At 49.7% G+C, this 70,936-nt stretch overlaps 1 protein-coding gene, 1 long non-coding RNA gene and 1 other non-coding gene across 3 annotated transcripts in view; 1 reads left to right on the top strand and 2 right to left on the bottom strand.

Moving 5' to 3' along the window:
• The first annotated feature begins 14,641 nt into the window (after positions 1-14,641).
• Positions 14,642-56,267, top strand: LRFN2 (leucine rich repeat and fibronectin type III domain containing 2). Its single transcript, XM_055574686.1, has 2 exons — positions 14,642-16,041; positions 55,304-56,267. Exons 1-2 carry the CDS (start codon positions 14,642-14,644, stop codon positions 56,265-56,267), a joined length of 2,364 nt encoding a protein of 787 aa, XP_055430661.1.
• On the bottom strand, positions 40,017-40,119 carry LOC129648061 (U6 spliceosomal RNA). Its single transcript, XR_008712661.1, has one exon. It is a non-coding gene; the product is annotated as a U6 spliceosomal RNA (small nuclear RNA).
• A 13,971-nt stretch (positions 56,268-70,238) lies between the features above and the next one.
• The window catches only part of LOC129647625 (uncharacterized), a 1,557-nt gene continuing 859 nt past the window's right edge, over positions 70,239-70,936 (bottom strand). The window contains exon 3 of the long non-coding RNA XR_008712393.1: positions 70,239-70,853. This is a non-coding gene — a long non-coding RNA (uncharacterized LOC129647625). The remainder of the gene's footprint in view (positions 70,854-70,936) is intronic.

Raw genomic sequence — 70,936 nt, forward strand, 5'->3', positions numbered from 1 at the left:
GCACTTTTACCTTTGAAGACTCTTTCCTTCACTTAAAAAAAAAAAAAATTACTCTCTCTTCATTTCTGGCTACATTTTCCCTGGGCTGGAGGCATCCTACATCCAAAGCAACCCTCAAGCCTAATCCTAGAATCCGAGCAGCTGGGTTGGAGGAAGATTCAGTTATTGTCCTAGACCCCAGCTTTCCTGGCCTTAACTCCTCCCATGGAGCCTACAATGACAAGATTTCTTAAACTAGTGGCTGAGGTCCCCTGTGGGTGCTGAGTTCTATGAATATGTTTTACCTTTTAGCTTTTGATTTTAGTAGCAAATCTAAGAAAACATCCAGTTGCAACTTAAAGACCATCCCCAGAAGAAGAATTATAGTGGGTGACACAGGTTTGAGATTTCACTCTGTGTGGCCCTGCTGAGGTGTTTGACATGGAGGGACCCAGTCAGCGTCCACAACCCTGTGAGATCATCCAGTGTTACAGATGAGCACACCGAGGTAGTGGGAAGGGAAGCAACTTGCCCAAGGTCACAAGGCTTGTGAGTGGTAACCCTTTGCCCATGAAGGGGGCTGGACTCTGGAATCCACGTGCCTCCAAGTCAAGCTTCTAACCACAGTGCTTCTCAAACTGGGGCCTTCAGAAGCACTTTCCTTTAAAATGTTTCTGTAATTACCCAGCTTCGTTAGATCTTCCTCAGTCTACCAAGTACTGTGAATCTTTGTTCTTCTAGAATAATTTCCATAAGAGAATCAACCTTCGTTGTTGATAGCCTATCACCCATCCTTCAAGACCACAGTTCACATCCCTTCCTCCAAGGGGGATTCCATCACTCTAGTTAGGAGGGATGTCTTCTGAAGAATTCTGTGAGGACAGTGCCATTTGTGGTAGGGTTGGGCATATCTGGACTGCCTTTTGGAGTTACAGCTCTGCCTTTTTTCTTCAGTCATTGTGCAAGTTATAGAAGCTTCCCAAGCCTCAGTTTCTCCACCTGTAAAATGGGTAAATAGTATTGTGGCAGCAAATGGTTTAACTGAGATGCCATGTGTAAAGGGCCAGATGCGCTCGATACACTCCCCTCCTCTGGTGGCTCCCGGTTAATTATGTATGTGTGTAAGCTCCTCTTGAGGAGAGGGGAGATGTCCCATCTGACTCTGTCCACCTTCATGCCCACGCCCTGCTTGCCACATAGAGCAGCTGCTCCACGGAAGCCTGATGGAATGACTGAGCCCTTGCTGTGGGATCAGGCTCATCCCCAAGTCTGTAGAGGTGGGTGGAAGGTCATATTGGGGAGGGATTGACTGTACCATTCCAGATCTCGATTCTGATATCTCCAGAGAGGAAGCCGAGGGAGAAAGGAAGGAGAGGATGAAGCATATAGGCAGAGGGAACTTGGGAAAGATGGACGATTATGAGAGAAAGAGGGGCAGGAAGAAAAGGAAGGAGGTAAAGGGGAGGGAGAGATGAGTCTGCAAACAGAAAAAATAAAGGAAAAAGAGAAGCTCTTTGAGATTTTCAGACATTAGGATGGAGAGAGAGGCAGCCAAGGTCTCTCATTTCCCACACGTGAGGAAGGGACCAGGTTAGGAGTGTGCTAGGATGCTGGGGGAGCCTGGTGGGCTGCCGTCTATGGGGTCGCACAGAGTCGAGCACGACTGCAGTGACTTAGCAGCAGGGTGCTCAGCTGGTTTGAGTCTCCTTTGCTCCCCATCCAGATCTCACCAGGCCGGGGCTGGAAATGGATTTGAATAGAGGACCCCTCACACCCCCTGCCCCCCCACACCATCCAGCCAAATTCCCCAGATAAGGAAACCGAGGCCTGCAGAGGAGAGGCGGCTTGCTGAAGTCCTGGGCAGGGCCAGGATGGGACCCAGGTCTCAGAACTCCAGCACTAAACTCTTCCTGTCGAATTAGTCTGCCCCTGGGAGCCAGAGTGCTTCTATTCCTACATGAAGAAAGACAATATTAGGAATGCAGAGAGCAAATCCCAGGGTAATGGAGCCTGGTGTTTGCAATAAAAATTTAAATGTGCCGTCCTGGTGGCAATAGCGACTTTTATCTGATCAGCCTGTCAGCGCTTAAGAAGGCTGGGCTGTGTAAATGGCAAAAGCAAATTGAATTCATATTTACTGCCCTTGAGTCTGTGGGGTTTATTGTTTCCAATGGATTCATGTCTCTCTCCTCTCTCCCCTTCTTCCTTTTCCTCCCTGTTCTCCTTACACTTACAAGTACTTTTATTATCCGACAACTCACTGGGAAAGTTGACAAGAGAGAAGGCTGTTCTGTGTGTGCAGTTTTTTTTTCCATCTGTTGCTCCAAGTGAACTTTCCTCCTTTATCTGCCCTGCCCTGTGCCCTGGGAAGCTGGCCTATATGAACTGCCTCCTACAGTATCCTTTGTCCTCTGGCTTCCTCCATTTGGTTGTTGGGAGGCGCAGCAGGAGGTGAGAAAGAGGATGAGAGGGGGGCCTGTTTCCTTGGCTGGCTCCCTCCCAGGCCCTAGTAGGTCAGTGGGTTGTATCCATCCCTATCTCTCTCCTGTGGCTGTAACTCTGCATGGGTTCTGGGAACTGCCCTCTGCCTTCACCCCTTCGGGCCTGGAGTGAAAGGATTTGAAAAGCCCCCCTCTGTTGCCAGCCCCTGGGGGCCTTGTCACCCATCTTGGGTTTCCTTAACCTTGCCCATACGTGCATGTTTCAGTTGTGTCCAACTCTTTGCAACCTCATGGACTATAGCCTGCCAGGCTCCTCTGTCCACGGGATTTTCCAGGCAAGAGTGCTGGAGAGGGTTGCCATTCTCTTCTCCAGGGGATCTTCCCAACCCAGGGATCCAACCCGCATCTAACCCTGCCCACACCTCTGTAAACAGTGCCTTCATTAAACCTCCCTCAGGTACACCTGCGAGTCTGTCATCTGTTCCTCCCTGACTGATGTCTCTCTGTCCCTTCTGTTCAGAAAGGGGCGGGCACAGAGGACACTTTTCACAAAGTGGGAGGAGCCTCAGGGGCTGGAGCCAGACCTGGACTGTGAGGAGCAGTTTGCGCAGAGGTGGAGAGGGCACACAGGCCTGGCACCCCAGACCACCACCCCCCAGAAGGGCTGGACAGCCCCACCTCACCACCCCTCCTACCCCTTTAGTGCTGCTCGCCTGGAGCATGTGACACAGGACAGTCTCGCAGGCCTTTTCTCTAGTGAGACTTTTTCTCAAGACTTATGTCTGCCAAGGGAATTTGTGGGGTTAGGGTTAGCAAAGGCAGCGCTGACTGGAAAGTCCTGAAAAGTCTTCTTGCTTTCGTGTGTCACCTTGTGAGTCTAGGTTGGCCAACAGGTGATGAGGATTCTGTCCCAAGGCCAGTTAAAGACCTGACATTGGAGGTGGCAATGTGGGAATCCTCGTCTGTAACTGTGTCCTCCATTGCAGCAGCCCCCTCCCTACTACCCACAAATAACCAAATAAACTCCCATCAAGCCAATTTGATTGCCTAAATTCTTTTTATTTGAATAATCAGAGGTGTTATTAGGAGTCCAAGATTAAACACGCTATGCTAAATGTTGTACCAAAGGCACATAACAAGGGAGGGTAAATAACCGCAGGCCTGGGGCGTGAGACAGCGTCCTTCTCAGAGCAGCCTGGGAGCTTTCGTGATATAATGCCGGCGAGCAGCCCCTGATGAGGCCCAGCTGTGGACTTGTGGGGAAGGGCTGCTTCAGGGAGGCCGGGCCCTCGCCTCAGCTTCCCAGGGTGGGGCGAGGAGAGGGGGCTGTGAGGAGCAGGACACTGCTAATAATCCTCATCCCGAAGGAAGAACTGTGGGCAGATGCTAGACACAGCCCTACCTCAGGGAGCCCCAGTGTGAGGGGAGACACAGCCCCACCTCAGGGAGCCCCAGTGTGAGGGGAGACACAGCCCTGCCTCAGGGAGCCCCAGTCTGAGGGGAGACACAGCCCCGCCTCAGGGAGCCCCAGTCTGAGGGGAGACACAGCCCAATCCTCAGGGAGCCCCAGTCTGAGGGGAGACACAGCCCTGCCCTCAGGGAGCCCCAGTCTGAGGGGACACAGCCCTGCCTCAGGGAGCCCAGTCTGCTGGGTGAAATCCAACCCCTACTTCTATTGACCTTCAAGGCTGATATCCTCGTCAGATGTTAGCCTATAATTAAGTTCCCTAGCTGGACTAAACTTCAGTGCTATTCCACCATTGCCTACAGTGTAGCCTGGGTGGCTTGAAGAAGAAAAGCCAATTTTAATTTTAGCCAGAGCCAAACATAATGAGGAGAGTAAATCATAGAGTGAACATTCCCCAGCCAAATGGAAATGAGTTTTGGATTATCTGCCGCTTTGAATTATCCACCCCACTGCTCCCTTCATCACCAAGGTCCTAGAGGGGGCCACACACTCAGTTTGCTCCCCTGAGTGTGGGGACTAGGGAGAGGCTAGGGGTACTTGAGGGCGGCGCTGGTGAGTCAGTGAACCTGGGTATGCTCTGTAATTTAGAGCAGAGAAGAATGAAAGGGCTAAAGTGACAGACTGGGTCATTGGATGTGAATCTGCTGGAGAAGTCCTTGGGAGAGAGAGCTAAGACTGAAAGCCTGGATTGACTAGAAGTGCAACCCTGTGTATCCACATTCTCCACACTCCACCTGTGAGGTAAGAAGGAAGCAGGCCACCCAGGTTCCGAGAGCTGAAGCCTTGCTTGAGGCTTCAGTTGACAGAATCGAAAAGATGCTTGAAATGGGGCCAGGGGAATTGCAGAGACAGAAAGAGAGTCTTGAAAGTCATGACTGAATAAAAGCACAAAATCTCTGTGTGAAACCAGAGCCCCCACACACTCACACCTGAGGGCCTGAGTGGACGCTGACAGGAGGACATGGAGAGGAAGGCCGAGGCCTAAACTGCTGCTGCGAGCTGCCAGCCCTGTGGGCTGTCTGTGTCCCCTAAGCAGGGCCAGATCACAGGCAACCATGGAGATTAATGCATTCGTAGTTGACAACACGCCCACAAAACAGTATTTGTCCCTATCAAAGCCGAACGAATAAGCTCGCCTCCTGTCCCTCACACACCCTCATTCACATCCAGGCCCTCATTCGTAAAAGCAGGCCCTCCTTCACCCACACAGCCCTCCATTCACCAAGCACACAAGTTCTCTCAGTCATCACTTCCATTCATGCAACGCCCCCTCTCTCATACACAAAGGCACATTCAGTCAGACACGCCCGCTTCTTCACACACACACACACACACACACACTCCTCTCCACTCACACTCCACACCCCTCCGATCACAGGTCTTCTTCATTCACACTAAACACTCACCACGCACAAACACTCATCCGCATATTGGCTCACACAGGTCTCAAGACAAAAGAGGACTCGTGTTCTACAACCCCAGTGTGACTACATTGGGTAGAGACATTTTCCCATTCAACTCTCAATACCAACCATTTGCATGGCAACTAAAAGTCCCTTTCCTTCAGTGAGTGGCCTGTTTGTGTTAGTCTTTGACAAGAATGTACATGGCTTTTTGATCCTTCTTTTTTTTTTTTTAATTCCCAATGGTCCAGGCTCAGTGGGTACCTTAAATCCTGAGAGTTATAATTAAGAAGTGTCCCCTGGGCTGGATTCCCCAGAAATGGACTTGAAACAAGGATTTGAGCGTAAGTGGCGTATTCAGCCCGTGATGGCAGGGCACTTGGAAAAAAGGAAGATGGGTAGGAGGTGAGATGAGGAGCCGGGACAGGTTGTATAAGAAGCAGGTTACTGCGAAGGGCCGCCAGGGCTCATTCTCACTGGGGACCTGAAGGAGACTGCGCAGAATGTGCTTCGGAGTCATCCCACCCAACCAGTGAGGAAGTTGAGGGGTTTATCCTTCATCCCCGCTGCTGGCCTTGGTTGGGGGGCTGCTCTCCAGGGCATGAATTTGCCCTAGCCTGCCTGGCCTGCCCCAGATGGGAGTGAGCACACTTCTGCAGTAAGAGGGCATGAACAGAGTGTCAAAGGTGCCAAGGTGTATGTTGGAGCACTCATCCATCCATTCATTTGGTCATTCATTCATTCCTTGTCCCTTCAAACGTCCCCAGTGCCTGCTCAGTGCTAGGTACTGGCCTTGCTACTGGGGATTCAGAACTAAACAAAATACAGTCCCTGCCAAGAAGAGGTTCCCAGGTGAATGGGGTAGAAGACAGGGAAACACATAATTACACTGCAATACAATGAAAGCTACCGGGGATGCTTTAACACGGAGGCAGAGTGCTAAACAGAGAGCCAGAACAGAGAGGAAGCAGTTCTGAGCTTAATAACTTACTTACCGTAACAACTGCTTACCTTGCACAATAGAAGTTTACACAGACTCTAAATGGGCTCAATCTGCCCTCGGATGTTTTAGATTCCATTTCCCCTTTTCTTTCCTTTTACCTCTGCTATCTAAGACCACTCTTTCCAGTTTATGAAGCAGTCCCGGGATTCAGGATGTGGTTTCTGTCTCTGTGGCTTTGCCCGGGGACAGCACAGGGAATGTTTTTGCCCATTCTGTGTGGGTGTCTTTCTGCAGCCATGGAACTTGGACCTTCCAAGGGCAGAGGGATCCCTTGGGAATTTGGCTTTTTCTGCCTCTCTCGTTCTCTCTCTCTCTCCTTCTCTCTCTTCAAACTAGAAGCTGTAATCAAAATTGAAGCTGCCTGATGTCAAAGACTAGGCTTCCCAGGTAGCGCCAGTGGTAAAGAACCTGCCTGCCATTGCAAAAGACATGAGAGACGCAGGTTCAATCCCTGGGTCGGGAAGATCCTCTGGAGGAGGGCATGGCAACCCACTTCAGTATTCTTGCCTGGAGAATCCCAAGGACAGAGGAGCCTGGTAGGCTATAGTCCATGGGGTCGCACAGTCAGACATGACTGAAGCAACTTAGCATGAGGTCAAAGACTATGCCTCCCCCATCAGACTGAGATCATTGAAGTCAGGAGCTATCTCCTCTCCAACACATTCATTGAACTTGCACCCTCCCTTCTTTCTCAAGGTTCTAGAAGGATTCCTATACAAGTCAGCATCAGAGAGGGGAATGGGGAATACCGTTCTCTAATACTAACTCATTTTTCTTACCCTTAGAAGAAGCCCCAAACTGTTACTTCTGGAGGGCCTGGAAGGTGGTGGGCCTGGAGCAAGGGCAGGGCTGGAAGTGTCCAACTGGAACCACACCCCAGGCTGGGGGCAGGGTCCCACCTGGCAACTCCTAGACCAGAGAAGCAGCGTCTTCTGGAAGCCCATGTCTGGGAATCAAGTTTCCTTTTCTAGTCCCCTGGCTCCAGAGTTGGTCCCTTCAGAGCTCGTCTTGAGTGGTGTGATTTATGGGGAGCAGCCAGCTCTCTTCGAGGGCAAAACGCAGGCGGCTGCCTCTCCTAGCGGATTCAAACCCCTCCCACTCTTATTAATTCACACTTTCCCATCAGCCTGGAGCACCCTGGAGGGGCCATTTCTTTTCACCTGAAGCAGAGACAGGCATCTTACTTGATTTACAAGCTCCAGGGGCGGGTGGCTCCTCGGCTGGTTGCTAAGGTATCTTTTAAATGGAAATCAGGGTGGAGAGATATCACATATATCGTTCCAGCCATCTGCTAAATGTTGCCTCTTCTGTCTGGAACAGCTTGAAGTGGTTCTGACGGGGAAGCAAGGCCCAGGGGCTGGGGGAAGTGGGGGAGGGAAGTCTGTGGTCTCCACATCAAGTGAAGGAAGGGGAACTTTCATTTTATGCCACCTTGTCTGCCATGTCCCTTAGCTTTTCCCTTTCTGTCCTCATCTTTCTTTTTTCCCTTTTGTTTTAAATGTAAAATCCCATCTGGAGATTCTGTACAAACCACCAGCCTTGTTCCACAACTCTAAATTCATTGCCAGTATATTTAATTGTGTGCATGCATTGTGTGTGTGTGTGTATGAGTGACTTACTACCGTTGGGCCTGACAGGTGGGTCTTCCTGAGCCAGTGAAGCCTCAGCTTCTGAGAACACCAGCATTCCTTCTAGGCTCCTCCCCAAGCAGGAAACACAAGTGCCCAAATTTAGCTGAACAGCTGGGCCGTCCCAGGTTACTAAGCAATCTCGTAGTAGAGGCAGCCAGTTTCTATGTACACCAGGCACGTGGAAGCCTCTGGAGTGTCTCTTCTCTATCAGGTTCTTCTCTCTCCTCTTCTACTATTAGGACGGCCCGAAGCTAGACTCTCCTGAGTTCAAATTCTGATTCTTCTCGGGGGAGCTGGGAGAGTTTGGGCAGGTCCAAATCTCTTTGAACCTTCCTGGTGGTTAAAATAGGGGTAGCAATACTCAGGTCGTCAGGTATGGTAGGGCAGGTTACTCACTGAACAAATCTGTTCAGCTAAGGAGCTCTCCAAATGCCCAGTGGGGACTGCTGCTGCTGCTGCTAAGTCGCTTCAGTCGTGTCCAACTCTGTGCGACCCCATAGATGGCAGCCCACCAGGCTCCCCCATCCCTGGGATTCTCCAAGCAAGAACACTGGAGTGGGTTGCCATTTCCTTCTCCAATGCATGAAAGTGAAAAGTGAAAGTGAAGCCGCTCAGTTGTGTCCGACTCTTAGTGACCCCATGGACTGCAGCCCACCAGGCTCCTCCGCCCATGGAATTTTCCAGGCAAGAGTACTGGAGTGGGGTGCCATTGCCTTCTCCGCCAGTGGGGACACCTCTTTCTAATTACACAACAGCACCGTTGGACCAGCCTTAGTACTCACCTTGCAGAGTTGTGAAAAACAAGTGCAGAACCTAGGGAAGGAGACAGGAGACACCGTTCCTACCCTGGGTAAACTCCTCGAGATGTGCTGATTTTCTCAGGCACTGTAGGTCCAGAGGAGACTGTTTCTCTTCCTCTTCAGTTCATCGCCTCTGTTTCTCTGGCAACTTTCCCGACTCGCCCCTCCCTTCCCCCAGTCCTGGCTCATAGACATTCTGAGCAGACAAGGTCTGGCTCCCTTGCAGATGGATTCTTCCCATGAAGGCTGATTCTGACATTTGATACCAGCATCCATTTCACAGCCTCCTTCAGATCCCCATGCACCTCTCTCAGTTTTGCCCGCAAATAATCCTATGGCCCCTCCTGCCTGCTTTCATTGGCTTCTTTGTTCCTGATCCCAGCCTTCTACTCCTAATCTCCACCCCTCCGTGGTCCCCTCCACCACCTACACCATTCCGAGATGCTAAGAGGGACCTGGGTTGCTCCTTCTAGCATTTGCTAAAATCCCTTCTCAAAAGAGAGAGCCCTCTGCCCCCTAGGGTGTGCACTAATTGCCTGTTATTCACCCTGTTCCTCTCACCTCCCTCCCAACTTGGGGTTTAAGCTGCTTTTTGTTGGCTATGAGAGTAATATATTAAGTGACAGTTCTCAGAATACAATTTTAATTAAGATTCAATAGTCACTTCTCTGTCAGTAATCTTCCATGCTGATTACTTAAAATATATTTACCCAGCTCTATTATGTCATTGATTTGAATTCATTAGACGTTTGTTAATCCTCAACAAACTTTTTTTTAAAACAACTGTGTTTTGTTTAGCATAATTTACAAGGACGAAACTGTTTGAAACCATGGGCTCTGTGCATCCCAAAGTGTCCAGATCTTTCCTGCTTGCTGATGCCTTGTCACTCTCTCCCAGAGGGCAGCCAATGGAGGCAGGACTGAAAGGCACAAGGACGCCGTGGGACAGGGCGGTCAGTCCATGTGACTCTGATGTTGCCATACTGGTCAGCCTTCCAGGACACAGGGCAGGGTTGGAGAGGGTGGAGAGAGGATCTGGAGGGGCAGTGGAAGATACCCCCACAGGCCACCAACAGCCTCGGCCCTGAACTCACATGTACCTGACAATGATTATTACTGTTTGCTATGTGTGCTATGACGGGGAGATGTTGGGAAGTGCTGCTGAGCCTCCAAAAATGCAGAGTTGATGGTTGCCAGAGGGGAAGGATGGGAGGAAGGGATAGTTAGGGAGTTTGGGATGGACATGTACACACTGCTATATTGCAAATGGATAACCAACAGGGTCCCACTGTATAGCACAGGGAATTCTGCTCAATGTTATGTGGTAGCCTGGAGGGGAGGGGAGTTTGGGGGAGAACGGATACATGTATATGTATGACTGAGTCCCTTTGCCATCCACCTGAAACTATCACAACACTGTTAATCAGCTACACTCCCAATACAAAATAAAAAATTTTAAAGAAAAAGAAAATGCAGTGTGACAAGAGCTCATAAGGAGGATGCCTTTCTCAAACCCTGTCCCCTTCCTCCATAAACATACACATGCACATACATACATGCATGCAGGCATGCAGCCACCTCCAGTTTAACTATCGAGGGACCTCCTTGGTGTGACTGTGGCTGTCCCTGTGTCCCCTGTGAGTATAGGGGATACCTCTCACCTCTCCTTGAGCAGATGCAGTGGCCAGAGGCATATTCTATGACCGCAGTGAGCCAACCTGGAGAGCATAGCAGATGACCGGCAGAAGATGCTTCTGAAGCTTCTGTGTGACCAGGCCACCCCACAAAGATGGTTTTCTCAGCTGATTAGCCAAGTGAGTGTTGGCTCTGGCCAGTGTTGATACAGAACTCAGAACTCAGTGACAATGCCAGAAATTCACTAGGCTCAGCACCATAGTTCATTCACTCACTCATTCATTCCATACTGATTGGGCAACTTACTATTGGGTGGGTGTGGTATTGGTGCTAAGATACAGTGACAGGTGGACATGATAGATACGTTCCCTGCCTCATGGAGTTTCCGGTCTAGGAAGGCAGACATGTAAGTGATTAAGGAACTATGTAAGTGTGGTGAGTGATACATAGGACATGTATAGGGTTGTTGTTGTCGTTCAGTCACTCAGTCGTGTCTCTTTGTGACCCTTTGTGACCCCTTGGACTGCAGCATGCCAGGCTTCCCTGTCCTTCACCATCTCCCAGAGCTTGCTCAAACTCAAGTCCATCGAGTTGGTGATGCCATCCAACCATCTCATCCTCTGTTGTCCCCTTCTCCTTCTGCCTTCAATCTTTCCCAGCATCAGGGTCTGTTCTAATGAGTCGGCTCTTCGCATCAGGTGGCCAAAGTGTTGGTGCTTCAGCTTCAGCATCAGTCCTTCCAGTGAATACTCAGGATTGATCTCCTTTAGGATGGACTGGTGGCTCTCTTTGCAGTCCAAGGGACTCTCAAGGGTCTTCTCCAACACCACAGTTCAAAAGCATCAATTTTTGGCACTCAGCCTTCCTTATGGTCCAACTCTCACATCCATACATGAGTAGTGGAAAAACCATAGCTTTGACTAGATGAAACTTTGTTGGCAAAGTAATGTCTCTGCTTTTTAATATGCTGTCTAGGTTTTTTGACTATAGGGTACTAAGGGGCAAATAGCAGAAGGGTCCGTTTTGGTCTAGATTTTGGAGAGGCTTCCTGGAGCAGGTGATGTTTAAGCTGAGCCTAAAGGTGGACTAGGAGTTTGGTTAGCCAGGAGTGGAGGTGGGAGAGAAGCCAGGAAGAGACCAGAGCAAGGAGTAAGTCCCAGAGGAAGAGCAGCTTGGCATTTATAAGTGAAAGAGGCTGAATGTAGTTGGAGCAAGAAGAACAAAGGGAGAGAGAGTTGGGAGAAATAAAGTGAAAAAATGGGCAGAACCAGCTCTTGCAAAGACTTGTTCTTACGCCAAAAAGATAAGAAGGCCAATGTAGATGGAGAAGATTCCTGTTTGTGTTATTAGGACTAAGTTAAGTGTGAACCTAGAAGGTCAGACATATTTGCATGTTGAGGAAGTGGCAGGCAGACACCTCTAGCGTGGATGTGGCTGGGTGGTACCAGGGTCAGGGCAGGCTGGTACCCTTCATGGAAGAGGTCAACGAGAGCAGGGACTGGAAAGGTGGGCAGTTGCTCACGGGACTTCAGAGCAGAGTTGCATGGAATTAGGCATGTTGACAAAGACTTTTAATGAGGGTGACCATAATGAAGACGAAAAGGAGAGATATCCTGTGGAACAGAGGTAAGCAAACTTTTTCTATAAATGGCAAGACAATAAATATTTTAGGCTTTGCTGGCCCCATTCTATCTGTTGCAACTACTTACTCCCACCATTGTAGCATGAAAAAAAAAGCCATAGACAATATGCAGATGTGTGCAAGGCTGTGTTCTAATAAAACTTTATTGACAACAACAGGTGGCAGGCTATATTTGGCCCTTGGAATACACTTAGCTAACCCCTGCTCTAATGGTCCTGTCCAGTGTGGAAGCCCATAGCCACATAAGGCTATTGAGCGCTTGAAATGTTCTCTAAGTGTTAAATACTCTTAGATTTTGAAGACTTAGTACAAATGAAAAAGATTGCTACACACCTCATTCATAATTGTTTGTATTGATTACACATTGAAATAATATTTTAGATACAGTAGGCTAAATTAAATACCTGATCAAAATTGATTTCACTTGTTTCTTTTCACATTTTTAATATGGGTGTATAATTTAAATGTAATTTAATATGTATGTAATTTAAAATTACATTTATGGCTCACAGTACATTTCTATTAGACAGTATTATTCAGGAATAATCCTACAAATGAAATGTAGAGTAAGTTTCTAGCCCTAAAGGATCTCAGGTGGGAGATTTACCTTTAAGGAGATACAATGATGGAATTCAAATCTTCACAGTAAAGTAATATTCAATTTGAATAGGTTTTTTTATTTACAAAGCATTTTTTAAAGAAAACCATAAATATTTGCTGAGATGTAAAAAAAAAGTCTTGCTATATAAAGAGATGTCTCATATTTCATAGAAGATAGACTGACAAATATGTTAATTATTCTAAATTAATTTAGAATGGGTTTTTAAATTTACTATATATCTTGGTTTTTTTGTATCAGCTAGTTGTCTGCATCTGTGCTCCTCAAACAGAGCAATGGAGCTCTGTTTTCTCAAGATATTAATAGTTGTTATGCAAAAAAGGAGTATATTTAACTAAAAAAAGAAGCCACACAGCATTAAACATTAATCCAAATTTCTTTACTGCCACAGAATTTCTCAACCCTTCTGAACTTGCTAGTGTGTAGAGAGCTTTCGCAAGAGAGGGTGTACTTCCCAATTCACTGGCCTTAGGCGTCTTCCTTGTAGAACCCAATTCACACTCCTAGAAGGCAAATTGAGACGTGCTGGTCTGTGTGATGCAACAAAACCAGTGTGCACGATTTTCCAAAAGTCCAGCTCAGTGGATGTTTTTAGCACCACGTAAATACAGCCACACTGCGTGCAACATGGAATAGTGAGAAACCTATACTATTCGAAGGTTCAAAGACCTGAACCAAAGCCCCATCCCTTCCTTCCCTGGTTAGCCATTCTTGCAAAAGCACATTCTATGTGCCAGGCGGCGCTTTAGGCCTTTTATTCAGTGGTGAATTAAAAACAAGTCCCAACTGTTTGGAGCTTTGTTGTCATTTAAGAAGACAAACGGTAACAAGACACATAGACTAAATATACAGTAAGGTAGATAGTGATTGATTCCAAGGAGAAAGCAGAGCAAGGAAGAGGGATGTGCACAGAGGGTAAGGCCTCAGTGAGAAAGTGACTTTTTCATAAGGACCTGAAGGAGGTTCTTAGGCTCCTTAGACAGACAAGTCCTCATCTATATACACTGATAAGTCCTTCCCTGTGAAGGGTGCTCCCAAAGCCCAGATGAGGTGATCTATACGAAGATCTGGGCAGGGGACCAGTACATACTGAGTGCTCAGAAGAAGTTTATGCCTTGGTTTCCCATCCCACCCTCTTCTTCACTCCCCTAAGCTCCCAGAGACTTACCCACTCTGTGGATTCTCCATGATAAAGAATTTATCCAAAGCCAGTTCCCCATTTACCCTGGCGACTCCCAGGGATAGCTCTCTCCTTGTTCACCTTCTTGTTCTTAGGGAATGCTGGTCCAATCTGATTTCACAGTGAGTCTAATCCAGTTAAGAAGGCAAAACCACTTCAAAAGGCTGCTATAATGTACGTTTCAAATCCAAAGATTACTAAACAAACCACTGGTATGGAATTATCCATCCATCCATGCATCCAACAAGTATTGAGCACCTACTGTGTTCCAAGCACTGTGCTAGATGAACTGTTGTGGTTTAGTCACCAAGTCATGCCCGACTCTTTGTGACTCCCAAGGACTGTAGCCCGCCAGGCTCCCCTGTCCATGGGATTTCCCTGGGCAAGAATACTGGAGTGGGCTGTCATTTCCTTCTCAAGGGGATCTTCCCAACCCAGGAATTGAACCTGTGTCTCCTGCATTGGCAGGCAAATTCCTTACCACTGAGCCACCTGGGAAGCGATTAGAGCGATGAACAGAACAGACAAAAGGGCCTGCCCTCCTGGGACTGACATTCTAGTTGGGGAGATAGAAAATATTCCATAAACATAATTAATAAGAAAATCAAGTAGGCTGTTCCAAGGCGATAAGAGCTAAAGAGAAAGGAAACATTAGAACTCTTATCAGCAAGATTGCTAGAAGAGATCACTCCTGCATGAGCTGATGCCATTCTCCACTGCTCCCTAGGGCAGCCGGTAGGTATGAGAGTGGGCGCTGTGGGTGAGGGTGTTAAGAAGTCGCTTCCCAACCCTGACCTTGAGTCCCTCCCTTCCAGGCACCACGGCCTGAGTGACCAGACCATGGAGATCCTGCTTGGTGGCCTGCTGGCGTTTGGCATGGCGTTTGCTGTGGTCGACGCCTGTCCCAAGTACTGCGTCTGTCAGAACCTGTCTGAGTCACTGGGGACCCTGTGCCCCTCCAAGGGGCTGCTCTTCGTGCCGCCAGACATTGATCGGCGGACAGTGGAGCTGCGTCTGGGTGGCAATTTCATCATCCACATTGGCCGCCAGGACTTCGCCAACATGACGGGGCTGGTGGACCTGACCCTGTCCAGGAACACTATCAGTCACATCCAGCCCTTCTCCTTCCTGGACCTGGAGAGCCTGCGCTCCCTGCACCTCGACAGCAACCGGCTGCCCAGCCTCGGGGAGGACACGCTGCGGGGCCTGGTCAACCTGCAGCATCTCATCGTGAACAACAACCAGCTGGGCGGCATCGCGGAGGAGGCCTTTGAGGACTTCCTGTTGACCCTGGAGGACTTGGACCTCTCTTACAACAACCTCCACGGGCTGCCCTGGGGCTCTGTGCGGCGCATGATCAACCTGCATCAGCTGAGCCTCGACCACAACCTGCTGGACCACATCGCCGAGGGCACCTTCACCGACCTGCAGAAACTGGCCCGCCTGGACCTCACCTCCAACCGGCTGCAAAAGCTGCCTCCGGACCCCATCTTCGCCCGCTCCCAGGCCTCAGCTCTGACCGCCACGCCCTTCGCCCCACCCCTGTCCTTTAGTTTCGGGGGCAACCCCCTGCACTGTAACTGTGAGCTTCTCTGGCTCCGCAGGCTGGAGCGGGACGACGACCTGGAGACGTGCGGCTCCCCGGGGGGCCTTAAGGGCCGCTACTTCTGGCACGTGCGCGAGGAGGAGTTTGTGTGCGAACCGCCACTCATCACCCAGCACACGCACAAGCTGCTTGTCCTGGAGGGCCAGGCGGCCACGCTCAAGTGCAAGGCCATCGGGGACCCCAGCCCCCTCATCCACTGGGTGGCCCCCGATGACCGCCTGGTGGGAAATTCCTCCAGGACCGCCGTGTATGACAATGGCACCCTGGACATTCTCATCACCACGTCTCAGGACAGCGGCGCCTTCACCTGCATCGCCGCCAATGCCGCCGGGGAGGCCACGGCCACGGTGGAGGTCTCCATCGTCCAGCTGCCGCACCTCAGCAACAGCACCAGCCGGGCGGCGCCCCCCAAGTCCCGCCTCTCGGACATCACCGGCTCCAGCAAGACCAGCCGCGGAGGTGGAGGAAGTGGGGGCGGGGAGCCTCCCAAAAGCCCCCCGGAACGGGCTGTGCTGGTGTCCGACGTGACCACCACCTCGGCCCTGGTCAAGTGGTCGGTCAGCAAGTCTGCCCCGCGCGTGAAAATGTACCAGCTGCAGTACAACTGCTCCGACGATGAGGTACTGATTTACAGGTGAGCCGGGGCTGCCGCAATGCAGGGAGGTGTCCAGATGGGCCTGGAGGAAGTAATGGGGAGGGTTTAGAGCTGTTCCTACCGATGCCGCCCCCCCATCCCCCCCACCCCCCCAGCGGTGTTTGTGCGATTCCAGGGACAAACTGTGCCATTTGTGCAGGTGAGGGGAAATAGAATGAACGTTATGCACAAGTTTAAGGAGAGGGTGCCCTACATGTGCAGCCTGAAGAGATGTGTATGTGGGAGGACAGTGCCTCCCAGAGGTCTGGCGGTGATAGGTGGTCTCAACGACTATGAGCTCCGAGTTTTCTTCTTCTTTTTTTTTAATTAATTAATTTTAATTGGAGGATAATTATTTTACAATATTGTGATGGTTTTTGTCATACATCAACCAACATGAATCAGCCACATTTGAGCCTTAGATGGAGGACACACAATAATAATAAGCAGATCTCTTGGCCAGAAGATCTGACTCCTCCAACAAAGGATGAATCTGGCCTTCACCTAGATTCATAGGCAGTCATGGCTAAGGTCAGGAAGTGTAGAATTCAGATCATCACTCTGCCATTTGCTAATCATTTAATTGTCTTGTCCTGCCTCAGTTTTCCTCATCTGTAAAATGGGGATAATCCACACCTGACTTAGTCTGCAGGTGAAAGTGAAACTGTTAGTTGCTCAGTTGTGTCCAAGTCTTCACAACCCCATGAACTGTAGCCACCAGACTCCTCTCTCCTTGGAATTCTCCAAGAATACTGGAGTGGATAGCCATTCCCTTCTCCAGGGGATCTTTCCAACCAAGGGATCAAACCTGAGTCTTCTGCACTGCAGGCAGATTGTTTACAGTGTGACCCACCAGGGAAGCCCACACTGGCTGAAAGAAGAAACAGGCAGAGGTAACTGAAACTCAGCATCCTGCCTCAGACCCAGCTAGATCAAAGGGCCCACAAGCATTTTGCACTCAGTTTCTTTGCTTCCCTAAGTTTTCTTTTCTTCTGTGTTTGGCTTCACCGTCACACACCTCTTTCCTCTGGGCAGCCCTAGAAGAAAAGCCTCCCTGTCCCAGTTGTTCCGTCAAAGTCCTGGATGAGCTCTGATTAACCAGAGCAGATCATGTGAGCCAGTGGATATTAGGTCATCCTGCCCAGCTGTCCTGACCTCTCCGGGTGTCAGTCTTTTCATCTGTAAAATGGAGACAATAGTGTTGACTTTGTCGATCTGCTATGAGGATCAAAGGGTCATTTCTTAGGCTGGTAGAAGGGAGGTGAAGACTCAAAAGCTGCAACAGAACTGCTTAAGTTGTTCAGAAGGAAGGCTCCATCAGATAATGGATCCAAGCTAAAGGGTCAGGGTCTGACCACAGGTGTGTTTCCTTTGCAGCCAGATTCCTGCTTGTGTTAAACATGACAGATGTGGCTTAGAGTCTTACAGCTCAAGGAATGTATGGTTTCCTTTGAAATCCTGTGTGTTTTATCTTATGCATTCAAAATGATTATTCTGAGAAGGGATCCCATAGACTTTACCAGACAGCTGAAGGGTCCATGGTGCAAGAGAGCTCAAGAACCTTGATCCATTGATGAGGTTTCTTCCAGCTCTGATTTTCTCACTTGATGAATAGGTCTCTGGATGGGAAGGTATGGGCAAAGAAAGGCATTTATTCACCAAATGAGATGGAGGGTAGGAGCCCCGTGGACTTTGGTGGAGCCAAGGAACTTCCCTTACCTTGCGTCACATATGTGGCTTGTCTGGGGGGCAGTTTCCTTCTCAGCATGTAAAGAAAATAGCAGTAGAACTTAACTGAAGTATATGCATTCATATTATATATATATGAAATTAAATAATACATATTGTTATATATGTGACATACATGTAAAATTAAACAATATGCATATGTATTTTTCTGCTTACAAAAGTAACAGTCTTTGTAGAAAATTTGGAACATTGACAAAATGATAAAGAGATAGAGAAAAATTGCCTGTAATCCCACCACTCATAGTTAACCAGAGCATTTGGTCTCTAAGTTTTATTTCAGTTTAAAACAATACTCATGATCAATCTAATGTGTCCTTTTGTTTCTTAATTCTTTCCACTCAGCATTGTACCTTGCTTATATCTCACGATATTAAAATATTTTTCATTTGGCTATAACATAATTTATTTAATCAATCTTTTATTTTTCAACATTTAGGCTGTTTCCATTTTTCAGTATTAAAAGCAAAAAAGCAGTAAAGCAGCAATGGATATATCTTTTTACATAAATATAGTTATGCAAAACTTCAGTGATTTCCTTAGCCTATTTTCCTAGGGGTTGAGTCACTGGTTTCATAGGTAAATAATGATCTTTATACATTGCATATAAACACTTAGTTATCCTCTCACCAGTGAGAGGTACCCATTTTGACCATACCCTTGCCAATTATAGATATATAATTACTTTCATTTTTGTCAATCTCATAGGTGAAAAATGGAACTTGTTTTACTTTGCATTTCTTTGATAGTGTGTAAGGTTGACCTTTTGAAAATAAGTATATTTCTTCACTTGTGAATTTATTATATGGTTTTGACTTTGATATAAACTTTAGTAAAGGCGAAAAGCTACCAGCTCTGAGGCCTACACAAGCATAGGATGAAAGGAAATGCAGTTTGCAAGGGAAGAGATGCTGGCATCAAGGTGGCAAAAAGCCAAGACAGCCAAGATAGAGCCCCTCCCTGGGGCATCTCAGAAATCCTGGGAGGACCCCCAAGAGGGGTCGGAGTTATGCTTCTGAAGCCACTCAAAGCTGAATTCAAACCACTTTTATTTGGTGATTGAGATCTTGGAGACACTAGGTTTATAAACAGAAATACAGGCAGACTTTGGAGATATTTTGGATTGGGTTCCAGACCATGGCAATAAAGCGAATATTGCAATAAAGCAAGCCACATCAATTTTTTGCTTTCCCAGTGCATATAAAAGTTATGCTGATACTATACTGTAGTCTGTTAAATGTGCAATAACATTATGTCTAAAAAAACAATGTACATATTTTAATTAAAAAATACCTTAATGCTAAAAAATACCAGCCATCATCTGAGCCTTCAGAGAATCATAGTAGTAACACCAAAGATCACTGGTCACGGACACCATAACAAATATAATAATGATGAAAAAAATTTGAAATTGTGAGAGAATTACCAAAGTGTGGCACAGAGACATGAAGTGAGAAAATGCTGTTAGAAAAACATCACCTATAGACTTCTTCAATGCAGCATTGCCTCAAATCTTCAATTTGTAAAAAATACAGCATTTGCCAAGTGTAATAAGCAAAGTGCAATAAAGAAAAGTAAATGGAAGCATCAGGAAGCTTAGGGAAAAAATGCAGATAACAGTGCTGACTTCCCCTTATTGAGGTCTTGAAGATTAGAAGAGAAACATCATGGAAAGCTTTCTGAATCGTGCAGGCACGTAGTAAGTGTTCAGGCAATATAAGTGATTATTGTTGTTGTTATTAGCAATTGGGGTAGGAGTAACAGTAATGGTGAGAGTGAGACCATTATCTTGTCTGCCATCTTGGGGGGCAAAGGGAAGAGGAAGGTTAGATACGCAGCTCAATCTTTAAGAAGCCAGATTTCCAAAATTTAAAGGAAAAGGACAGTGTGAGTCTGTAGCTAGTTAATAGTAACGGCAATCTACTAGACAACATTTTTGCCAGCTTACTGTGGGTTTTACACGTAGCTTTCCAAGAAGTAAGCATCTCATTTCATTCTCCTGGACATACCAGGAAGTATAAAAGACCAAGAGAATTAAACTCTCCCAAGGTCGCGCCCCTGGCTTCAGTTCCAAAATTCAGCCACCGTGGCCATTCTACCTTCGTCCTTACAGTGCAACTGGCTGTTAAGACAAATAAGAGACTCCAAGGAAGAGCAGTAGGTTTTTAGAAAGCGAACTGTCCCCACGGGAAAGAAGAGACACCAACCGGGCTGCACAGTGGCTCTGTGATATGCTCAGCCTTCAACAGCGACATGCTCACACGAGGGGCAGAAAGGTTTCTACCCGAAGATGAATATGACAGCCCTCAGAAAACTATGATCACGGCGTCCAGGCCATCACTTCACGGCAAATAGATGGGAAGAAGTGGAAGCAGTGACAGATTTTATTTTCTTAGACTCCAGAATCACTGTGGATGGTGACTGCAGCCATGAATTTAAAAGACACTTGCTCCTTGGAAGAAAAGCTATGACAAACCTAGACAGCATGTTAAAAAGCAGAGACATCACTTCGCTGACAAAGGTCCGTGTAGTCAAAGCTATGGTTTTTCCAGTAATCATGTATGGATGTGAGAACTGGACCATAAAGAAGGCTGAGCACCAAAGAATTGAAGCTTTCAAACTGTGGTGCTAAAGAAGACTCCTCAGAGTCCCTTGGACCACAAGGAGATCAAACTAGTAATTCTAAAGGAAATCAACCCTGAATGTTCATTGGAAGGACTGATGCTGAAGCTGAAATTCCAATACTTTGGCCACCTAATGGGAAGAGCTGACTCATTGAAAAAGACCCTGATGCTGGGTAAGGTTGAAAGCAGGAGGAGAAGGGGACGACAGAGGATGAGATGGTTCGATGGAATCACTGACTCAATGGACATGAGTTTGAGCAAACTTTGGGAGATGGTGAAGGACAGGAAAGCCTGGCGTTCTGCAGTCCATGGGGTTGCAAAGAGTTGGACAGGACTGAGCGACTAAACAACAACAATATACGATACAGAGATGCTCACGGCAGGGCTTTTAATCCATGTTTGTCACAGGAAGGACAAACCTCCTGGCTGAGAAGGAGGCTGCGGGAAGACTAGACAAGAGCAGCAGGCAAAGCCACAGTTTCCAAATTGCCTCCCTTTCCCTGGCAAGAACAGCCACAGCAATAATGTTACAAATTTGCATTGAGAGCTTGTTTGAACCAGGCACTATTCTGAGGACTTGATACATATGAACTCAACAGTTTTCCCAAAACCCTGGGGTTTGAGAACTACCATTATTCCACTTCCCATATAAGAAACTGGCTCAAGGTTTCAGAGACAGAACTTGAATCCAGGCCATGTGGAAAGGGCAAGACCAATACTCAGGGAGGGACCCGAGGACAACAGAGACACATCATACTGCCCTGCGTTTGTTCTGGTCCCCAAGCCCCAAGGGTCACGTCCCAGGACTAGAGGATACAAGCCAAGGTTCCAAGCCCATGGGAGTGAGCTTGAGACAGCACGGACAGAAAGAGGAGTGCCCAAGATGGGAAAAGTGCAGATACTCTGCTTTTGAAGACTAAACTCTATAAAGCATAGGATGCTAGGCTGGGCGTGGACAGTCCAAATTCCAGAAAGGATTGCTCAACAGATGTCTGTAAGCCCTTGGCAAAGAATGCCGATTGCCAGAACCCCATAAGGACTCCCAAGGGGCCAAATCATGCCCAGGTATTGAGTTGTCTTCAGGGGACACTGTGACCCAGTTCTTTTCTTTTTCATGTTTTAATTGAAGTATAGTTGATGTACATAATTTACAGATGTACAACATAGTGATTCACAGTTTTTAAAGGTTATATTCCATTTATAGCTCCTGCAAAATACTGGCTATATTCCCTGTGTTGTACAATGCATTGTTGTCGCTTATTTATTTTAAACGTTAATAGTTTAAATTATTCTTAATCTTTAAATCTTTAGTCTTCTTAATCCCCTATCCCAATCTTGCCCCTCCGCCGGACTGGTATAACCACTAGTTTGTTCTCTATATCCGTGAGTCTTTCTTTTGTTATATTCACTATTTTGTGACCCACTAGTTCTTTTCATCTACCTCCCTCATCATTCACAAGGACAGCCCTTCGCAGTGACATCCCTCCTGACACGAGATTCTCTCCATGAGACGCGTTCATCCCCATGCGTCTCCATGGGGGAGGTGGACCAGAACCTCTGGGGTGGTAGATGCTGTCGGAAAGCATCCTAGCGGGTTTCCCGTGGCTGTGACTCAGCACCATAAACAGAGTGCATCACAAGTGTCGCGGACAGCGGACAAAAACCCCACCCTGAGTTTGGGCCAAAACGGAGATGCGTAAACTGTGAAATGAACTTGTAACTGGTCAATCAGATTATTTTTTAGTTCCTTTTTTTCCAAAAATTTAGTTTTAATTGGAGAATAATCGCTGTACAATGTTGTGTCAGTTTCTGCCACGCGACAGTGTGAGTCGCCTGTAAGTATACATATGTTCCCTCCCTCGTGAGCCTCCCTTCCACCCCACCCCTATTGACACAATACACACTACCATGTGTAAATAGACAGCTAGTGGGAAGCTCCAGAGAGCTCAGGCTGGTGCCCTGGGGCCAGATTGCTTAACTAATTGCTGTGCACATGGGAGAAAGCCTCTGGCTTGTACCTCCGCACCTGCCCCATTCTGCACTGCTCAGTATATTTTCTTATTGACATGGATAATGACACAGAAAACATGTATTCTCTTTGGTTCAAAAACTCAGCTGCCATAGTTCAAGATGAAGAAAATCTGGCTTGATGGGAGTTTTGTGTGGCATCAGCTCAGAGTTTTAGCTGATCTCAAGGATGTTGTGGCTGAAAAGTGATGGAGCTGCCAAAAGACTCCTGTAATTGGGGGCTGTGTTAACAGAAGTCAAGTGCTGAGATCATGGGAGGTTGCGGTTTTAACCACTGAGTCATTTTGAGCTGGTCAGAGCAGAGCTGTAACACATTTACTATAGGAAGACACAGTCTTCAGAGATTATCTTCGCCAGTGGCAATATATCCAGAGATCCACTGATGAGAATGGGATTCTAGAATCTTGTGAGATGGACAGAGGTTGGTGATGACAGGATTTGGGAAAGAAGTCATATATCCTTTAATTTATTCACAGAACGTACGAGTAGAAGAGAACACACACACACACTCTAAAGCAGGCATCGGCCCATTACAACAAAAAAATTCCAATAGCAGCACCTGTACATACCTCTCTTGTTGCTCTCCATCTGGCTGCAGAAGGACTTGGCTTGTATCTTTCTTCCTGTCTAACATGTGCCACTCATGCATACTCATCTCCGTATCCCCCGCTCCTAGCGAGACCTGGCCCATGACGGCTAGTGGGTCAATATCTGGTGAACTGAACAGAATGGAAGTGAACGTCAGGGCTGCCCGACAGCAGACAAAACAAGGGCTGCCACAAGGTAGTGAGCTGCCTGTACCAGGATGATTCAAGCTGATTCCACACCAGGGATGCCCAGTGGGAAGCCCTACTGTAACATTTGACTTAAACGATCCCACCCTGATGGTCTGTGACTCTGTTTAAGGCTTATTATCCATGATCAAGACAATATGCTGACCAGTTGCCAGTTGGGGCCACATGGCGTCTTGCCTCCCAGGGTTAGGGTGCCCTGTCTCATAGGGGTTTGAGCCCAGGGCCTGAGGTCACAGACAGGGACCTTGGCAGAGGCTTAATTGTCCAACCAGATTGGACATGTTATTGACAGGTCACCACTGACTGACACCATGGTCCTGCAGAAACCCTGGGAGCTGTGAGCTGTGTGTGAACCATCAGGTTCCAGTCTATATATGTAGGCTTCCCTGGTAGCTCAGCAGTAAAGAATCTGCTTGCAATTCAGGAGAGGTGGGTTTGATCCCTGGGTCAGGAAGATCCCCTGGAAAAGGAAATGGCAACCTACTCCAGTTGATTTGCCTGGGAAATCCAATGGACAGAGAATCCTGGTGGGCTATCGTCCATGGGGTTGAAAAAGAGTCAGATACGATTAGTGACTGAACAACGACAAACAACAATCTACATACTAGGTAGGGGAAGCAGAGGCCTGGTTAATCCCAAACCATGGATAACTCAGGATTTGAATTTGGCTATGAAATAGTGTCTTGCTTTTTTTTTATTATCAGATGATTAGCTCTCTAATTATCTAAGGGTTTTTGCTGACCTCCCAAGGCATTCACCTTCCCTGAGTACCCATGACTGAGCCCTGCAGGCAGCTCTGGGTCATACTGGACACAGACAGTCCACAAGTGGGACCATGTGACTGGGGAAGACTGACTCCTGTATCTGTCAGCCCCAGGGCCTGCCCTTTCAGGAAGTGACTAGCATTCATGGGAGCAGTGTCAGAAGCAGGGGAGTCAATGAGGGGAAGAAAGGTGGGAGAGGTGAGTCAGAAAGAAGGGGCCTCCCCTCCCCAAGGAGAGAGCAACAGGGCATCCCAGCTGTGCCTCATCCCTGGTATGACATGGTAAGTTAAGTGTCCCGCATGTCATTATCAGCCCAAGTGACACTCACAAACACTTGTCTCTAAGAGTCATCAAGAACATCTGTCACCAGGCGTGATGTTGGAACAGTCCCCGGGAGGGCCAGGGGAACAGCCAGCTTACTTCTAAAGCACAGCATGGAATTACCCAGGATGCAGCCTTGTCTTCGTGAAGCTTATTCTGCTGTCATCATCTCCACGTAGCAAAAGTGAGGGCTTATGAGGCAAGAGACCCTGAGGTGGTGGAAGATAGTAGCCATTCTATGACCCGCTGCAACTTTATCTTGAACCCCCTTCCCGTACCATATTCCTCTATGACATAATCCCCACCTTGAAGGAGGCTGGACCACCTTATTGAGTTTTGCAAGGCTAGAGTGGGGTATTTTTTAATTATTATTATTCCTGTTGGTCTGTCTCTCATCTAGGGAAAAAATAAGGAGGCAGATTCAATCTGCCTATTCCATCATTTTGAATCAATACCCCAGTGGATATTGCCCCTGCCCCCTGCCCTATGAAAATGCAGCTAATTGGAACTCCACAATAGGGTAGAGGGAAATTTACTAATGAACCTATGATCCTGTGGATATGGGGAGAAACTTCTGGGGAGGATGCTCCCTAAAGTGTTAGTCACTCAGTTGTGTCCAACTTTTTGTGACCCCATGGTCTATAGCCCACCAGGTGTCTCTGTCCGTGGAATTCTCTAGGTAAGGATACTGGAGTGGATAGTCATTCCCTTCTCTAGGGAATCTTCCCAACCCAGGGACTGAACCCGGTCTCCTGCATTGCAGGCAGATTCTTTACCATCTGAGCCACCAAGGAAGCCAGGGAGGGCTATACCAGATATAAGAGCTCCCATCTACGCAGGGGGAGGGTTCTTTGATTCAGCTGCTTCCACTGACATCTCAGCTTCTACTGAAAGGTTGAATTGGACCCGACTGTCAGGGAAAAAATGTGTAAAGGAGAAAGTTGGGGTGACTGGGGTAGAAAGATTCCCGGGAACTCCCTGGTTAGAGCCAAAATCAGCCTGCCTTGGATTTTATATTTTTTTTACACTGTCTGACTATTGAAATCTGACATCAACAAGCAGGGATGGCCAAAACAAATATTATACCCATTTTAAAGCTCATGAAACTGAGTCTTTAATGAATTGAGGAGATTTCCCAAGGTTCCACAAAGCAAAGACTAGAAATATCGTACCCACATCCAATGCCAAGTACATGCTGTGTGAAACTTCTCACTAATATCCCAAGGAGTTTTCCTTAAGGCTGGAGACTTGGGCTGAGGGACACCAACTGTGACTTCTTTTTCTCGGAAGGATGGGGTAATTCACTCGGAGGCTGCTGAGATTTTCTCTTCCAGTTTTAGTGGCTTTCCTCACATTTCTAAGGCCTAGCCATAGCAATTAGGATGAACAGAAAACTCAACCAAAGGAGATTTAAATTCATATGGGTTTATGTCTCTTGTGTGAAAGAAGTCAGTGGAAGGGAGTTTAGTCTGGGTTTCTGGGCAGCCTGGCCACCAAGGACCCAGCTCCTACCTTTCTGCTCAGCTATCCTCAGCACACAGATTCTGTCCTTGAGGTTTCCTCATGGTGAGAAATGGCTGCTGGCATGCTAGCTATCACATCTCCTTTCTATACAGTGGGAAAGATGAAAAGCAGAAGGATAAGAGGGCAAAGGAGAGGGGGTTCTCCCTCCAGTAACTTCTGCTTCTATCTCTTTTGGCCATATCTGTCTGCAAGGGAGGCTGAGAAATGTAGTTTTTTAAAGCTAGGCCAAATGCACTGCCAGTAATATAGCACTTCCAGGACCTGAGTTTGCACCCCAGCTCTACCATTTACTAGTCCTGGGACCATGGGCAAATCACTAAGCCACTCTCATTTTTATACCAATAGTGGCATGAACTGAATGAGATCACATATGTGGAAGCACATTTACATGGTCAACTATGAAGTATCAGAAACATGTCAGTACTTACTGTTATTAGGAGCCTGACAACTTTCCCTGCTTGGCCCCCTCTTCTTGTCCTTGTTCTCCAGGCTTCTTCTTGTGGCTCCATTCTTCAAAACTTACTCCAAGAGAGCTGTAAACTGGGAAAACAATCTGATAACGTTTTAAGAGATCAAGGTGTAAGACATAATCCCTTTCAGAAATCTTTGTAGTTCAATCGGAAACTCTGAAAGACCCAAAAGAGTGAATCTCTAAGGGTGTAATTTCAAAGCCCAGAGCAGCTTTCAGCATAGGAGAGACATTTTTCAGGGGTGCCTTCCAGGAGCATCTCAAATCACATCACTACTTTCTCATCCTGCCCCTCTTGCTCCACACAAGATGAACACCACTCAGACGCAAAACCTTCAGGGCATCAGTTCAGAGGTGACTAAATTCTCTACATGTCATTCCCTCTATTCTCCAAAAGTTCTGTCTGAAGACATCTCTGAAGAGAGAAAAATTAGCAAGAGTAAAATTATTACAGTGTGTATCCAGCCTGCTTTTCTTTTGGAATGTGGCTTTTCCCCCTTGTAGTGAAGGGAGAACCAGAGAGCCAACTCCGTTCAGCCTGATAACAGCTCCAGGAGAGCCGGAAGTCAGGCAGGTGGGAAACCCAGGCATTCTGACGCCAAACCTGGGGTTTCCCACCATCCTAGTGTTCCCCAAGCCTGGCTGTGCATTGGAATCTATGGGGAGCTGCATCCTGTCTCCAGGAGATCCCAAGCCAGCTTCAGGTGGGGCCCAAGCATCCGTGTTTTTAAAACTCCCCCAGTGACTCTGATGTGTGTTCCGCATCAGGCCCTTGTGCCTGGGGAATGGGCATTGCTGGGAGGCAAGCTGCTATAAGTCCCACAGGTGGGGCTTTGGTATCTGAACTTCTGGTGAGAGAAGTCAGCAGACCGGGGTTCCCACCCCGGCTCTCCCATGCCCTTGTCATCTCACCTCTCTTAGACTTTGTTTCATCTATAACACTGAAATACAAACTCTTTCAAACGGGATCATCTCCAAGGAGATAAAGTATGTGAAACATTCAGGAAACAACAGCACCTTGTGCATTTTAGTTGCTGGAGTCATTTTTCTTGCCCTTCGGCTGAGGCTGAGTGATGAATACCAGGAGGCTAGAATCAGGGACTCCAGACGTGGGCTCTCATCTCCCCTCCCTGTCCTTCTCTGAGCCTCAGGCTTCTCATCTGTAAAATGGGGATGCTAGTGACTCCCAAAGGTGTTGTGAAATGGGAAGAGATGTAAGGCGTGAAAAAGAGCAGCTTCAGATAGTGCGAAGTGCTTCTTATCGCCAAGATCTGACTATAGCGGTTTGACCAAACTGGGGATTTGTTTCTGTCATGTAATGGAATTCCAGAGGGCTGGTGCTCAGGACTGGCATGGGAGTTCCATGGACCTCAGGGACTGAGGCTCCTTCTCAAGTTGCACAACCTTTCACATGTGGCTCTCTGCCTCTGGGCTTGCTGACCCTTCCCCCCAGGACTTCCTCCTGCGTGCCCAGCCCACAGAGAGGGCAGCTGAAGTGGAGGAGAGCTGATGTCCCCAGAAGCAGCCCTGGTCTATGCTGGGGAGGATTAACACCCCAGCTTCCTCCCCTAGTGGGAGAAGAAGGACAGCTGAGGCGTATTCTATGCAGTCCCCAGAGGGTCCCGATATGACTGAACCCAGATTGCTCACGATGGTAACTTGCTTAGCAACACACCCTGTATGGACCTTCTTCCCCAAAAGAAGAGAGTCCTGGGCCCAAATAAACTATTGGCACTCAAATCTTTGTCTTAGAGTCTGCTCCCGGGAAAGCCAGATGAAGGAAGACAGGCACCAACCATTCAGATGAGTCAGCCCCTTTATTTACTTAGTTTTTGAAAGTCTTTATTGAATTTGTTACAATACTGCTTCTGTTTTATGTTAGTTTTTTGGGGGGTTGGGGTGGGGCTGGGAGGTATGTAGGATCTTAGCTCTGCAACCAGGGATTGAACCCACAAGCCCTGCATTAGAAGGTGAAGTCTTAACCATCTAACTGCCAGAGAAGTCCCTGAGTCAGCCCACTGAAAGAATCCCCCAGGAATCCCACCCCATGACTCCCACTTCTATCCGTTGTATTTCCTCAGTCTGTATCAGAGGCTGAGAAAGTTGGCTGTTTGTTCAGGCATGTTGCTTTCCCAAATAAAGTCAGGGATCTGCTGAGGAGTCAGGGGAGGAGGATGGATGTCCGGCCGGTGTGCAGCCCCAGAGAGCTCTATGGGTGAAAGCATCAGTGTCGTTCACATTTCTTGGCACCCACCTGCCCACATCATCCCAGGAGCCAGCAGCCTGCACGTGTAGCTGAATCCAGCCTGCGGAAGGGAGATGATTTGGGCTGCTTTTCTGCTCTGTATGAGCACTCTTTTCTCATCTCTAGAGACACTGAGACAGAGAAAGAAGCCGAGGGGGATGTCTGAGTCTTTGCCAATTAGACCTATGGTCTGGCAAGTGCGTGTGTGATGAGAGTGGGCACCCTGTGGGTGACAGAAGGGCTCCAGACGTGAAGTCAAATTAACGCCCATCATCTTCAGAGCCTCAGAGGTGGTGGGGGTGGTGAGCGAGCAGGATCACACAGAACCACAGACTGTGATGTGCCAGCCCAGGGTGAGAGCGGGGCCATGGAGACGTGCAACGCGGATGAATAAGCTCATTAACTATTTACAAAGGAGAGCTGTTTCTAGCGGGGGTGGGCTCCAGAGATGGCCTCCCACTTGTGCTGCGGCTGCAGTGCTGATGCTGTGGGGGGAGGAGTAAGGGTCCAGATGTGGGAGCTCAACTTCCACTGCCTTGTCAAGAAGGTACCTGTTCAGAGATTAAACGTCACACAGAACTATTAAACACTTAACTTTCTAACCAGGTAATTCATTAGTGATGATACTAAGTTAGGGGGCTGTGCAATTTAGTAATTGACCACCTAAAAGGTGAAAATGTAAATGAATTGCTTGGTGAAGTTGATCTACTCGAGCTTTTTCATGAGCTAATGGAAGTGCATCCACAAGCCTGGGTGGGGAGGGGTGTATTCTGTGGCTGGGTGGGCAGAGCTTCTGGAAGTAGGTGGAGTGGGCTATAAGCTGTGTCCTGGGGAGTAGGTGGGATTTGGAAGGAAGAGCGGAGGAGTTAGCTGTTTTAGGTGGAAGCAATAAGAAAGAGGCCAAAGCAGGAATGATCAGGCCCGGTCAAGGAGCCCTGAAAACCCTGGTGTATTAGTCAGTGCTGCCGTAGTGGTAATGCTGCGTGACAAACAAGCCCAACATCTCAGTAGCTTACAGCTTCTTGAATCTTCTTCCTTGTGGGTGTGCAAGTTGGTTGGAATTCACTGGGTCTCAGCTGGGCTGGGCTCCAGGCTCCAAGTCTGGTTTAAATCTTCTCCATGTATTTTATTCTGGAGCCCAGGTACAGGGGCAGTGGTCATCCAGAGTATGTTTTTCTCATGGTGATAGCAGAAATGAAGAGGGCAGGTGAAGAAGCAAACATCAAGCCTCCGCTGGCATTACATCGGCTAAATCCCATGGGGCAAAGCAAGTTACAAGGCCAAGCCCAGTCAAGGGGCAGGGCATGCACATCACCCACCGTCAGGCCATGGCAAGACTGTGGAGATTTCATTTTATTGGTATTTAGTTGTTCATTCATATCTGACTGTTTTGCGACCCCATGGACTATAACCCACCAGGCTCCTCTGTCCATGGGATTCTCCAGGCAAGAATACTGGAGTGGGTTGCCATTTCCTTTATCCAGGGGATCTTCCTGACCCAGGGATCAGACCTGCATCTCCTGCATTGCAGGAGGATTCTTTACCACTGAACAACCGAGAAAGCCCAATTAAAGAGAAGTGAAGGAATAGGTCCAACAGCTCAGTCTACCACACCTGGCTTATTTGGTGGAAACGCTGTCTCTAGTGCAGTGGGTCTCAAACTTGAGCACACGTCAGAAGCACCTAACAAACAGCACTGTTAGCACAGCGCTGCAGGGCCCTACCCTCCTGGGTTTCTGACCCATTCGATCTGGAGTGGGGTCTGAGAATCTACAATTCTAACATATTCTCCCAGTGATGCTGATGCTGTTCATCCGGGGCCACTTTTGGATACCCTCTGGTCTATGGAAACAATAGGAGGTTTGTTCGGAGAGAATGGAAGAGAGTAGACTGTGGGTGGCCTGGAGTGTCACACACAGTAGCTGTATTTACTGAGCCTTAACTACATTCCGTGCTGTGATTCATGGGGTTGCAAAGAGTCAGACACGACTGAGCGACTGAACTGAACTACGTTCCAGGTACCATTCTAAAGATGTGCCGTGTACTTCATTCTCTTACGTGGTACTTTAAGCCATTTGACAGATGAAGACTCTGAAGGATAGGAAGGCATCGTGACTTACAAGATCTCCCAGCTTGGAGGTGGTAGAGCTAGACTTTGTAGCTGTCCTGACTTCAGGCTTTCTCCTTTTGGCCGTGGGGAGCCAGGGTCAAGCTCTGAGGGGAGAAACGACCTGTGACGGAAGAACTCCGGATTTGGAACTGGATGGTCTAGGCACAAACTGCACTTTGACTCTTGGTATCTAGGTTTTTTATTTATTCAACCAGTAAATACTTGTTGAGTGCTGGCTTTGGGGTAGAATCTACTCAAGACCATAGGGTTAGAACAAAAAACGCAAAGCCTTGGTCTACAAGGAGCTTACGTTCTTATGGAGGAGAGGGATGAAAAATGTTAAATGTGTGCTAGGAAAAGAAATAAGTAGTGTAAGGATGCACTGGGGAGCGCTGTTTTATATGGGTGGCCAGAGATGGCCTTCCTAAAGAGTGATATTGGAGCAGAGACCGGAATGGAGTGAGAGAAAGAGCAGGCAGTGAGGAAACAGCAACAACAAAGGCCCTGGGGTAGGATGTCCTTGTCCTGCTGGGAGACGCAGCCAGACTCCACTGCATCTGGAGGGAGAGTGACAGTGAGTGAGGTCATAGAATTGGATGTGGCTGGATCAGGTAGGGCCTCGCAGGCCATGGTGAGGCCTTGGACTTTATGTGGGATGAGATGGGAGTCATGGCGGGGATGAGCACAGGCGAGTGGCATGATGTGATTAAGAAAGACAATTCTGGCTGACTACAGAATCTGGAGACCACAGGGGGCAGGGGCGGAAGCAGGGAGACCAGGTACACCCTGGTTGTTGGAGTCTTAGCTATGTCCTGAGACCCTCCTGCTCCAGAATGCCCATATCCATAAAATGGGAGGAGGATCCCTTCCACTGAAGTTTCCCCTCCTGGGCTTGTTATAATAGTGGGAGGGAGGTCAGGGTGTGGGCATATGAATGAGCAGGAAATACTCAGGAAGGGAACAAAATGGCATCTTGTGATGATTTTTCTGGCAGAATCCTTGGAGCTGCGTCTGCCTGGCCCGGGAACCTCCCCGAGGCCCAGCCCACAGCCACTGCGGAGAGAGGAGTTTCCCATCTCCCCCTCCAGAGCATCACAGCTCACCCATCACTCTCCCAGCTCCTCCAGTCAGCACCCCGCCCTCTCCCCCCAAGTCCTCTCACTCTGATAGGGGAGTAATTATTTATGTTCCTGTTTAATTAGCTCATTAGGCATGTGCTGCAGTATTTCTGAGACTAAATCTCCCTCTCTAGTGGCTCTTAAAAGCATTTTTGCTGGTGCCTGGCTGCAATGATTGGGGCGGCCCTTGTGGGTTTGAGGGTGGCCGGTGGTCAGGGGCTGGATGACCTGTGTTCGGGTTCTGGGGTGTGTGTGTGTGTGTGTGTATGTGTGTGTGTGTGGACAGGTGGGGAGGCTGCTGAGGCCCTGGGCATGGAGACAGGATCTTGGAAACTGCGATGGTGGTAACAGCCGGCACTGAACACCAGAGAGATATTTTTACCACCCGTCAGAATGCCACTGCGTGTGAGCCATTGCCAAGGGCTGCTTCCAAAGGCTGCTTTCCCCTCAAGCTTTGATTGTCGATCAAAGAAAAGTCTGTGTGGAACAGGGAGGCTTTGAAAATTCCCAGGTCGGCTAGGCTGGTGCTCCGCAGTCCTTTCCTTCTGGCAGGGATGCTGGAAAGAAGCTTCAGTCCTGCAGCAAAAGTGAGTGGGTGGAGCCTGCCCTCCTGAGGTCAGGAAAGGAGTCCCCCCATTGTCCCTCATCTTTCCTAGAGGGGGCCTAGGAATAGAATCCCACCCAGAAATACTGCCTTCATGTAAGATCAGGAGGTTGACATTCCACCATTAGAGATGTGTTTCTTTCCATCTGTCATGGGAGATACTCACTCAGGCGGTTTCCTCTGGGCCTGACAGACAGTGGATACAGACATGACAGAGGCCGCAGTGGAGGCTCTAGCAGGAGGTGGCAGGGAGAGTCAGGAAGGCATCGTTAGGAAACCTCAAAGCCCAGTTGCCTTGTGTGGACTTATTGCTAAGGGCTTGAGAGCATTCAGGGAGGGGGGGGAAGTCAAGGTCTTGGGACTAATTCGGTTGTTCATTCTTTAAAACTCTTTTGTGACTCTTTAAAATGGGCATAGTTCTTGCTACTCCCATAGACTGAGAAAAGTCCAGAGTGAAAAGGGGACAGTTCAAGGTCATCCAGGCCCACCTTCTCATTTCTTCACCAGTCCTTACAATGCCCACCACCCTTCCTACCCATCATCCCCACCCCTACCACCTTCTTGGAATGCTGATTGGCCCCACATGAGGGATAACTTCCAGACACAAGAACCTGCCCTCCTTTTTATTGAAGAGCCCAGACCACCGCTGGGTGCCTTTAAGTTGAGAGGTTTTTTTTTTTTTTTTTCCCTTACAGGCCCCAAACTTTACCTCTCTCTACCACCTAGCCTTAGATTCTGTCTTCATCCTCATCAGGCATAAAACTCATTCTTCTTCCACAATATTTAATTTTTGCAGATAATTCTCCTGGCTCACCTAGTACTATTTGTTTTTTCAAATTCAAGATCCTCCCTCCCTGCTGCCTTCCACTTCTGCCTTTCACTTTTAGTCATCCTAGAGGTTTTCATCTGCTGCTTATGATGCCAGGTCTGGGCCACTCGTGGGGAAGACAACTGGGAACAGGACACCCTCACCCTTCTGCAGCTCATATTTCCCAGGGAGGGAGGCATTAAAGGACTGTGTACTTGTATAGTCTGATTCAGATACCATAGCTATGATAAGCTGTGTGAGGCTTGACAAGAGCAGATGCTGGGGAGGTCAGAGAAGGCTTCCTGGACGAGGTGACCCAGAAGGTCAAGTAGGAGCTCAATCAGGGAAGAAATGTGGGCGGCACTGCCGGTAAAGGACTGCCGTGTTTGTCCCTGGAGCAAGGAGGGACCTGGGCTGTGTCCCTTGCTTCAGATGCGTGTCAGGTCATGCCCTCCTGCATGTGTGGGATCCAGCAACTGGATGCAGCCTGACCAGAACAGAGTGGACTGCATCTGAAGTCCCCCACATCTGAAGGCAGCCTCAGGCCCCCTGGTCTCCTCTGATCCAACTCCCACACAGACAAGGTAGCCCTACAAAGCCACTCCCCTCACATGTTCTGAAGCCCCCACACCCCCTCCTCCCTGGGTTCTTCCCAGTCTGAAGTGGCCCCAGGGATGTGTGGCCACCTGGTTGGTATGTGGGCATTATAAGTGAGGTCAGTGTTTGGACATCACAACAAACATCCTGGCGTCCTCCAGTTCAAGCCTTCTTAATGACTTTTGATCTGCCATAAAACATTTTAAAAATTTACTCATCTTGTTTTACATGTTTTTATGTTGCAAGTCCTTGTATGCACTTGGTTGAAGGTCATACGTGTGTGCTTGGTCACTCAGTCATGTCCAACTCTGCAACCCCGTGGACTGTAGCCAGCCAGGCTCCTCTGTCCATGGAATTCTCCAGGCAAGAATACTGGAGTGGATTGCCATTCCCTTCTCCAGGGGATCTTCCTGACCCACGGATTGAACCCGTGTCTCCTGTACTGTAGGCGGATTCTCTACCATCTGAGCCACCAAGAGAGCCCTGGTTGCTCAGGTCAGTGGTCAGTGGAATTATAAGTCACAAAGGCAGTTGATGGGGGTTAGGTCAAAAGTACTGAGTGGTTGTGGGCGGTCTCTTCTCCAGCCATGACAATGAGAGTGAGAACCTACCTTTCTGAGAAATGGTTACATGCCAGGTACTCATCTAAGTTCATTCATTAACTCATTTAATTCTTGCAACATCCCAATGAAGAAGGTGCTGTTATGATCCTGATGAGAAAACTGAGATCCGAAGAGGTCAAGGTGTCTCACCTGGGATTTGACTCCGGAGCCTACACCTCGAGGCCTTGATAATACGTACTTAGCATCTGAGTGCTTGCTGTGTGCTTCTCGGGGCACCAAGCATGTGCACCACCCCTGGGAGGCAGCTGTTACGCCTAAGACCGCTTAACGGGGTAGGAATCTCTGGGATCAGAGAGGGTAAGTAAGCTGCCTAAGGTCTCCCAGCTTGAAAGTGGCAGAACCAGAATTCAAGTCTAGGTTGGCTGTGCTCCAGAGAGCTCCTGACCCTTCCTTTCCTTCCCAGGACATGAGTTAGGATGGAGAGGAGCAAGGCAAGTGTCTCGGGGTCACAGGTGGTGTGTTCAAAATAGAGGTCGGTGACCACATTTCCTTTCCAGACAGTGTAGCCGCTCCTTCCCAGCCACCTGGTCTATTAGCAAACCCAGGTCACTCAGAAGCACCAGGAGGAAACAGGAGGAATCTGAACCAGACCAGACCATCCCCCCCCAAACCATGCACACATAGAGGAGAGGCAGGATAGGGGAGTGCTTCAGGGAGGGGTCTCAGTTAAGACACAGGGAAGAACTTCCAGGCAGTCCTGGTGGTGTCTGGCGAGCAAAGCCAGGCTTCTTTGAGAGCAAGAGGCCTCGGCTGCCTGAAGGGCCTGGAGGGTTCCATCTGAGGCAGACAGGCTTTTTACTCCTTTATGCTGAAAAAAAAAAAAAAAACGATGGCCGTACCCTGGGCGTTCTAATGTGTGACTTGCCCTTTGAACACGGCTGCCTCCTCCCAGGGCTGAAATGAAACCTGGGTCATGAGTTCAGCCCTGGTGATGGGGGTGCTCCGGGGAGAGGAGGGAGATTTATGGCTCAGTCTCTGCCCTCCGTGAGCCGTCATCCCCCGGAGCAACCATGGCTGCTGCCTCCTCGGCCAAGCAAGGCCCAGGCCCAGCGCCAAGGGGCAGGGGGTTGTGGGGCGGGGAGGGGGCACCATGAGTCTCTGACAGCCCTGGGGCTCCCTGGCTCACAGAAGGCAGTGGAGGGAGCAGCCGATAGATCACAGCTGGGCTGTTGACCTTGAGTCTTAAGCAAAGTGAAGAATAAAAGGTCATATTTATTCCGTCAGAGCCACGGGAGCCGTGAAATATCGGAGTGTGAATAAAGACGGTGCTAAATCACTCACCACCGCTGGGGACTTGGCTGATCTGTCTTCTGGCCCCATCATCACCCACTGGGTGAGCTGGGGCTCAGTATACTCAGAGAAGGACGGAAAAGAAGAGATGGGGACTCCAGGGGACCCCTAACGGAATAGAGCGGTGCCAAGACCCCTGCGATTCATAGGCTTCTGGAGTGTAAGATATCCCTTGCCTCAAATGTCACCTCTAAATACCCCTGACCAGCCCACATGGAGCTGAGTCTGCCCTCCTTACCAGCCCCCAGCCCTTTCACCTTCTTTTAACCTGCTATGCTTTTTCTTTTTCCCATAGCACACTCCACTTTCTAACATATTATGTGATTTACCAGTTGTGTTCCTCACTTACTGTCTGCCTTCTCCCTGCCCGGAGTGTCAGCTCCACGGGGTGGAGACTTGTGTCTCCTGCTCATGGCTGTACCCCCAGCAGCAGTGGCACACGACAGATAGATGCCCCGTGAAAGTCAGATGAACAGATGAGTCTGGGAAGACTTTAGCAAAAGTCTAATCACAGCCTCTCACCAGGGAAGAGTGGCGACTCAGATTGGGGATGGGGCTTGCCCCAGGCCATCCAGCCTAGTGGGGGCTGCAGAGCTGGGAGATGAATCTGGGCACCTGCCTCCGGGGCTCAGGTGCTGTGTGGTCCAGGCTGCTCTCACGCCCATCAGAGGACGCGCTTGCCGGTCACATGCTATTAAATACCGGTAGGGCCCCAGAGCCGTGCAGCCTGGGGTGGGGTGGGCTGGAGTCTGGCTCGCTTCTTCCCTTGATTAAAACAAACAAACAAACAATGACAACCAGAAAAACCCCAAACAGATAGTAAATTTACTGATAATTAGGTTCCTAACCCAAAAGGGGTCCAAAACTATGGGTTCCATGACTGGAGGATGTCAGGGAATTTTCCTTCCTGGGAATTTTCAAGGGGTAGAGGGGGAGTGAGGCGATAAGTGTGCATTAAGCACCTTCAGCCTCGCGTGGATCACTCACTCGGTTCCATCTCCCAGGCTGTGACGGAGTGTAGTGATAATAGCCAGCCTGAGCTCTGTGCCAAGCACAGTTATCGGTGCTTTTAGGTAATTCATTCATTTCCCTTGCCCAACAGCTCTTCAAAGTGGATAGCTTCTGTTATGGTCCTCATGGTACAGATGAGGAACTGGAGGCAAATACGCCATAAAATAAATGTTACTGTTCTGGGTGCTCTGGATGCAGTCAGCGAACAGAACACCCGGAGATCCTCAGCCTCATGGGGAACCGGCAACAAGCAGGATAAATGGGCAGATTATAGACGTGCGGGGAGCAGTCAGTGCTCGGCCCAGAAGAATCCATCCGCAGAGCAGGGTAAGGGGCACGGGGCTGGGGAGGGGTGTGGGCAGATGGCAATATTAAATAGTGGGGCTGGGCGGGCCTCCCTGAGAAGGTGAAGTGTGGCAACGACTTGAAGGAGGTGAGTCAAGCAGGGGTCTGCAGGAAGGGCATTTCAGGCAGAGGGAACAGCCCGGGTGAGGCCTCAGGGTGGAGCATGTCTGGGGAGTAGCGGGAGCCAGGGTGGCTGCCGTAGAGGGAGACAGGGAGGGGCAGGGTTCGGGAGACTGGGCAGGGAGGTCGTGGAGCCAGACCACGTGGAGCCTTGCAGGTGCTTGGAGCATGTTTTCTCCACGTTCTGGCTTGTTCAAATGCTCGCCTCATCGAAATGCTCATGTTCACTGACAGCCTCAAGCCAGCACTCTCATCTCCTCACGCACTAATGAGGCTTCAACCCTAGCCAGTAGACATGCACACACAACACACCCACACACCTGCACACCAGTCAGTGGACACACACGCAGCTCCCCTGCCGGGCTTCACCCTCCATCCCACCTGTGTGGCTGGGAGAGTAGCAGGCAGCTCACCAGCCTAGCCCCCGCTGCAGCCGCAGCAGGGCCCCTCCCTGGCCCAACCAGGAGAGGGAGAAAGTGAGCCTGGGGCCTCGGACCTGTGCACCCCCAATAAACAGCGCTGGAGAGACTCCCAGGAAGCTCCAGAACTGTGTGCTGTGCTCACAGGATTACTTCCCTGCTGAGATCAGAGACCGAGGGCGGGCTGTCCTCCTGGGACCCTGAAGCACATTTGGAGGCTCATTGTCCCCACAGGAGCTGCTGCCCCCAGGCTGGGGGAGGGGGTGAGGGAGGGGAGGATACAAATACCGCTTTAAGTTGTTCCCAGTTAAAACCATGAGGATGCATGGCTAGGCCCAGGCCAGCCTCACCTGAAAACTCCCAACTCATGAGGAAGTCCCACAGTGAAGTTGATCTTCCCACTTAGTACAGGGGCAACAACCCCCAGACACCCCACCAATGTCCCCAGGCAGTTCACCTTTGCCACTGCAAGAGGTCCTACTGGGAGGTGGGTGGCTTGGATGGTGTTCATGTTCTCTATGACAACACTATGATGATAGTCAGATAGGTGATAGGTAGAAGACAGATAGATATGATAGATAAACAGATGATAGACGGATAGGTGATAAAGTAAGCATTCACTAGATACGTACATGATCTATTGACTATATATTGCATGTCAGCGCCTTCCTTAATTTAATTCTCATACGACTCTGCAGATTAGCTTTGCAGACTGCTTTTACAATCAAGACGACTAAGCTCTGGGAAGTTAAGCACTGGGGTAAAGATTATGCAGCCAGTAAGATGTGAGTCAGGACTGAAGCCCAGAGCCCAGGTCACTCTGGTGTCAAATCCCATTCAGAATTGGGGACCCGGTGCCCGAACTCCCACAGCCCTTTGATGACTGTGCCTGGCCTTCCCTCCTCCTGCCTCTCCCTCACTCCCATCACCCCTCTCCCGGTAATATTCTTGTGGAGTTCTAGATGTCAGAATTGGACACTGGAGCACAGAGAAGGAAGGTGACTTGCCCAAGGTCACACAGCAAGTTCATGAGAGAGCCAGGGTTAGAGCCTTGTCCCTCCAGCTGGACTGGAGAATATTTGGTGGGTGTGGACAGTTCCGCTTCTCCATCCACTGGACAGAGTGGCCTCCCCATTGCCCACAGAGGTTTTCTCCCTACACTGAGTCATCCCTTCCTGGTCAGCCTGCTTGTTAGAGGCAGAGATGTCCGGGGCAGGATCAGCAGAAGTGCAGGCTGGAGAAGTGCCGAGCGGGCTCCACGAGACCACCAGCTGAAAGGACATCTCTCCGTGGGGTAAGGCGGCAAGTACGATGGCCCTGCAGCTCAGTGAGCCGGAAGTCGAGCAGCCCCCTCGGTCGTGGGGTACAGCCTCAGGCACGTAACTTGGAGCACCTGTCAGTTTCTCAGTTCCTCATTCATGCAGAGCTGTTGAGGGTCCTCATAAAAAAAAAAAAATGACACCTCACCTTTGCAAGCACTTTACCGCGTGCAGACAGGAGCTTGGTAGGTTTTCCCAACAATCTCCTAGTCTCACTCAGCTAGTAGCTGCCAGGGCCAGGGTTTGAACTCGATCTTCAGGCACCAAATCCAAGTATCATCATGACTGCTTTTTTTCCCCAGTAAACTCTTGAGACCTCTAAGAAACAGCACAGAGAAACATTTATTGCTAAGTTGCTAAAGGTAATACTGATTACTGCTATTTTTTAAAAAAAATTTGTTGAAACATTAATTTAAAATGTGTTAATTTCTACTGATGGCTGCTTTTTATTGCACAAACATATCTTGAGCACTGTACTCAGTACTTAACAAATACTATTGTGTTTAAGTTTCACAAAGAGACTATAGGATCCATGCTATTAACCCATGTTGTAGGCAAGAAAACTGAGGGAGACTTAGAGATGTGAAGCGACTTACCTACATTGCATGGTCAATAAGCTTTTTTCACCCTAGCACAGACTTACCTAGAGAGTGATACAGTTCCCTTCTTCAAGAAGCTTCTGATCTGATAGAGGGAGGGGATTACAATGGGGGTAAAAGGCAACAAGCGTCTTTTTTGGCCACTTTGTTACTGTGCTAAAATATACATAGCATAAAATGTACCATTGTAACCATTTTTAAGTCTGTAGTGCAAGAACCTTAAGTATATTTGCGCTGCTGTAGAACCATCACCATCATCCATCTTCACTTTTCCATCATCCTAAACTGAAACTCTGTGCCCATCTGATGCTAACTCCCCATTCCCTCCTCCCGCAGCCCCTAGCAAACATTTTTCTACTGTCAGTCTATGAATTTGACCACTCTAGGTACCTCCTGTAAGGGGAGACACGCGACATTTGTGTTTTGTGTCTGGCTTGTTTCACTCAGCATTATGTCCTCAAGATTCACCCAAGCTGTAACATGTGTCAACATTTCATAGAAATGCGGAATGCTTCATGAATTTGCATGTCATCCTTGTGCAAGGATCATCCTAATCTCTTCTGCATCATTCTGATTCAAGTATATTTGTAGCTTAAGTAAGCGCCGGCGTGACATTTTTAAGGAGTTGGCGCCACAGGTGACTTTGCCTCTGGGCGGTGCCCCTGGGAAATCACAGATCTGCTGGCTGGGCAGGGTTGTCTGATCGGGTATATCCCTGGGTGGCACTGACTTGGCATCTGCTGGCTGTTCTAGTGCGTTTGGAGGTGGCTGGTGGGGAATCTTCATTTTGTTCACTCCTGTGTTTACAACAAGATATAATTGGTCTGACACCTTCTGTGTTTCTTCTGTAAGTGATGAATTGTTATTGAGCAAGTTTTTCTCAGCTCCTTGAGGAGATAAATGGCAATGATCATTGCCGTCGTCATTGTCGTTGGGGTACCGAGTGGCCCTGGAAAGGAGAGGAGGGGCAGTCATGTTTTCCCCAGCATACATCATGTCTCACACTCACTGCAGGAGGTTGGTACTGCTCTCCCCATTTCTCATGTGAGCAAACTGAGGTTCAGAGAGAGGGAAAAAGATCCCGAGTTACACCGTCAGTCGGGGGCAGAACCAGCCTTCAAAGAGAGGTTTCTGCCAGGTTCCAAAGACCACAGTTTTTTTCCCTGCGATGTGCCGACCTGGTGACTCAGACGATAAGGAATCTACCTGTGATGCAGGAGACCCAGGTTCAATTCCTGGGTCAGGGAAAATCCCCTGGAGAAGGGAATGGCTACCTGCTCCAGTATTCTTGCCTGGAGAATTCTGTGGACAGAGGAGCCTGTGGGCTGCAGTCCATGAGGTCGCAAAGAGTCAGACACGACAGAGTGACTAGCGCTTTGCATTTTGTATTGTGCTGACCCAATCCTCAGGGGCTGGAAGCCAAGGACAGTTAAATGCAGAGAAAAGTCCCATATCCATAGAAACGTGGATGAGGAGAGACAGAGAGAGAAGGATATACAGAGAGAGAGAGGCCTGGTGTGGGTAGGGGGCCTTGCCTGGGTGGGCTCAGCCGACAGTGGTGGAGACGTGACTTCAGGGAGCAGGATGGGAGCAGTATGGCTTAAACGTGGGTAATCTCAGGGCATTTCCATTAACCGCCTGCTCAGGGTGAGCTGTGGTTGCGATGTGGCTTCCCGAACGGAGTGGTGTCTTAGGGTGGGGGGCCTCAGGAAAAGTAGGGTCTACTTGAGGGAAATTGATGCTTTTCTAAGAGTTAAAACCCACCCCCGACACTCATACATGCAGAGAGGAGGGCCAAAGACAGATGGGCATGTGATCAGAGGGAAGCAGCTGGGGTGCAAGCTGGAGAGCAAGTCCCAAGGAGATGGTGGGGAGGGATGGAAATGTTCATTCCGGAGAAGTGGAAACGCAAGGTGGGGTGAGAGAGCTGCTGCACAGTTTGGGAAGCGCCAACATATGTTCAAGAAAGAAACGCCTTGTCCTGTGGGTGTCCCCATGGGGTTGAGTTGCGACTGGTGGGACCAAGCGGCAACTGTCAGACCTCAGCAGTGAGAGCAGGAATTCTGAGCTGCTCAGAGTTGCGTGAAGCTGGAGGTGGGGCTGTCTGGTGTGTCCGTGGAAGTGTGTGAGTGGAGGGCCAACAGCCAGAGGTGCCGATGGCCCCCTCGGCCCACCCTTCCTGTGATCTGAGAGTGGAGGTGGCAGAGGGAGGCCTAGAAGGAGCTGCAGCATCGTGGCGGGTCAAGCAGAGATAGGCCGGGCTGGAGGGCTGGCTGGGCCAGTGCAGAGTCCCACCACCAGAGCTCGGCCAGCATGCCTGAAGTAGGGCTGTGCGCCTGCCTCCCCAGCTAGTATTTAATCTAACCTCATGCTGCGGATTCTTCTCTGGCCTCATTGGGACCAGATGACCCCCCTCGGTCAGAATCGGTAGCATCCTCTAAGCTCGTGATGGACCAGGGACAGTTTCAATTGCAGGCATTGGCTCACTTCATCCTCATAGCAAGCCAGTGAGGGAGGCTCTGTTGTCTGTCCCCCTCTACAAAGAGGTTAAGTGGTTTGCCCAAGGTCACAGAGCCAGTGAGCAATGGCACTGGGCTTGGAACTCTGGGGGTCCAGCCCCAGACTCACACGCTGACCTCTCGGCTTTACCCTCTTGATGAAGGGATGCCGTGGAACAGGGAGGAATTCCTGCCCTGACACTGTGGTCTCAGCCGAACACAGAGGCTGGTGGTTTCCCAAACCCTTGCCAGGTAGCTGGGTCTGTTGCAAGTGCCGGGTCATGGAGCAAAGGCAGGGCCTCCCCAGGTCAGATCCTCACCTGTCATCAGGTAAGTCCTGACCCTGGGGAGGTGGGTGAAGAGGCAGCTTGCTGGGACTTGGCTCCCTTTGGTTTATTTTCCAGTAATCTCCGCAATCACTCAGCCAGGGCTGAACGAACACTGTCACCAGGTATCATCTGAAAAAGACTTTTGGAGTCACATGCAGCAGGAGCATGGGGGATGGGATGGGGGCGGGGGGACATGCTGTTGAAGCCACGAGGGCTCCTGTTGGCCCAGCCAGGATCCAGGCACCTCCCACATCTCCCATGAGATGCTTGCAAGAGATTTGCCAGCCACGAACCCTTGAGGCTTGGATTTCCACTGTCAGAGATAAATGTTACTTTTAGCTCAGCATCACCCAGTCCTTTATATAACAAACTCTCCAGTGGCTCTTACTGTGCGCCAGACACTGATCCAGGTTCCCCATGAATCATGACTCATTTAAACTTTATAACATCCCCATAGAGGGGAGATTATAAATGCCTCATTTTACAGAAATAGGATATTTCTAGGAAAATAGGCCCCAAAAGGTAAAGAATTTGCCCGGCCTCCCACCACCAGTAAGTGATTTCAGCTACGAAGGGGCAGAAGCAGTGTTTGAACCCAGCATCCATCTATCTCCAGGATCACCACTGCCCTCTACCACCTCTCTTTCTAAAGGTGTCTATTCCTGAGAAGGGAGACAGTCATAATGGTGACTGGATTCATCAGGGACTTTTCTTAATAGAGATACAGCAGAAGTCTAAGGATAGCTAGTAAATGAAAAGTGGGAATGCAGGAATGTGCTATAGCAATAGGGGACCAGAGGGGCCAAAGCCTTTCTGGTTTGGCCTGGGGCTGGCCCAGCCTGTGGACCGTGGGTAAAGGGAGGCTGCTTGGAAAGGGGCTGGACCACAGGCTGAGTGAGAGGCAGAGCACTGTGGGGGAGGGGTGACAAGCTTGAGTCAGGCCTGGGGGAGCCCCAGAGAGACCCCAGTGAACCTAGAAGGCCCAGGAGCCAAGGGAAGCTGGAAGGGCTGAAAAGAAAGGCTGAAACTCTCCAGAGTCACGGAGAGAAGGCCTAGGAAGACAGAGCACTCGGAGGCCTGGATTGAAGCCTACAAGATCAATTGTCCTTGTTTGGAGGGTGTCTGTGAGCCTGACAACACTCCCCGGCCTGGCCCACCTCTTTGGGGGTGCCGGGGCTCACGTGGGAGATGGCAGGACTCCTACCACCTGCTGGAGAGGGGCATAGAGCCTTGGTGAGTAGAACTCTGTGACGGTGGGCTGCTTCCCAGCTGCACTGTCCAGTGTAGCGGCCACTGGCCACTTGTGACCGTTGAGCCCTTGAAATATGCCTAGTGTGACGGAGGAACTGAACGGCCACGTATAGCTACTGCGTTTTATTTATTTTATTTGTTAGTCACTCAGTAACCCACTCTAGTACTCTTGCCTGGAGAATCCCATGGATGGAGGAGCTTGGTGGGCTACAGTCCACAGGTCGCAGGGTCGGACACGACTGAGCGACTTCACTTTCAGTCGTGTCTGACTCTTTGTGACTCCGTGGACTGTAGCCCTCCAGGCTCCTCTGTCCGCAGGATTTTCCAGGCAAGAATACTAGAGTGGGTTGCCATTTCCTTCTCCAGGGGATCTTCCCCACCCTCCTACATTACAGGTGGATTCTTTACCAACGGAGCCGCCTGGGAAGCCCAGCTACTGTATTGGGAAGTGCCAATACAGAACATTCATTTCATTCAAAATGTTTTTGAGGGCCCACTATGTGCCAAGTATTGTTTGAGAGGCTGAGGAAATATCAGCGAACAAAGGAGACAAAAAACCCTGATCTTAACCCTGAACTGAGATTCTAGTGGAAAGAGAGAGAGAGAGATAATTAACAGGAAGCCTAGTAAATAAGCAAATGATAGTGACTGTCAGGCAATAAAAATGCAGTGGGAAAAGACAGAGCAGAGTAAGGGGCTTGCAGGGGGCAACAGATGGGGAAGCTGGCAGTGTTAAATAGGGCAGTTAGAGGAGGTGACGTTGGAGTAGAGTTGAAGGAGATGAGGCAGGGAGTGTAGGACATCTGGAGGAGGAGCATCCAGGTAAGGGCAACAGGCAGTGCAAAGGCCCTGTGGCAGGAGCACCCTTGGCAAGTCTGAGGGGTAGCAGGGAGGCCAGGAGACTGGTGCAGAGTGGGTGGGTTGAGTAGGATGAGGGGAACTGGGAGGGCTGAGAGGAGATCACAAAGGGCCTGTGGGGCACAAGAGACCCTGACCAGGTGAGACAGGCCTCACTGGGGGCATGGGGCAGAGGAAGGACTTGACCTGACCTGGGCCTTAACAGGACGCACTGGCCATTTGTAGAGGAGAGGTGGGGGTGGGTAGCCAGGGAGGTCATCTGAGGCCGGTGTAACCGGGAGTTTTGATCCCCAGCCCCGCCTGCTGTCCTCAGGGCTGTGGGAATGGATATTGGGGTTCTCTGCCTCGGAATCTCACTCCTGTTGAATGTGGCTCCTTTACTTTCTGATGGGCAAAATCATTGCCAATAAGACAGAGTGCCTCAGGCACCCAAGTGAGCCCCCGTGTTCTCAGGAGGGGCAGGGGCTGTGGGGCAGTGACTGAGCCTGGCCCCTGGCCCTTCTCAGAAGCTAATGAGAGGCTCTTGATTCTCGGAGCCCTCACTGAGTCGAGCCGGCTCTACAGGAATCCTGTTCTGAGAAGGAGCCACGGGCCTGCCCCTGTTATCACTCAGGGCCCTGCATTCAGGGAAGGCCAGCACCTGGCGCAAGACCAGAAGAGGGGATTCTGCGATACATATTGGTAATTACAGTCCTTCTCTCTAATTGCTCTCTGATCCCGAGATCAGAAACGACAAATACAAAAGACAGGTCCTTCCAGACCCACGGCAGTCTGTCCTGCTGAGTTTGAACACAGCCTCAGAATTCTTCTCAATACCAGCACTCGTCTAATCCTCGGAGCTGGCACACCAGACAAGGCCTCTAGAACCCAGCTCCTGGCTCCTAATTTGGTGATTTCATTTCCCACCACTCTCCCTTTCCATCACTCTGTTTTCGCCAAACCGGTCTTCTCAAGGTCCCTGCCTCAGGGCCTTTGCATTGGCAGCAGCTCCCTCTATGGGAAAACTGCCCACAGAGAACCAGGCAGCCCCCTCATTTCCTTCAGGCCTTCCCGAAGCTTTCAGAGCAGTAGGACAATGCTTACCACTCGTGGAACTCTCGTCTCTGATTAGCTCTGTGGCTTCAGGTCAATTCAGCTAATTCTTATCTCTAAAATGGGGAGCATTATTACGAGAGGTACTTCAGGGTTATCAAGAGCATTGATTGAGAGTGCTGGGTTCAAGTCTCGGCCAAGCACAAATGTTTTCTCTGTTGAGCAGATCACTTAACTCCTCTGAGCCTTGAGTTCTTCTTTTGTGTAAACTGGGGGTAATAGTACCTCCCTCATAGAGCTGCTGTGGGGATTAAATCAGTTAATACAGGTAGAGTGCTTAGAACACTGATTGGCATATAGTAAGTGTTCAATAAATGTTACCTGCCATTGTAGTAATATACATTTGTGTTTTTTGTGTTTTACTTGCTGTCAAACAGCTAGACACTGAGATTTGCTTCTGCCTTGATCTGATTCTGCCCAGTTGAGTTCAAGGTAATAATACGGTACAGGGAAGATCATGCTGGGTGGTCTGGCAGCCCTGGCTTACAAAGCTGGCTCAGCTGCCTTCCAGCTGTGTGAACTTGAGCAGGTGACTGATCTGCCTGAGCCTCAGTTTCTTCATCTGTAGTGTGCGGATAATTATTCCTACTCACAGAGTCAGTGTGCAGAATCAGAGAGACCCTGCCTATCAAGTTCTGGGTGCATAGTATGTACTCAATAAATCATATGCCATATAGACCCAGCCCCATGGTTCTCCTTCCTGGCAGCTGTGCAGGGAAGCCAACCGGCCCCTTTGGGACTGGCAGATAGAGGGAGGGGCTGGGGATCCAGGCTGCTTGCCTTGGTTTAATGAGGCCCTTTCATGTGCCCTGAGATGTCATGGCTGGCCAGGGAGCTTGGCAGGCTGGGGATTCTGTGAAGAGCCAGTAATGAGGGTGCAGAGCCAGCGAAGTGGAGTGGGGGCAGCTTGACGTGGTCTCCAAATTAGTGCCGGGGCTCAGCAGGAGGCTGGTGCATCGCTGATGGGGGAGTGGCGGGGGAGGGGGAGGAAGGGAGAGCACCTCAAAGTGCTGGGAGCTGAGGGGATGGAGGCTGGGGTGAAAGATGTGGTGTCTGCTCCCAACTCCAGGAAGGCAAGAATTGCATTTCTTGTGTAGACACCAGCACCAACTGCTTCCTCTTACACAAACACACACATTCCCCTTCAGTCACCTGCCCCCCCACACACACTCACCCCCTCTCTTTTTCTCTGTCACACACCTACACATAATGAACTCCTCAGGGTCACCTCATCATATCTGCAGGGGGCTGGATTAGTTAGGAGAGTCCAGCTCCTGGGGCAAATGGAGGCAAACGCAAAAGGCTCAAGCATGGGGGAGTTTGATGTTTTTCTCTCCCGGGGGTCCAGGGTGGTCTCCCGGGTTTGTCAGGAGGCCTTCCTCACATACAGACTTGGCAGGAGGCAGACCTCACATGCAGGTTTCCAGCACCCCTCGGGTGGGCCGAGGCTGGTCACCGCACCCAGGGTCCAGGGAGAATGGAGCAGGGACTCCCCCTGTTTCCGGGCCTGGCCCAGAGGTGTACACACTGCTGCTGCTGTGTCCCCTTTGCCAGAACTCACCACCTGGACACCGCCCAGGGCACAGGTGGCTGGGGAGTGTGGTCTGGAGTGAGCCCACGAAAGGGGGCCAGTCGTCAACGGTGGTCCGCTCACAGGCTTTGCCCCCAGGCTCAGGTGGCCTCTAAGAACCTCTCTCATCCCCATTCCCAGATGTTCCAGGAATAGTATAGCTTTAATGGTAGTAGTGGTAGTAAACCTGCTGCTGCTGCTGCTAAGTCGCTTCAGTCGTGTCTGACTCTGTGCGACCCTATAGACGGCAGCCCACCAGGCTCCCCTGTCCCTGGGATTCTCCAGGCAAGAACACTGGAGCGGGTTGCCATTTCCTTCTCCAATGCATGAAAGTGAAAAGTAAAAGTGAAAGTGAAGTCGCTCAGTCGTGTCCGACTCTTAGCGACCCCATGGACTGCAGCCTACCAGGCTCCTCCATCCAGGGGATTTTCCAGGCAAGAGTACTGGAGTGGGGTGCCATGGCATTTTCCGGTAGTAAAGCTAGCAGTAGCTTTAAAGGTAGCAGTTAGGGAAAAGTAGGCTTGGCCTGCAAGTGTCTCTGGGAGAGGTCATGTGGGGAGTCCCCTCAGAAGTACTGGGGGACATGTGGAGTCTCTGGGGCACTGAGGAAGCTGGGTAGAAGAGGGACATAGCAGTAACCAACGCTGGATGGAACCAGAACCTTTGTGTACCATTTGTATGTGAACACTTACACACACACACACACACACACAAATACTCAGGCAGTCAACTCTCAAATGATAGACACACAGACATGTCTTCCACACATCTTTTCACACACACACACAGACACACACACATTCACTTGCACTCACACAGTCCAACACGTATCTACATGCAAGTTCATAAAGATTGTCAGGGGTGCCCTTCAAAGATGTAGAAAAATGCCTTTCCAGGAAGATTTCCTTTGGACCAGCCAGTGTCTGAGAGTCACCAGCCATCGTATTATATTTAACTAAGAATCCCTCAAATTTGTACAGGCCTTAACATTTAGCAAAGCGCTCTTTCATTCACTGCTCAACCATAGGGTAAATATTTACTCAGCCGTGACTCAAGGCCAGATACTATGAATTGGCAGAGGAGATGCAAAGATGAAGACACAGCCCATGTCCTCCAGGGAGACACGGGCATCTGTGGAGAAGGGCTCTATTGGAGGAAGGCAGGAGGGGCTGTGGGAGCAGAGAGTAGAGATGGGGTCGGAGGTGACGCTGAGTCAGGCCTCAAAAGACGAGGTCACCAGGTGGAAAAACACAAGTGATTTCCAGGATGAGGGTCTGCTCTGTGCAAAAGTGCCAGGTGGTAGATTTGGGGAGTGATGAGTGATTCCGAGAAGGCGGCAAAGTGCTGCCTTCAGTTGGAGTTCTACTAGATAAGATGTGATGCTACTGACATGAAGTAATGACAGTTTTCTCCGGAAAGGCAAGGAAAAAACAATTTTTTCCTTCTTGTCGTGTAAAGTATATGTTCTTATGTCACCTAGGATTCAGTCAAGGGAAAAAATGAGCACTCTAGATCTAAGAAGGAATCTGGTACTGGGGTGGGGTTACAGGTGATGGAATTGCTGAGGGGTGAGCATCGCAGAGATTAGCTATAGCCAGAAGCCACCGCCACCACCCAGCCCACCCCAGGACTTCAGGTACATGGAGGAGATGGTTTGATCAGAGCCTAAGATCCAGGTCGATCTGGCAGGAGCTAGAACCCCTGAAGGTGGGATCACAGAGGAGGCTCAGGAGCTGACAAGCAGATACCACTTGAAGCAGAAAAAGAGGAAGAAATACCTGGCTCTCCCCTCCTCCTACCTGCTAGGGCCTCCATTGGCCAACTCTACCTGGGAAGCAAAGGAGCTTGGGGGCAGGCAAGGGAGTCTGGGAAATGTAGTTCCTCGTCGTTCAGGAGTGGGCAGATGAAGGGAAGACAGATGGCAGAGAATAACCAGTATGAGAATGATGACCACTATGAGAGAGTAACCAATATGCCCCTGTGTGATTTCTTCTAAAACCTCTGCTATCAACTGTAGAAATCAGCTGTATATTTATTTGCTAGTGTTAAACTGAATGAACAAATACCAAAAGAATATTAATAGGGGGGGAAAAAAAAAGGAGGAAAAACAGCTCAGAAGCAGCCACTTAACGCTTGTTTTGTTTTTCCTGGGTAAGCGCTTGGGGTGGCAGTTTTAAATTGCGCTTTAGAGCGTATGAGCTTAATTAAATTTAACACTTTGGAGCAACTTAAAATAGCAATTCATGTTTTCTACTAAAAGAGATGTTGCCAGTTTATGTGATGGAAAGAAATCTATCAGGATTTCAGGATGAGTCTTTCACAAAGAGGGCTATGACCCAATAGTTGTGCCAGACATCTTTTTTTTTTTTTTTTCTTGCCTCTCCAGATCGATTTGCCCCTTCTGCCCACTGCTGTGTGCCCTGAAAGGCTGACCAATGCGCGCCCATGAACTCTGGCTTTCAGCTGGGTTCGGTCATGGGGAGCAGTAGCAGAAGCCTGGGAAGGGGGAAGAGACTTGAGGCTGGGGTACCTGTCTGGTCCTCACCCTGTACCGTTGCCACTGGTTGTCTCTGTCCCTCAACCAAGTTTTCTAGACTGATGTGTCTCAACAGACGGTGATTCTGTCCCCAGATGGTAATGTCTGGAGACGTCTTTGGTTGTCATAACTGGGGAGGGGGGCTACTGGCACCCAGTGGGCAGAGGCCAGGGATGCTGCTAATAAACACATACAGTACACAGGACCGCCCCACCACCAAAACTCATCACCCAAATGCCAGCAGTGCCAAGCCTGAGGCACCCTGCTCTGCCTAGGCCAGTGCTTCTCAAGGTATGTGTGGTGAACGACCAGCTTTCTTTTTTGCAGACCAATGCTTTTGTAAGAATATCATAGAAACACTTGATCAGAAAAAAATGATCACTCATTCAGGTGTCACAACCAGTGCTAAATGGCTGTAAAACATTCTTAAAGCTTACTCTCAATGTCTGTGCTGTCTGATCAGGGACCAGGAACAAACAGCTCATGAACGACCACCCTCCTATGGGCCACACTCCGAGTAGTGCCGACCTGCGTGAGTCTCCTTCCTGAATCTGGAAACAGCTTGGCTGCGGCTAGCCCTGGGTCACTGCCTGTGCTCAGTGGTCCCCATCCCCTGTCCACGTCTTTGTAACGAGTCCCTTTACAAGTGGTCCTTTCTCATCCCATTGCTCTGTGAGTGTGCCCTCTGCACCACAAGGCCTGACTGATTCTGAGTTGTTTTAAGAACATGGGCTAGGATGGGGGTGTGTGAGTGGAAGGGCAAGAATGGGATGGGAAGTCTGGATTGGGAGCCCAGCTCAGGACCCTGGACATCCCTTGTAGGTCATGGTTAGCCCTTGAAGACTGTTTCAGCGGCCAGGGGACACGTCCAGAGTTGTGCTTTAGCTGGAGCACTCTGGAAATGATGGTGCTGAGCACAGACTTCAAGGAAGCACAGCCAGAGGCGGGGAGGCCAGTTTGGAGAACATTGCATCCATCCAGACCAGACATGGCGAGGCCCAGGCAAAAGCATGAGTGTGGTGATGGAAAGTGGGAGAGGTTCAGAAGGCACAGCCTCCCAGCCAGAGTGCTAGTAGGGTGTGGGTAGGAGTGAAGTTGTTAATAACCTGGGTTCTTGGACTCTTTAATCAATGGAAATTGCTAAGGGTCAGATAAGAAATTCAGGCAGGGCTTTATTGGGGCTCCTGCTGCAGCACGAGGAAGCAGAAACAAGTACAGTTGCCCTTATTCACCCCCCGGCGGGGAGGGGGTTGAGCTGGTCCCTTAAATGGGACGAGCGTGGGACAGATTGGTGGATCAGGCTCAAAGGGTGGCTTGGGTGGTCTGCCCACCCCTGTGTTGGTGCTGCGTGCAGAGATCATGCACAGGACCCTGCTTTTGCTTCTAGCATCTCAGAAGTGGCAGTTGGGTTTTGGCCTTTTTGTAGCTTGTTATTTGCCCCAACTGTGCATGCACGAGTTACTTTCAGTCCCTTGTAGCTTCTTTGTCAGAGAAGGCAATGGCAACCCACTCCAGCACTCTTGCCTGGAAAATCCCATGGAGGGAGGAGCCTGGTGCGCTGCAGTCCATGGGGTCGCTAAGAGTTGGACACGACTGAGCGACTTCACTTTCACTTTTCACTTTCATGCATTGGAGAAGGAAATGGTAACCCACTCCAGTGTTCTTGCCTGGAGAATCCCAGGGACGGGGGAGCCTGGTGGGCTGCCGTCTATGGGGTCGCACAGAGTCGGACATGACTGAACCGACTTAGGAGCAGCAGCAACAGCTTCTTTGTTGGGCTTCCCTGGTGGCTCAGATGATAAAGAATCTGCCTGCAATGTGGGAGACCCCAGTTCAATCCCTGGGTCAGGAAGATCCCCTGGAGAAGGGAATCTTCTTTGTATGCCGTTGCTCGAGGAGACGTTTGTCCAGGGGCAAGCACTGCAGTGAAGGGCACCAGGTCCCAGTCTGTCTCAAAGAGGGATCCAGGCTCCCCAGGTCTAGCCTGGGGGCAGTCAGTAGTCAGGAACAAAATGGGGTGGACATGGCCACATGGGCAGATGAGGTTGGTTCTGTCACTAGGGTTTGAATAGTGCCTGATTCACATGACTTTCTCATGCAGGCCGTCCTTTCGCTGCCTGGAGTGGGGAGCAGTCTTGCTTGTGATTAAGAACCGGGCTCTGAATCCTAGATACAAATCTGGTCTCAGCTCCATTCCCCCAAGGGAAAGTGAAAACTGTTTAGCTTCCTCCTTTCCTAAGTGGGAATGATAGCTTATCATTGTCAGGAGGCTAAATGAGATACTACATGTAAACTGCCCAGCACAAGGTTAGCACTTGGTGAATGTTGGTTATTATTGTCAGCAAAGGAAAGCTTGACTTCCAAGGAGGTTTGAGCCAGCTGGTTCTAGTTCTCCTGTTAAGTCCACACACACACACACACACACACACACACACACACCACCCCCACCCCCCAACCCCCCAGAGAAAACAACAGCTGCTTTTCTGCTCTTAATCCTGGGAAGCAGGCTTTTCTATGTGGCCTTGCTTCTGATGGACCATTTACAATGCAAGGATTTCCCCAGCCTGACCCTTCATCCCTGGTGCCAGCTGCTTGCTAAGGATCAGCCTCACCCTGAAACACCTCCCTTAACAGCAGCCCAGTTGCAGCTTCATCACATCATGATCTTCCCTGACTCGGGAAGCAAGGGGGATGGGGAGAGGCCGGGCAGGGTCCACACAATGTCGCCCCAGGGAGGGCAGGAAGACAGGGCAATGGCTGTGAGGCAGCAAGGCACAGCGATCAGGAGCGGAGGCTCTGGGGCCAGACTGTCTGGTTCGGATCCCAGCTCTGCCACGTACTAGCTCGGCACTCTCAGGCAGGCAACTTAACCTTTCTGTGCCTCAGGTTCTTACATGTAAAACAGTAATAATAATGACCTCCCAACAATTGTTGGGTTAAATGAGTTAATCCTCTTAACGATCTTGGCACAGAGGAAGCCCTCAGTGTTGGCTACTCTTCGTAGTAGTAGTAGTAATAGCTGGGTCTGCTTCCAGGATAAGACAGCTAAATACTGAGATGATTTCTAGGCTCAGAGTCCCTCTCCTGTGTCCTGGGATTGTGGTGAGGTTTAAACACAATATTGAGTGTGAAAACCCTTGTCACATACCAGGGGTTCAATAAACCAGCCAACCCATCCCCGCCCTAAAGGGATATGTTCATTTATTGCTCATGACCCAGAGAGGTGGCTGAGTGAGGTGGGTCAGAGTGGACAGGAGCTGGACTGCCTGGGTTTGAATACTGACTTGGCCATGTTACGTTTGCCTAACACCTCTGCAGAAAAAAGACCACGACAGTAGCTGCTTCAGAGAGTCACTGTAGGGCTAAGCGAGTTGATAGACATAGGGTGCCTAAAGCACAGCCTGAACACACTTGCCTTGAAGCATTTGCTCTACTGTCGTCCGGCTTCCCAGGGGCGCTAGTGGTAAAGCACCTGCCTGCCAGTGCGTGAGACTGAGAGACACGGGTTCAACCCTGGGTTACAAAGATCCCCTGGAGGAGGGCATGGCAACCCACTCCAGTATTCTTGCCTGGAGAAACCCTATGGTCAGAGGAGCCTGGCAAGCTATAGTCCATAGGGTCGCAAAGAGTCGGACACAACTGAAGCGACTAAGCACACACCCTACTATTTGTCACCATTCTGGGTGTGCATAGCTCCTGCCGCTCCAACTCACGACGCTCACATCGCTACCCTGAGGTGGAAGGAAGTGGACTCTGCACAGCAGCGGGCCCAGCAGAACCGAGCTTCTGTTTGTGGAGGAGCGTGAGCCTCAGTGAGCTGAGTTGCTCCATGGAAGGGGCTGGCTGATCTGCAACAGGCCGGGGCAGGGTTTTCACTGAGATGAGGAAAATCATCCTCATTTGTGGAAAGGAATAAGCCCAGACTGTGGATCTAGAAGCTAGTGTCAAAGCCCCAACTGCCTCATCCTGGCAGTCCCAGCTGGGTGACCTCAGGCAAATCACTTAACCTCTCTGAGCCTTGGCCAGTCCTCTGTGATCTGAGGGCCCAGGCTTGCCATGACGCACAGGTGGGACAGATAGACCTAAGGGGCTGGGTGCAGGGCCTTTGCTGGATCCAGGCCCCCAACTCCTCCACTCACCTCTTCTGCCCCACGCACTGTAGCTATAGGATGGGGGTGGGCATGGGGCAGAGGACTCAATTTCTTCGTGTGGCTTCCCCAGCAGCCTAGAGGGGCCGAGAGTGAGGCGCGAGGCAGGAGCCTCCAGGGCTGCCCACTGACAAGACGTCAATACCTGCCTGTCAGTCCCAGCCTCCGTGCGCAGTTCCCAGGTGGAAGTCTTCAGGCTCCAGGATTTCATGTTTGAGGTCTCAATTAAGCTGCCTGGGTGTGAGCCATTGACGGGCACAGATGGCGCTGGAGTAGCAGGGGACAGGAGCACACCGGGCTCTTTGGGAGTGTTCGTCTGGGGGGCAGTGGGGGAGGCTGCAGGGAGATGTGGCTCCTTTCGGCCGAGGTGAGTATTTCTGCAAGAGTGTATGTGGGATGAGACAGGCGTCGTTTCTACGAACTCCCACCAGAAGGCATGCTGGAAGGGCTAAGGCTAGGGTGGACCGGCCCCAGTGTGGGGAGATTGCTGCCCTCTCTGACCCTCCCTTAAGGTGGAGGGAGCCGTAGAGGCCTCCCCAACCAGTGATACTGCCCCGGGGGTCTTTGGATGCCCTTGGCCTGCTATGGCAGTGATGGAGGACCCCTCCCCTCCCTCTGGGAAGCAGAGTTCCCCCCAGTCGTCAACGTTGCACCCTGCCCTTCCCCTCCAAGCAACACCCCTCTTCACGCCTCCAGTTTCCTTCTGCCTAGACCCCCCCACCCACCCCAACCCGTGTGCAGCAGTGAAGTTGTCCCTCCTGAGACGTGAGAAAGCCGTCTGGAGAGGAGGATGGCCTTGGCCCCCGAGGACAGGACCTTGTCGGTGACAGCACAGCTCAGGCTCGGAACGGCGCTCAGTCAGTGCTGGGGAATCTCCCAGGACAGACAGCGGGGTGCATGGCTGACCTGAGTCTCACCCCCATGGCCCAGAGACTGAGGGGCTGTTTGAAGCGGACAAGGCAGAATGGGGTGGGGAGTCCCTTTTGTTTAATTGCTGCTTCTTCACATCTTTAATCTCTCTGCCTCCCCCTCCGCCCCTCCCCCATGCCTCCTCTCTCTTCTCTCCCTTGAATCTCTCCCCTTTGGTCTCCGAACCTCCAACTCTTAACTGCTTTCCACCGTCAACTACCTCCTGTTCCATTCCCTTCTTGGTCACACTCAACATCGATTTATTTCCACATCTTCTGGGTTGTTTTCCGCACCTGGTTGCCGATGTCTCTTTCTCTGTGTATTTGGCTCTGACACATCTGCCCCCTTTCCCCCCATCTCTGTTCTCCTGCCTGGGTCCCCCTCCTCTCTGTCACGCCCTCTCTCCCTTTTCCTGTCTCTCCACCCGTCACCTCCCCTCTCTGCCTCATTCTTTCTGTGCCTGTGGCTCTCTCCTTCTCCACGTCTCCTCTCTGTCACCCTCTCTCTTTCTTCCACTTCTGCCCCTGTCCCCCCATCACCTGACTGCTCCTCACCATCCCTCCCCCTTTGGACCTATCCCCTCCACCTCCCAGGATGATCCCAGCCTCCAACAAGGCCTTTGTGGTCAACAACCTTGTGTCCGGGACTGGCTACGACCTGTGCGTGCTGGCCATGTGGGACGACACGGCCACCACGCTCACGGCTACCAACATCGTGGGCTGCGCCCAGTTCTTCACCAAGGCCGACTACCCGCAGTGCCAGTCCATGCACAGCCAGATCCTGGGCGGCACCATGATCCTGGTCATCGGCGGCATCATCGTGGCCACGCTGCTGGTCTTCATCGTCATCCTCATGGTGCGCTACAAGGTCTGCAACCAGGAGGGCGCGGGGAAGCCCGCGGCGGCCGTCACCAACGTGCACTCCCAGACCAACGGGGCCCAGCCGCCCGCTCTGGGCAGCGTGCCCAGCGGGGCCCCCGTGCCCGGACCGCCCAAGGTGGTGGTGCGCAACGAGCTCATGGACTTCAGTGCCAGCCTGGCCCGAGGCAGCGACTCCTCTTCCTCCAGTTCCCTGGGCATCGGGGAGGGGCTGGGACGGGGCCCCTGGAGGCTCCCACCCCCTGCCCCCCGCCCCAAGCCCAACCTTGACCGCCTCATGGGGGCCTTCGCCTCCTTGGACCTCAAAAGTCAGAGAAAGGAGGAGCTGCTGGACTCCAGGACTCCAGGCGGGAGGGGGTCTGGGACGTCGGCCAAGGGCCACCCCTCGGACCGAGAGCCACTGCTGGGGCCGCCCGCGGCCAGGGCCAGGAGCCTGCTCCCCTTGCCCCTGGAGGGCAAGGCCAAACGCAGCCACTCCTTCGACATGGGGGACTTTGCGGCCGCGGCTACCGGAGGGGTCGCCCCCGGTGGCTACAGCCCCCCACGGAGGGTCTCGAACATCTGGACAAAGCGCAGCCTCTCTGTAAATGGCATGCTCTTGCCCTTCGAGGAGAGTGGGCTGGTGGGGGCCCGAGGAACTTTTGGCAGCTCCGAGTGGGTGATGGAGAGCACGGTGTAGGCCTGGGGGTGGGCCTCCTCCCTCCCACCCTACCAGGGTGGGGGAAGGGGAAGCATCTTTACCCACAAGTCTTTGTGGAGTTTCCATGGTGATGTTTACATCCAGGGACCATTTTGTCTCCCTGTCAACGGCCTCCCCCCTCCCCACTACGCCACCCACACACACCTTCCCAGGCCCGTCCCCCACCACCCGTCGGGGTGTGCTCAGGGAAAGCGGACTCGATCGCTCACATGTCAGACTGAGCCCTGAGTGTTTGGAAAGGCAGGGCTCCTGCCCTTCTAATCACAAATGTAGCCTATAAGCAAGCGGCTTTGGATTGCGGATGGTTCCAGTGTTGTTTTTGTTTCTTAATTTATTTCTTCCACGTCCCAGACTCCTCCTCTTCAGTGACACAGATAATGGAGAATTTATGCTACACAAAAGCAGGTCCCAGCAGCCCTGGTAGTGGGCAGTTGCTGCCAACTGAGCAAAGCAGGGAATGATTTGGGTGGCACATTTGTTTGGGGGAAGATTGAAGTCCTCCACCTAGACTCTCTCATTACTCCCAAGTCCCCACACTCAGGAGGAGTGAGTGAACCCCCCATCACTGGCCCAGCTTCCTTTGCTTCTCAAACACAACGCCCCACACCCAGCACATCAGCTTAAACCAGAAGGGTAACTTCCAGGACTCTACATGCGGGAGAGGGAGAAGGGTTTTATGAGACCCATGGGTATAAGGTATGTTAACTTATGGAGGTGCTTTGGGATTTTTGCTTCTTTTAAGGGAAGCTGGGACGGGGTGGGGCATGGTTGTGAGGGGCTTGCCAAGAGGTTTTCTCTTAAGGGGAGCAGACTCGAAGGAGCAGAAGGAGCACTGGACACAGAGTCCAAAGCTGCGAGTCTGGGTTTCAGAGCCACCACCCAATACCCAGTTGAATACAGCAGGCAAGACCCTTTCTCTCTGGGACCTCAGGCTCCTAATTCATAAAATACCAAGAGTGTACCAAATCTCCAATCCCAGCTCGAAGGACTAAGGACTCTTCATAACTAAATGAGTTGTAGGATTTTGAAGATCGAAGAGGTGTTTGCGATCATTTCACCCTTAACCTTCTCTCTCCTTCCCGCCAGAGTCCAAGGGGGCCTGCCCAAGGTCACATAGTGAGTTAGTGACCAAGTCAGGGCAGGGCCCAAGACCACGTACCTCTTGGGGGTGGTGTCTGAAATCTGTTACCAAGTTTTCACCGTGGCTAGGGCGTTTCTGTGTCTAGAGCCTGTCCTTCGTTGTTCTTGAAGAAGGTGGCTCAGAGTGGGACACGGGGACACAAGGGCTGCCTTCCATGATGCCAGTCAGGAGGCGGATCTGTCATGGAAATGACAAGATGAGGAGGGGCACACGGGTTTCTGTCCATCTGGAGACTGAACCCCACACTCACAGACACTCGCGAGAGGAGACAGAGGACTTGTGGCCAGTGCGGAGGAAGGCATCTGGAAGCATCTGGAGGGTCTTCCCCAGCATCTCTGTCTCTCTTGGCCCCTGTCTATCCCAGGTCTCGCCTCACTGCCAACACACTACCTCTCCCCACCTCATTCCTTTCTCTCCCAAACCTCCACCACAGAGTCCTAGCCTCCGTCTCTCCCTCTCCCTCCTTCTGCCACTTGCCGACCACACAGCCTACAAAGCATACAGGTGAGCCCATTTGGGGCTGAAACGTTCTGATGGGCTCAGGCCTGGAGCTGAGCTGGTGATCTCCCAGCCCCGCCCAGAACACACAGGCAGAGGGCAGGGAACCGTCTATGCAGGACTGCCTTCTGGCTCCCGCCCAGGAGCCTCCAGACCCCATGCCTTCCTCCTTCCCTGCCCCCTCCTCTCTCTCCTCACCTTCCCTCCTCTCTCCTGTCTTCATTTCTTTTCTGCTGGTGCCTCTCTGCCTCCCCCCAGTCCCTTTCTGGTCCTGACCAGGTCATCAACAGACCGGGCCGGGCTCTTCCTGAGACCACAAGCTCACTTCCACTCCCAGCTCTGGAGCACAAGCTTTCTGCAGTCATGGGAGACCTCCAGCCTCGGTGGCGTGAAAGAAAATCTCCCCCACCCTCCCTTTCTCTGCCCCACTTTCCTGCTCTCCTTTTTCCCTCTGCACTTTCTCACTCAGCCTTTTCTAAATGTAGCCATTGAGGAGGTGACCCCAAGTGCCACTCTCTTTTTGCCTTTGGGTTCAGACGCCTAGAGGAAAAGGGGTAGACTTGGGAAGCGAGGGGAACCAACTGTCTGTTCTCGTCGGCGGCTCCAAGCTCTGTCGTGACATGATATGTTACTAGCACTTGTGTTTGTCAGGTTTGGAAAGCGACATCCCTGTGGGCAGAATACAAATGCCAACCTTCTCCTTTGCTAAAAAAAAAAAAAAATAGTGTACAGTAAAATGTACAGTTTTAAAAACAACTAACCACACTTCTTCGGAGAGACAAAAAAAAAAAAGAACATTCCTGTGTCTGTGAAGTCTGCTGTTTATTTCTCTGGAAACTGTGGTTTTCTGAAGGTGGCCTTGAGATGGCATTTTTCTCTCACACCTATTTCTGGTTCTGCCTGGTGAGAGCCTGCTTCCTGCCAAGTTCACATAAAACACGGGAGCCTTCCGAACTAAGAGAGAATGGATGCACCCTCCTGGAGTAAAGGTCAGTAGAGGGTCTGGAATGAAGCTCCAGGCGAAGAAGGAATAGTTCAGTCTGTCCAGGCTACCTACCACCTGACGGCTCTGTCCTCTCACCTTCAGCCCTGCTTCCTTTTTCCTGGACAGTGGCCACCACCACACATGGCCACTAGGGGCGCCAGAGTGCCTTCCACCCACTCTGGGTGAGCCCAAGATGGCATTTGTTTTTTTCTAAAGGGTCTTTTACTGGGGAAGCAGGACAACAAGGTGGGGCTAGGGGTAAAGAACCTGCCGGCCAATGCAGGAGACATAAGAGACTCAGGTTCGATCCCTGGGTTGGGAAGATCCCTTGGAAGAGGGCATGGCAACCCACTCTAGTATTCTTGCCAGGAGAATCCCCATGGACAGAGGAGCCTGGCGGGCTACAGTCCACAGAGCCACAAAGAATCTGACACAACTGAAGTGACTGAGCACTCACGCATGCGAGACAACAAACCAAAGCACAGACCCACGGGAGAGAAACAAATGAGCTTCTGGAACACAGCTTCCCAACCCTATCTTCCTCTAGTGTCTAGGTCAGCACTGTCTAAGAGGTGTAAAGTCTGTGCTGCACTGTAATTTTAAATTTTCTAGAAGGCCATTAAATCAAGTATAGAGAACCAGGTGAAGTTAATATATAGTTTATTTAACCCAATATATTAAAATATTTTTATTTCAACATATAATCACTACAGAATTATTAATAAGATATTGTACCCTTTTTCTGTACATAGTGTTGGGAATCTGATGTGTGTTTCACACGGCACATCTCAGTTCAGACTAACTGGCTTTAAAGTGCTTGAGAACCGCACGGAGCTTGTACAGCCAGCTCTACATATACAGCCACTGACTTGCAAGCTCAGCTTCTGGAAGGGGAAGGAAGCTAACAGATACTGAGCTCCTACAGTTCTAGGTCCTGCACTGCTGCTTCAGCTGCATATATCACTAAACCCTCACGGCAGCCTCTCAAGGTAAATACTATTATGCCAGTCTTTCAGATGAAGGGCTGAGGCTCAGCGAGGTTAAGTAACTTGCACAAGGTCACACAGTAAGTCTGGCTGCAAACCCTTAGCTCCTCCCATGACATCACACTACCTCCCTCACTCTTTCTTCCTCCCTTCAACTCATTAGCTTCAGACAGTATTTTGTCCTGGCTGAAGTAGTCAACTTTATAGTCTGATCTGAAAGCCCTTGGTTTGGTCTCAAGGACTAAAATTCTCAGAATGTTGACTCAAGGTCCTCTTGGTTAAGTGGCTTCTTCTGACCCCACATTAGTCTTTTTGGCCTTTTTTGGCCAAAAAGTAGTACATTCCTACTCTGGCCAGGAAAATCCACCCAGGCTTCAAATGGTCCTGCCCAGACCTTACCATTCCTCCTCCTGGCCTGGTGACCTCTAGAGGTCCCTTGTTTAATAGTTTTCCACCTCCAGCCTCATCTGGTCCTCTCTGCCCTGAAAGCCTGTAACTTTGTCTCCTAAAGACAGAAAACCCCACAATAGCTCACTCCAAAGACCAAACCCATCTTCCTGTCTCTTCCTAATTCAAAAACCTCTAACTGAAGAGGTGTTTGCCTACCAGATCCTCTTTCCTGATAGACAGAAGGCTTTAGCTCTCTGATCTCTTGCAGAAGAGAGGTAGCTGATACACTCTGAGCCTGGCTGAATTATTAATCTTTCCGGCAAGACTTCAACCCTCTCTCCCCAAGTTCAGTCCACAAATTGATACAGTCCACAGATTCTCCTCAAAGGAGATTTTTTTCATTTTGCCATGATTGCAGCACTAAAATTCCAAAAGAACTTAGACTTGCTTTTTTTTTTTATTTTAAGTGATATCATTTCTAACCAGGTAAGAGGAAGGTCACTGTCTCAGATGTCTCCCTTCCCACATGGGTAGTAACTTTTCTCCCGGAGTCTGTGGGTATCGATTTTTTGTAAGTACAGGCTGAGTACTTTTCTGTTGTCTGTTCTCAGTGTTTGCAGTAAAGGTCTCAGGGCTTCAGTAAACTGGGTGGGGCTTCCTTTGTTTTTGCAGCCATGGGGATTTCTGCAAACTGCTGCTGGTGAAATAGACACAGTTATCCAAAAGAAAGGGCTTCCCTGGTGGCTCAGACGGTAAAGAATTTGCCTGCAATGCAGGAAACCCAGGTTTGATTCCCGGGTAGGGAAAATCCCTTGGGAAGGGAATGGCTACCCAGTCAAGTATTCTTGTCTGAAGAATTCCATGGACAGAGGAGCCTGGTGGGCTATAGTCCATGGGGTTGCCAAGAGTCGGACATGACTGAGCGACTAAGCATGCATGCATCCGAAAAAAACGACTGTTGGCAAGGAGCAGGCAAAATCTAAACACATAGTTTTGCACATCACGCTTAGATCCCCAGACCTGTGTGATGCAGTTGGCGGCAGGAAAAATTTGCTGTGAAAAGAAGGCTTCTCACAGGTAAACAACTGAGGTTTCTACCTTTGAATAATAAAATCAGACCCCTACATGGATTGCTCCGCAAACATCTCAAAGGAACACTACCCCCTTCTCAGTCTAAAAATATCTATTTGTGTTTTCAGCCTTTAAACCAAAGATCTTAGATTCTCAGCTTTCATTTTCTTATTTCAAGTTCCCAAGCTCACAGCAGTGAATGTTTACAAGGCTCATAGGTTTCCCTTCCCTGCAGCCTCTAGCAGAGGGAAATTAATATGTTTCCCAACAGACCAAAGAGGGAAGCTGACCTTTCCCTCTCCAGCTATCCTGTGATCCCCAGAAGGGCCATCCAGCGTCTTTGGACAAGTGCAGCGGTCTTGTCCCATGATCTTATTTGGAACAATGTTTGGCATCTTTCTTCTGCTCACTGACTCCGGGGAAACGGACCCAGATTGCAGGCTCTAGTCTGGTTATGGTCCTGCTTTGTTGGGATAAGGATCTTCTGATCCTTTTAGCCAACAGTTGAGTGTACTCCTGGTGAACACAGCCAGCATTCTCCCCACCACTGAGTGCTGGAGTCTCTCTGGGGCTGCGCTGAGGAAGATCTCACTATCCAGGCCCTTCCTGGGATGTCAGTGCAGCCTGCAGTTACTTACCTGGCTTCCTGTTGATGAGAGGGTGAATCTGGAATTTCACCCATCTCCATGGGATCCCCAAGCCCGTCTGGTCCACAGCCAGTCAGCCTACTGACCAACCTCCCATGGCCCTGGGCCCCTCCGTCCAGGCTGCCCATCTGGGGGGTGATGATGAGCATACCCCCTCTTCTTCTGTCACCTCCTCTCTAACATGTGTTCATTGGTCCTTTCTGGCACATCCAGCAGCGATATAAATCCAGAGTTTATATGTCTTTCCTGGGTGAATGTCTTTCCTTTGAATCCCCAGTGCTGTATCTGAGGTGTCCTTGGTTCCCCAAACCATGGTTACATCTATCAGCTGACCTTTCTGTGACCAATCCCACTTTCCCATGAGACAAAACCTCAGAGCCCCACACCTGTCCCCTCCATCTCTGACTTGGCATGTCCTGGTAACAAGCAAGTATCTTGTTCACCATTTGAGAAGGAATATTGCCAAGAAGAAGAGAATTAAGCCTTCAGTTACATCCAGTAATCTTGAATGTTACCCTCCTGGGTTTCCTATCATACCCTTTCCACACATTCCTTGGGGGATCTCTCGAGGATAATATTCTGCCTACCAGGGATTGGCTGGTTGCCTTAACTACCCTAATTATGGGAAAGTTCTCATCCATTCATAGGTTGACACAAGCTTGGTATTTTCCAAGCTGACGTTGAACTGCAAGATTACATTGATAATAGCTGACATTCATTGAATTTCCTGTGTGCCAGGCACTGTTCTAAGAGCTTCCTATAGATTGTCTCAATTTATCATCAAAACAATCCAATCAAATGGGTTACTATTATCATCCCCACTGGGGAAGCTAAGGTAGAGAGGGGTTAAATAACTTGCCCAAGGTCACACAGCTAGTGAGTGGCAGAGCTGGGTAAACATTCAATAAATTGATTTACACTGAAGTTACCTACAGAACTGCAGAGACCATTAGAGATGCAGAGCTTGCTGGGTTTTAGGTCAGAGCTTGAATCTTGGTATGTGAACCTTGAACTTGAGAAAATGAACCAGAATAAAAAGTGAGAGAGTTGGAGCAATCAGCACTGGGTGTTTTCAGCAAGCATCTGCTGACCTACTGCATGCCGAGCACGCTCTAGTGTGGAGAGAAATCAAAATAAAAGTGAAAGACACCGGGCACGCACTGGAGGGCCTTACACACTTCCTCAAGGGGCAGGGTTAAGCTGGTTTCCAGGTCTCTGGTTTTACAGAGGTGGCCTATTTTCATTTCTTAAAACTTATAGATCTACTACCCAGGAGGAGACGTATGGGTGGATGGATTGGCCTCAAGCCCACACGGCACCTCTGACTAGAAGAATTCACTAGATTTTAAGTTTCAAAGGTACCAGCATGGTGACGTGACTAGCTTTGGGTCAAAGGGACCCAGGCAGGACCAGAATCCTGTACTGGACAAGCAGGGGCAGAGGGATAACAACTGTGGCAATCCCAGGAACTTCTGAGGTGGCTGGGAGGAGGCCTGGAAGAGGGCAGATGGACAGCTGCGAAGAACTGGAGGGTCCTGAATAGCCTGAGGCAGGAGCACCTGCTCCTGGAGGAGGAGGGGCATCCAGCGTGAGGAGCTGGCTTCAGAGTCTGTTTTTTGGCCTGAGTTTTCTTTCTTATAAAGTAACAGTGGTAAGTATCATCTCTGGTAAGTACGCCTGAGGAGTTACCATTTAGTTATATAGATCACACATCGGGTTGGGAAAGGCAGAGTGATAACGGTCATTATTATTAATGATATGCATCATTGAAAACATTATTATAAGTTACAGCATATTAGCAATAATATTAGGGATCTTAGGCTCACAGAATCTCAGGGCTCACAGAGCTATTAGAGGTCATCCACGCTAGCCTCCCTCAATGGGCATTAGAATCACCTGTTCAATATCCATGAAAACTATTCGTAATCTTATTACCGGTAAGCTCACGCATGATGAATTTCAGAATCCACCCCAGACAAGGAGCGGCTCCCTGTACTCCAGTCAGACCAGTGCCTGATGGTTATGCTTCCTGGTGGGCCCTTGCAGAGCTGTCATTCCTTCCTTCACAAGAAATCCAGAGCCCAGAGAGAAAGTAGCTCGCAGACACTGCTGTGGCCCAACAATGGTAGAAAACCAGCTATAGAGCCACAGTCCTGCAGGGAAAATCGCCCCTGGGTGCAGTCAGGGGAGGGGAGGAGCTGTTGTTTCTTTGCTGAATCAACCCTGGTCATGCCATTGAGAGAAGGAAGGAGGCAGGAAAGGAGCAGAAAGTACATGGTAGCCTCTGCAGTCCCTGATGCTCCTTTAATTTCTGAGATCCACTGTCCCAGCAGTTAGAAGGACCTGGAAGATTCCAGACCTCTTCCCTAGGTTCCCTCACGCATCGATTCCCCAATCCCTGCTCCCCCTTCACCCTTGTCCCAGGTCTGACATAATGATGAAAATCAAACCATCAGGGCTCTGGAATGACAAGTGCTGCCACTGAAAACCTCCCACTGGCTTTTCCTTATTCCTTTGGGTGAGAAGACCCTTCTACAATGTAAGTACTTATAGGAAGACTCTGTCAGGTGCCAGGTAAACAGGGAGAGGCTGGCTCTGTACAAGAAAGTAGAGGGGCCAGAGGGTCCCCTTTGGAGTCAGGTGATGAGTACTCCCAAGGGGTGATGGGATGACCCCAGGCAGCCCTCTCCCCAGCCCCCTCTGCCTCTCCTTAACATCCAGGTCTCCTGTAGCAAAAACATCCATCTGCTTGGGGTGGAAAGATCATAATTGGCTCCCAGTTTGGTTTTTACTTCTGAAACATCACACTAGTCCCAGCTTGAATGAAGAAAGAGTGTTAGAGAAACATCTCACCCACTCTGGAGGTGGAGGGGCTGGCTGGAGCGTGCAGAGCTCTCCCCTTGTGAGCGCTGCCAGCACACAGGTGCTTCAGGAAGGGCAGCAGGACACGATGCTGGGGATCAGTGACCCCCACACCCTAAGAGCTTGGCTTCCATGTCGAAAAATAAATGGAGACAACTGTGGGTCACCTTGAGGTCTGGGAGGAGGTGGGGAGTGCTGCGACAGCGATCAAGGGGCCTCATTCTTCCTGTATCTTCACACTTTTAAGCCTTCTGTTGAGATTCTACCTTCTGAGGAATCCTTCAAACGGCTGTAGGTTAATTCAGCCCTGCCCTGCTAGGGAAGCGGAGGCTGGGACTTTTCCTGGGACTTTTCTGTTGAGCTCTAGGGCCCTCCGTCCTCCTTGAGATTTATGGGAAAATGGGGGTCTGTGCCAGGCATGATAAAATCCCCTTGCCTGAGCTGCCTCCATCTTTGGTTTGGAGTAAAATACAAGACGGAGCGGGCCTAGGCAAGAGTATCCAAGTCTACCCTGGAGGAGTAAATGGCAACCCACTCCAGTATTCTTGCCTGGAAAAAACCCCATGGACAGAGGAGCCTCGTGGGCTATTGTCCGTGGAGTTGTAAAGAGTTGCACACGACTGAGCGCTCACTCACACCATGGCTTCTTTGGTGAGCCGTGTTCTTTTTCAGGTGCCTTGGCTAAGATTTTAAAATCACACACACACACACTTCTACACATTTGAGATTTTGATTGGCATTGCAGTGAATCTGAAGACCAGATCCAGTGACCTGCCATCGTTGCAATATTGACTCATAACTCAAACATGGTGTCTCACTCCACTAATTTAGGTCTCTGTAATTTCCTCCAATGTTTCCCCCACTTTCTGCATAAAGGGCTTGTATATCTTCTGTTAGGTTTATTCCAAGGAATTTGATGTTTTGATATGGTATAAATGGTAAAATTTCAAAATTCCAAAATTTTCATTTCATACTCTTTAAAAGACTGTTTGCTGTTTAAAATAATAATACTTTCAATGTATCATGGGGTTCATAACATGTTGAAGTAACCTATATAACACTGATAATACAATATTAAGAAAAGATCAATAAAATTATAATTAGGGGAAAAATAAATAAAATTATAATTAAAGAGTATCCAATTCCAGGGGTGGTCAACCAGTGTTCCTTCCCCACATCCAACTTTGTCTGCAGAATGGTGGAGGATGAAATGTAACTGGAGACACTTATGATACATAAAGTCAGCAGCAGAGGTAGAGAGCCTGTGTGGCATCTCACTATCAAAAAACGAATTCTTTCACATGGATTACCATTGCCTCCATTCCTTACCTAAAAACTCCAACTTATACATTACTTCTTTCCCCACTTTAGAGATTTTCCAAACTGAGGATGAAAGTTGCCCATTTCCCCCCAAGTTCTTATAGAGCTTATGAAGCAGAGTGGGTCTCAAACTAAATTTTCTGACCCCACAATTGGAGTTGCCTTCACATGACACCCCCAACACTCAGCCATCACAGTGCTGGCTGCCACAACAGGAAGGCAGGCAGCCAGAGGTAGGAAAGACAACCACACAGGCAGGTCTTGGAGAGGCAGGCAAAGGCTACAGGACCCTAGGAAGTTGAGAGATGGGGCTGAGAAGGGCAGCTCTGCAGGAATTCTATGTGGATATGAGGCTTGGCCCACTGGGGACAGCCCAGATGGGAGAGGGGTCATAGACTCTAATCCATCTTGGGATAAGCAAAAAAGAACGGATGTGAGAGGGGTCCAAGCAAGGATGAGCAGGACAGGAATGCAGGGCAGGATAGGAAGAGTAGTTGGGAGGACAGCTGTGCAGGTCCAAGGTGTGGATCCAGTCCATCGACCATCCTCATCTAGAACAGGGGGAAGGAGCAGAAGGCTGGGGTGCACTCCACAAGGAGTGCCCTTGAGGGCCCTCTACCCAGTGAAGCCAGGAGGCGAGCAGGGCCCGCCAAGGAGTTGGTTGTTTTTAGGATTTGAGTGATTGTGCGGTAAGCTTTGAGGCTCTGATTTCTCAAAGGAACCAGTCTTGCAAAGATTCTTGACCCATGTAGTAAGAGAGTGAAAGTGAAGTTGCTCAGTCGTGTCTGACTCTTTGCGACCCCATGGACTGAGGAGCCTGCAGGCTCCTCAGTCCATGGGATTTTCCAGGTAAGAATACTGGAGTGGGTTGTCATTAAATCGTGGCTATGTCTGCACCTGTATTTCAAGGTCTACTGAAGGAAGAAAGGGCTGGCTTCTCCATGATACTGGAGACTTTGGGGCACAGCTGCACCATCAAACCCACTTGCCTCTTCCAGGTCTCCACGAGGGGATGGCTGGAGACTAGATGAGTGGAGAATGATGGAAGGTCATGAGCCCCAGGCCTTTCAGATTGTTCCAGAATGCACTGACCTGCCACAGCCAGTATCTGGGAAGAGGGCTGCTGCACAGAAAGATGGAAATCTTTCATAAAGTTTTACAGAATCTGGGTTGGCCTTGAACCAGCTTGGGGAGGGAGGACTTGGGACTGCCTTCCTTTTGGTTGTGATACACCCTAAATAGGCTAGTTCTTTTCAGAATACAAAGGATTGTCCAAGCAGGAGCGAGGGAACTAGCGTTATTTATCAAACAGTGTGGTAAGCATCTCATATACTTCATGTATTGTTCCTCATAGTCTTCACCCACCCTGGTGACCTAGGGGTTAGATTATCCATTTTCTGAGAAAACAGATACAGAGATGTTAATGACTGGCTGTAGGTCATACAACTAGTTAGGGAGAGGGCTGGAGATTTAATCACTCAATAACTGCAGTTGCCCCCAAAGTAACCTATGCAACAGCTAATGACATTAGAATTTCAGTGAATTTTCTGGAAGGTGAGCAATGAAGACGGACTCTGACATTAAAAAGTAGAAGACATGGAGAGATGCACTGAGCAAGTATCTAGTGACTTCTCCGTGCCTCTCCCTTGCTTCTTGAGTCAAACTTTGCCCTGACAAACTAAGCACTAAATAAACCCCATGTCACTGTTTGTGTTTTTTGTTTTCACTTTCTTTTTTTTTTTTTAATTTTATTTTATTTTTAAACTTTACATAACTGTATTAGTTTTGCCAAATATCAAAATGAATCCGCCACAGGTATACATGTGTTCCCCATCGTGTAAGGGTTGGAAAGAGGAGAGAAGTAATATAGAGCAATTAGGCACGCGCACTGCACACCCCTCCCTTCAAAGGAGTTGGGTCTTTTTCCCATTTCAGAAATGCTCCTCTGTAAAATGGCCATAGTATCTACCTCCAAATCACAGAGCTCTCTACAGCACAAATAAACCCATAGGATTTGAGAAGTTACAGATTCATGATGCTGGAGAAGGCAATGGCAACCCACTCCACTACTCTTGCCTGGAAAATCCCATGGACAGAGGAGCCTGGTAGGCTGCAGCCCATGGGGTCGCTACAAGTCGGACACGACTGAGCGACTTCTTTCACTTTTCACTTTCATGCATTGGAGAAGGAAATGGCAACCCACTCCAGTGCTCTTGCCTGGAGAATCCCAGGGACGGGGAGCCTGGTGGGCTGCCGTCTATGGGGTCGCACAGAGTTGAACATGACTGAAGCGACTTAGCAGCAGCAGCAGCAGCAGATTCATGATGATTAATGATATGGATCAATGGTAACACTGTTACCAGGCAAGAGTAGTGGAGTGGGTTGCCATTGCCTTCTCCAGCATCATGAATCTGTAACTTCTCAAATCCTATGGGTTTATTTGTGCTGTAGAGAGCTCTGTGATTTGGAGGTAGAGAGATACTATGGCCATTTTACAGATGAGCATTTCTGAAATGGGAAAAAGACCCAACTCCTTTGAAGGGAGGGGTGTGCAGTGCGCTTGCCTAATTGCTCTATTTCAGGCCACTAGTGATTATTATCTTTCCCAGCATCAGGTTCTTTTCCAATGAGTCAGTTCTTTGCATCAGGTGGCCAAAGTATTGGAGTCTCAGCTTCAACATCAGTCCTTCTAATGAACACCCAGGACTGATCTCCTTTAGGATGGACTGGTTGGATCTCTTTGCAGTCCAAGGGACTCTCAAGTCTTCTCCAACATCACAGTTCAAAAGCATCAATTCTTCAGCACTCAGCTTTCTTCACAGTCCAACTCTCACATCCATACCTGACTACTGGAAAAAACCGTAGCCTTGATGGAGGAGAAGGGGACAACAGAGGATGAGATGGTTGGGTGGCATCACTGACTCAATGAACATAAATGAGTAGACTCTGGGAGTTGGTGATGGACAGGGAGGCCTGGTGCGCTGCAGTCCATGGGGTCGAAAAGAGTTGGACATGACTGAGTGACTGGACTATTATTATATGCATATTAGGCCCAGAGTCTCAAGGCTGGAAAGATCAGAGGTTTCCAAAGAAGCCCTCCTCCACTCACCAGTATTCCTGCTGGGTGGCGTGATTATACACAGGTCCATACCTTACATTCCTAAGTGCACCAAGGAACAGACAGATGAAGCATACTCTGTGCTTCAAGGAGCTCCAGGTTTATCCAGACTCCACCATTCCTCCTCTTTAAAAGGTGGCCAGAGCCATTACAGAAGACAACTCCAAGAATATTCTGTGATCATCACTGACATAGAAAAACACAGAACCAGGGCCCCAGAAGGAAAGTCTTAGGGAGGTCTGTTCTCTTGCCACATCAGTTCTGGTATCCATGGTACACAGGGAAGATAGGCATGGGAGAGAGGCAGAGGCACTGGGCAACCTCTGAGGCCCCAGGAAGCAGATGTTTGTGTTCCAGGACTGCCACTCCCACCTGCAGGATCCAGGGATGTTGCCCACACCTCCCAGGTGCACCTCACAGGCCAGTGATGTGATACCTGCGCTCTTCCATCCCTGCTCGAATGAGGACAAAGACCCCCCTCCTCCACCCTTTTCCCACCACCAATTTGTTCCTTTACAATTCTCCATTTATCCTCCATCAAGGACTAAAAGAACAAAGTTATAAAAATAGCAACTAATAAAATTCTAGGGCCTTAATATGAATCACTGTTTACCTGCTTCCTCTGACCTGACTTTCTGGTGGATAAATTTGTTCCCTTTTAGTTCCTGCCCTATTACAATGCAAATACTCAGAAAACTCTGCCAGGTGTCTAGTAAACCAGGTAATTCCAGGTCCCTAGAGGAGACAGTGATGAGTTTTATTCAAAGGCAGGGGTGGGCAGGCTGGGGTGCCCATTATAACATCCCCTCTACCCACCTCGAATTGCTTATTTCCCTGGGGATGCAAACCCCTTCCACCTGGTTTGAGTGGGAAGGATAAAAATGATCCCTATGAGTCTTCATTTCTGAATCAGCACACTGAACACAAGCTACAACAGTCAAGAAGTAATGACATCTTTATTAAACTTCTCCACATTACCAGTGGTCTGAGGCTTTGGGGGAGCCTGGGTGACTGGCCAGGCCCCTTGAGTCCCACAAGCCTCCTTCATGAAAAGGCAGTTTTTGGGAACAGGATGATGCACAAAAGAGGGAAAATATACCTATATGAAGAGTCAAGTTTCCATGTTGATGGTAAACAGAAAAGCTTTGGGGTTATAGCAGAACTCTGGGACAAACAGGGAAAAGAAGAGTGAGGAAGGGAAGGCAGTGGCCCAGATCTCTTAACCAAGGATCTTGGGAACCTTGGCCTTAGAGGGAACCAAAGCCCTTGAAGGTTTGGTTTTCTCCTGTTGCCTGAAGTTCAAGTCTCCTTCCTGAAGGCAAAGTACTGGATATCTGGAGGGAAGGCTTATGGGTGTGAACAAAAGTCCCAGGTCCTACCAGCAGCTCTTTTTCCAGATGGCTAATGCCACAGCAAAGGCTGGGAAGGAAGAACTGGGGAAGTCCACTGGAGCAGGGACCCGGGAAGGGTGCTTCCTAGTTCCTAGAAGATGACAGGGTGAACAAAGGGACTGGCTCCATGCTCTGTTATGGCTTGACTGACCCATCCTGTGGGAGGAAAAAGGCAGAAACCTCGTACGCAGAAAAGACAGCAGCTGCGGGGAGGGCATCGGGAAGAACAGAGTTAAAAC

This window comes from Bubalus kerabau, chromosome 3 (assembly GCF_029407905.1).
Source record: "Bubalus kerabau isolate K-KA32 ecotype Philippines breed swamp buffalo chromosome 3, PCC_UOA_SB_1v2, whole genome shotgun sequence".
Taxonomy (NCBI): domain Eukaryota; kingdom Metazoa; phylum Chordata; class Mammalia; order Artiodactyla; family Bovidae; genus Bubalus; species Bubalus kerabau.

Coding starts and splice junctions, on each gene's coding strand:
- LRFN2 (XM_055574686.1), top strand. CDS start 14,642: ATGGAGATCCTGCTTGGTGGCCTGCTGGCGTTTGGCATGGCGTTTGCT. Junction 16,042..55,303: donor GATGAGGTACTGATTTACAG/GTGAGCCGGGGC, acceptor TCCACCTCCCAG/GATGATCCCAGCCTCCAACA.